This window comes from Lepidochelys kempii, chromosome 20, assembly GCF_965140265.1.
Source record: "Lepidochelys kempii isolate rLepKem1 chromosome 20, rLepKem1.hap2, whole genome shotgun sequence".
NCBI lineage: Eukaryota > Metazoa > Chordata > Testudines > Cheloniidae > Lepidochelys > Lepidochelys kempii.
Genome location: NC_133275.1, coordinates 1,814,336 through 1,872,304, shown reverse-complemented (window position 1 = coordinate 1,872,304; position 57,969 = coordinate 1,814,336). Strand labels below are relative to the sequence as shown.

Below are 57,969 nucleotides of genomic sequence, written 5' to 3'. Positions count from 1 at the left end.
AAAAGGGAGACATCACAGCTGCAAGACACCCCCCTGTACTACCCACCCCACAAAACACCCCCGCTGCCTTACAACCCCGGGGGGCTGGAACAATTTGTATAATGGGGGGGGGCAGAGAGCCATTGAAGCAAACTGTAAACCCTGTATATGAGCCAGGGGGTGCAGCAGCACCCCCAGCACCCCTAGTTCCAGCACCTACACTTGCCTGCCACCGAAATCTGGAAGGCGAGGTCTTGGCTCTGTATCCCTGCTCGGGGTTGCTGCAGGCTGAACCCACTACAAAACCCACCACACCCAAGCTATGCTAAGGCTGCTCACCACAGCCTGCGGAGAGGGAGCAGCTGGTTCCATGGGGTGGGCGCATTTCTGAAGATGGGGGTGCAGGGCTCCAAGGGCGATCTGGTGCTTGCAGCCCTGCATACCGCCCCCCCCCAGCTCCACCCCCCCCGTATCATTCTCCCGTGTCCAGAATGCCAACTGCTCCCCAGCAGCACAGCTGTGTGGGCCGGGTCAGGAACCACCCCAGCCCTACACCAGGGTGCCAGGCGGGGGCCTGGAGCCATCCCTACGCTGGGGGCGCTGAGAACCATGGAGCCAAACTGCAAACCCTGCATATGAGGGAAACCACGGCACGCAGGGGGTGCAGCCCCCCAGTTCCAGCACCTAGCCAGGTCCTTCCCGGCTCCCCGGGCTCGGAGCCCGCTCACGGGGACCCGTCTTGCTCAAAGCGAGTGTCCACCCCCGCCCCACTGGACACATCGATGAATCAGGCTTCCGGCTACTCCGGCCCTGGAGAGAGGCGCTCGGGTGCGGCTTGGCTCTTGCCCCTCCCCGGTTGGACTCTGCCGTGCGTTTCGGGGGGCAGAGAGCAGGGGTCGGGAGGAAATCGCTTGCAGGGGATACGCCCCCCGCCCCGAGAGCGCCACTGTGCTCCTCCAGTCTGCCCGACTGCCCCTCGACTGCCCAGGGAGGGGGGGCGCCAGACACGAGCCCCGCGTTTGCCTCGTCCCTTGGTTGTGCTGCCCCCAGTCTTGGGGGTGAGCCACGTACTTGCTTTGGCAGCTCCCCCCCCCCTCTGGGCTCAAATGCAGGCGCTCTCAGCCCGCCCCGGGGGGGGGTCGCCCCCTGCTTTTCCGGGCACCATGCGGTGAGAGGCTGGGGGGGGGGGGTCACGCATGCTCCGGATTTCATCTGGCTGCAGATCCCTGCTGCTGGCTGCAAAGCCGCGGCCCCCTCCGCTGCCCCGCCCCGCTCTTTGTCTGCAGGCTGGGGGGGCCGGGGCGGACAGAGGGGGCGGGGCCATTACCTCATCCCCCCCCCAGCGCTCTGCACCAATCCCCCGGCGGAGCCGGGCGGACCGACCAACCACGGGAAGCCCGGGCCCGTCGCCATGGCGACGGGAGGGTATATAGCCGCCGTGCCGCCGCGCGCCCCCCGAGTTCTCTTACAGCGACCCCCTAAGAGTCGCGCGGTAAGAAAGCGGCCAGCGCCCCCGCCCGGCACCAGCATGGTAAGGGGGGGGGGGGGCGCGCGCGCGCTGGGGGGCAGCTGGGGGGCTCCAGCCCCGCTCCGCCGGGCGCGCTTTGCTGCGGCCGGGGCTCGCCTTTGCACCCCCCCCCCCGCCCGCAGAACCGAGGGGTCCCCCCCTCACGGCTGCCGCTGCAGCCCGTCCCCCCGGGGCATCTGCCGCGGGGCAGCGCTGGGTTCGGGGTGGAGGCTGGCCCGGCCGCTGCTCCCTCCAGGGAGGGGCGGGGCAGAGCAGGGAGATAAAGGGGGGCGCGGGGCTTGTACCCCGCCGGGGGCTCTAAGGGGTGAGGGTGGGGGGGGCGCGGGGCTTGTACCCCGCCGGGGGCTCTAAGGGGTGGGGGTGGGGGGGGCGCGGGGCTTGTACCCCGCCGGGGGCTCTAAGGGGTGGGGGTGGGGGGGGCGCGGGGCTTGTACCCCGCCGGGGGCTCTAAGGGGTGGGGGTGGGGGGGGCGCGGGGCTTGTACCCCGCCGGGGGCTCTAAGGGGTGGGGGTGGGGGGGGCGCGGGGCTTGTACCCCGCCGGGGGCTCTAAGGGGTGGGGGGGGCGCGGGGCTTGTACCCCGCCGGGGGCTCTAAGGGGTGGGGTGGGGGGGGCCGCTTGTACCCCGCCGGGAGGCTACCGCCTGTAAGCGGGGCGTGGGGAGCCAACCGTCCAGGATTGTCCTGGAGGTTCCGGGAATTGGAGCTGAATCTTTCCTTGCAGTTTGTGTCCCGGGATGAAACCTCCAGGGATCGTTCTAACCAAAATCGGCAACCCCGGCGGGACGGGGCGCGGCTCTGCGGGGCGCGGCTGTCCGCAGCGGGGCGCTGCCGGCTGTCGGGGGCGGGGCGCGGCTGTACCCCAGGGGCGCTCCCGGGGGTTCTGCGTGGAGCTCGCTGATGAGCCGCGTTTCAGAGGTCCCTGTCTGGAGCCAGCGGCTCTGGTCTCTGCTCAGCCCCCTCCGCAACCCTCGGGGGGCGCAGAGACGAGCGGTGCTGCGGGAGGGGGACGTGGCAAAGCGCGAGGTCCCAACTCCAGGATCCCTCCTAGGAGAGCCAGAAACTGCCTGGGGAGCATGGGCTGGACCACGCCCTTGCGCCCCAGAGAACAGCCGTGCCGGGGGCTAACTCCTCCGGGGGGGTGAGAAAAGCGGCGGGTCCCTGCAGCATGGGGCAGGGCAGCCTGGCAAAGCCCCCGCCTGTCCTCCACTCCCCCTCGGTGGTTTGTGGCCATGAATAGCTAGCACAAGGGGGCCTGAAGGAGGAGACAAAGGGGGGCGGGGCTCAGGCAGATGGGACCAGAATGACGATTCCCAGGCGAGCAGGACAAGGCTGCAGTTACCGGATGGGGCTTGGAAGATAAATGTGCTTCAGAGCCATTATATTGGCGTGCGTGTGAGCACCTGTGCACACTTGTGCGCGTGCCTATTCTTTGTTTGTCGCTTTACGTTGGTTATATTAGTGTCGTATTTGAGCTCCCTGGGCAGCATCCCCAATGCCTTGTGAAGGGAGGGGGAGCTTTGCAAATGCAAGGGCCAGGTTTTCAATATTCTATTTAAAGTGCATTAAAGGCAGAATGTAAGTAATGGGGAATTGCACCCAGCCTCTCTCCCGCACCCAGATGCTCACTCTCTTGGCATGTGAACTGAGCTTTGACTTTTGTCCCGCCCGCTTCACTGATTGACTTCATTCCCATGTGGGCATGTTCTCCGCTGAGGTCAGCAGAGGGAAATTGGCAAAACAAGCTAATGAGATCATGCTGGAAATAGCCCAGTCTGTGTTGGCCATTGCTGTCTGCACAGCCTCCAGCAGCAGGCACAGGGCAAGAGGGATGGTTAGAATTCTCTCCCAGCTCTGTCCACTGAGCCTGGTTTTCCCTGGCTGGGTGTGGAAGCTCCATTAATTATTCCCTAGGCTAGGCTCTCTTGGGGGTTAGCCATCTGTGCATGTGGGCAGAGGCTGGTACTTCTGCGGGACAGAAAAGCAATCATAGTGGTTTGGAGGCTGATCTTACCAGGTACTGAGCACCCACTGCAGACACCCCAGAGGGGGACACTGGGGACCAGACTCCTGAAAGGACTGAGCACTCACAATGGGGGCTGGCTTCTCCATGAGAACAATGGGGTGCTGCTGGGGGCTGGTAGTCTGGCCCTCCTCGTTTTGTGGGATGGGGCCCTTGTTCACAGTAATACCTATTGCCCCAATCCTGTCCCTAAATCCGTCGGTGTTTCGCCAGTTACTTCCATGGGAGCGGGAGCGGGCCCCACATAAGGAAATCCTGGCCATGGCAAGCAGACACTTCTCAAGAATTGTGGTACTGCTCAGTTGTTTCCCGTTACCACCTGCCTCTCCATGGTTCACGAGTATTTTCTTCTTTTTGCTTCCTTTCCTGCCAATGATCTGCTCTTCCTGTCCCCACAATTTGGAAAGCACATGGTGCGTTGAACATGTGGGGTTACACAAAGGGCTAGCATCTGTGTGACATGCTGCTTTTTGGTTACAGCCGAACACCGAGCCCGTTCAGAGCACGCCCAGCTCCAAGGCTGAATGGTGCCTGATTTTGCTGCTACTGTTTTATGCATCAAGGATCCAACAAGGCAAAAATGGGAGCTTCAAAGGGAGCTTCTAGAGATGCCTCAATTAATCAAAAGCCACTTAATAGCATGCAATTGCAGCCCAAGCCAATGTGTTTACATCTTCTCTTCCCGCCTCCCACCCTCTTCTCCGCAGCGTGAGTGCATCTCTATCCACGTCGGCCAGGCTGGTGTCCAGATCGGCAATGCCTGCTGGGAGCTCTACTGCCTGGAACATGGGATCCAGCCTGATGGCCAGATGCCCAGTGACAAGACCATCGGCGGAGGAGACGACTCCTTCAACACCTTCTTCAGTGAGACGGGCGCTGGCAAGCACGTCCCCAGAGCCGTCTTTGTGGACTTGGAGCCAACAGTCATAGGTGAGTGTGCGAAGCCATCATCTGACTGCTTTCTGGGCTCCCTTGTAAACTCATGTGCCTAGAGCAGACAGCCGCTGTACATGGACAGCGGGGAGACAAACTCTCTGCCTTTCCTCTCCCCAGATGAAGTGCGCACTGGAACCTACCGCCAGCTCTTCCACCCTGAGCAGCTCATCACTGGCAAGGAAGATGCTGCCAACAACTATGCCCGTGGGCACTACACCATTGGGAAAGAAATCATCGACCTGGTTCTTGACAGGATCCGCAAGCTGGTAGATCCCATCTCTCTTGAGGGTGATCTGGGGAGGTCGTGAATGGGAAGCTGTTTGAAAGTTCATAGCTGATGGTTTCTCCCCCTGCCTCCCATCCCAACTAATCGTATTGTTGATGTATTTAGTGTCATCATATTTCCAGGTGGTCCTAAGGTGAATTAAAAAGTCCTTTGAAATATAGTCACTCAGTGGTATTGAGCTAAGATTACCAGGCAGTGAATACGGACAAGTAACTTTGTAACAGATAAGTTTATTAAAGGGCTTATTTTTATCTCCATTACACTGGATTTACACTGATGGAACTCCACCAAGTCTGATGGAGTGGACCCAGATTTAATAGAACAGAATTTGGTCCTAAGGGGAAACATTTCTAGGATGGGAAGAACGTAAGTGAACTTCCTGCCTGGTATAACTGGTCGGTTCAATTATCCAATCAACTGATGAAATTACCAGACAGCAGGTTTAAAACAAAGAAAAAAGTATTTCTTCATACAATGCACAGTCAACCTGTGGAACTCCTTGCCAGAGGATGTTGTGAAGGCCAAAAGTATAACTGGTTTCAAAAAAGAAATTTAGTTCATGAAGGATAGGTTCATCAGTGGCAAGTAGCCAAGATGGTCCAGGATGCAAGCTGATGCTTGGGGTGTCCCAAAGCCTCTGACTGCCAGATGCTGGGGCTGGATGACAGATGGATGGCTCAAAATTGCCCTGTTCTGTTCATTCCCTCTGAAGCATCTGGCATTGGCCACTGTCGGAAGACAGGATACTGGGCTAGATGGACCTTTGGTCTGACCCAGGATGGCTGTTCTTATGTTCTTAAAAATAACGTCCTTTGTGTTTCCACCTTCTTCTAGGCTGACCAGTGCACCGGTCTCCAGGGCTTCCTGGTCTTCCACAGCTTTGGAGGTGGCACTGGTTCTGGGTTCACCTCCCTGCTGATGGAGCGTCTCTCCGTCGACTATGGCAAGAAGTCCAAGCTGGAGTTCTCCATCTACCCCGCTCCTCAGGTCTCCACCGCAGTGGTGGAGCCCTACAACTCCATCCTGACCACCCACACCACCCTGGAACACTCTGACTGCGCCTTCATGGTAGACAACGAGGCCATCTATGACATCTGCCGCAGGAACCTGGACATTGAGCGCCCCACCTACACCAACCTGAACCGGTTGATAGGTCAGATAGTGTCTTCCATCACTGCCTCCCTCCGATTTGATGGTGCCCTGAATGTGGATCTGACAGAGTTCCAGACCAACCTGGTGCCCTACCCCCGTATCCACTTCCCTCTGGCCACCTATGCCCCAGTCATCTCTGCTGAGAAAGCTTACCATGAGCAGCTTTCTGTAGCAGAGATCACAAACGCTTGCTTTGAGCCAGCCAACCAGATGGTGAAATGTGACCCCCGCCACGGGAAATACATGGCCTGCTGCCTCTTGTACCGTGGGGACGTGGTGCCCAAAGATGTCAATGCTGCTATTGCCACCATCAAAACCAAGCGCACTATCCAGTTTGTGGACTGGTGCCCAACTGGCTTCAAGGTTGGTATCAACTACCAGCCCCCCACTGTGGTTCCTGGCGGTGACCTGGCCAAGGTGCAGCGGGCCGTATGCATGCTCAGCAACACCACAGCCATAGCTGAGGCCTGGGCTCGTCTGGACCACAAGTTTGACCTGATGTACGCCAAGCGTGCCTTTGTTCACTGGTACGTAGGGGAGGGGATGGAGGAAGGCGAATTCTCGGAGGCTCGGGAGGACATGGCTGCCCTAGAGAAGGATTACGAAGAGGTTGGTGTGGATTCTGTTGAAGGGGAGGGTGAAGAGGAAGGGGAGGAATATTAAAGTAAAATGTCACAACGGTGCTGCTCTTACAGGGAGCTTAAACTATTCTAAACATTCAAAATGTTTGGTCCGATCAGTTAATTTGTATGTAGCAGTGTCTGCCCAAATGTGTGTGTTTGCTGTCTGGTAACTGATCTGTGCTTAATCATGGAAGTTTTTGGTACAGACCCAAACCGTCCACTTCTCTTGTGGGTTTGTGAATAAAAAAGCATTCCCTGTCTTAGAGGATCTGTGTCTTTTGTATGTACTCAACACACTCCTGAAATCCATTCTCATTTAAACCTCCACACCACTGTGTAGTTGCACACAATAGACACACTTTGAGGGTCTTTTAGAAGACCGCAAAACTGCCCTCTGCAAAATTTAAAACTGCAGACTTCAGTTGTCAAAAATAACACTTTTAAAAACAAAACCAATGTGAATTTTGAAACAGCGTATTGTTTTTTACAATGACTGAGGCCCACACTTTTAGGGGAGATCCAGCCGCGATGGTTTTAAGCCATGACTGCGCTTCCTTGAGCTTGAACTCTATAAATTAGTGCAGCCCTGAGTCGGCACCAACTTGTGCCAGCTGCCAGTGACCCCAAGGAGCTCTTGTGGCCGCCTAGCTGCAGGGAAGCCCAGGCCATGCCCTCCCCCCACATGTTCTGTAAGCAGAGAAGTTTAAAAAAAATAAATCAACTAGGTCTGGACACTGGCCTCCTGTTTTCACTCCAGAGCAGTGAAATGACATTTCAGCTGGGTCCATTTGGGGAAGAGAGAGGGGTTCAACCCATCCTGTCACTGATCCAGCATCTGAAATAACTAAAACCAGATCAGTGCCTCTTCTTTCAGGATGTCTGAGGGCTTTTCTTCACCCCTCAACCAGAAGCTTGTAACGAATCTGACTGTTGCTAAAGCTACATCGTGTTACGCAGGCAACAGTGACCTCTTAACCCGGAACACCCATTGAAAGCACAGTGTCTGGTCAACTTTGCCCTGAAATCTAAACCTAATGGAAATGCTTCATTAATTTCTTTTTAAAATACCCATTGAAACTATTTTCCTTGACTAATAAATACTCCTCTGCAGCATCTGTAATCAAAACACAGCAGCTTTGTGCTAGGGTATGAGAACATGGGAATGTAATGGGGTAGAAGCAAATTGAAATGGTTCCCATTAGCCAAATAGAGGTGGTTGGAAAGAGCAAATTAAATCTTTCTTTCCAATGTTTTGCTTTAGTCCTCTAAGTTGTGGCTTGTACCATCCACAGGAGACTTTTTAAAATATACAATTCTGACCATGACAGTGTCACTTAACAAATGCAGGTGCTTGCAGTCATTGAAAATAGGCACCTACAATCTGCTTGTAATTGTGTTGCTATTGGCTCTCACAATTAAGAGACCCTTCCCTTTCTTATTCATGCTAACTGAACCCTGATGTAAAGGAGATGGAGGATTTGTCTTCAAGAATAAAGAAAACACAGGGGATCTTTGAAAAGGGTTGGTGGCTAGTGTCTGTCCGAAATGTTTTTTCTGCAAACAGTGGAGACCTCTATGAACCGTTCGCCCTGGCATGGAGCATTTAGCTGCAACTGAAAGCTGTGACCTGGGGACATGCACTGGTGAATTACGGGGGAAGACTGGATTGAAGGGAGATGATGAAATCCTGGCCCCATTAGCAAAACCCCAATGACTTCAAGGGGACCAGGGTATCCCCCAGAGCCCTAATGCATCATCCACTACTGAAAGTGTGGCCCCAGGCTTGTGCCCATTGAAGTCACTTAAAGTTTCACTCTTGGTTTCAGGGGGAAGTTACTAATTTCAGTCTTAATACTGTAGCCTTTCCTTACTCTCTGTGCCTCTGCCTGCAGAAATAGGCACCGTACCATGCACCTGCCTCTGAAGTTTGGCTCATAAAACATTCACTGGCCATCAATATTTCAGACTAGATACATATAGGATAATGCCTGGACTGCAGTGAGATGAAAGTGAACTGATGGGTTTTGGTAACAGACTAGGAGAGAAGTGACTGGAGCTTCCAAGATTAAAACAGTTCCTAGTTTCACTTCTTTGTTTCATTTCCATAACACGTAAGTTTAGAATTTTTTAAAAATTCCCTTGTTTTTGCAAAACCGTCCTGGTCTTCAGTGCCCTCTATGTCAAAGGGGAAAGACAATTTGTCAGTAGCAGCAGCATTGTGATATTCCCTTCCTTTCACACCTTTCTGTCAAACAAGACCAACCCTCCCCAGCATTGTTGGTTCCTAGAACCCTGCCTCCTGCAAAACAAACAACATTTAAAGGGAAGGATGCAGGCTACAGCAAGCTGAGTTTGGAACCTACTTTCAGTTTGATTTCAGAGGAGCAGCTGTGTCAGTTAGAGCCACTCATACACAAAACCCCTTTTTGGTTGGAAAGATTGAAAAGGAGGTTGCCAAGTGGCACAAAGCCCCACCTTTGCCATTCAATGTTCGCTCCGGAATGGAATAAATAATGGGAGTCAGACAAGGTGAAATCTGAGAGGCAAGAGAGAGTAGAAGGGGCTGGGCATGCCTCTAAGACAAACTCATCTTTACAAGGATAACGGGATCAGGGAAACAGTCCTGAACGCAATGAGTACAATGGTCTGTGTGTTCCCAGCCTGAGAAGAATTCATTCTATTCCGGCATGCAGCTTTGAATATGGCATTTTGTAACGTCCTGCTGTCATCTGTGTAGGGAAGCCAACGGCAGCTTATACGTGAGTTCCCAAATCCCAACGTGTTTTAATAGCTATTATCAGAAGAACTTTGCTGGGTAGAGCCTGGGCATTTTGTTTAGGTATTAAAAGCCCCAAAGCTCTTCTGAATGTTTAATCAGTAGATGAATTGCAACTGGAGGACAATCAGTAATGGGCTTTCTCCGGTATCCTTGTCCAAACAAGATGGCTACTCAGAGATGCCAAATGCAATTAAACACAAAGCACTACATTCTTTCCTGGAGTAATTTGTCAGGAGTCTAAAGCTACTGATTCATGCATGCACAGGAACTGTGCTTCAGGGAGCCACTGTTCAGATGCACCCATGCTGTCCTCCAGTGGCTGGGCACAGAGACAAATGAACACAATCCATGTAAGCCTTTCTGGAGGGCAGTTGCGGCAAGCCCTTTCTTACCCATCAGGACTGAGTGCCTGTTCATTCTTGCAAACATCTAATCTTTTACAGGGCTGCATTAACTGGCTACAAGAACCCCCTAACAATTTCTTAAAAGCCAGTGTTCATTTCAACTGCCCTCTCTGCTGAAGTTTCCCAAAGGTGATCAGTTTACGCTTGAAGTATGAGATTATTATTCCCTTGTTTTATCAGTGTTGTTGGTCAGACAATTATCCAGGCCTTTATAAAATCTATCCATTGATTTGACTGGACTTCCTGTGGCAGTGAGTTCCACACGATAACAATATGGTGTACAAATAAGTATTTTTTTAATCTATAGACCTTTTCCTCCTGTACCATAGGACAACAAAAGGGACTGAAACATTTTTACTATACCCCATGTAGTTTGCTTTTGCTTGCAAGTAAAAACTGCTTTGGAATGTGTAATACTTTTGTGTGAACGGTGCTTTCCTAAGTCTTGTCTACATGGGCAAAAAATGGAATCTGTAACACTCAGACCAGGGGTAGTGATGTTAGAGGCTGCAGTGGGGTTTAGAGCATGGTTAGATGATGGCACGGTGATCAAAATGCATAGATTTACCTGAGCCCTGTCTACAGCTCTCACTTCCACCGGCAGCACTGCAGCAGTGAGGGGGGCGGGGAGTAGGAAATGTCTCCAGCTTTGCCAGTGCAGAAGTCTCTAAGGTGCCACAAGTCCTCCTTTTCTTTTTGCGAATACAGACTAACACGGCTGTTCCTCTGAAACCTGTGTGAAAACAGACGTTTCTTTGCAGCCTGTGGTGAGAGAGCAGTGAGCTTATTCATAAACTGCTCCGAAAAACAACAGGAAATAGGATTATTTAGAATGAGCCGTGTAAGAGATTAGATCAAACACATTTCAGTCTGGAGGTGGGACAAGAGGGGAAATGGAGCCAAAGTTTTGGCCTAGTGAAAAATGGACCATTTTTGTTTTATAAGCCTCTGAAAGGTCTTCAGATATTCTTGGCCTGCCCCTTTTGTTATTCATTGTACAAAATACAGATAAAATAAGAACACATCTAGCTGGAGCCATTTGCAGATCCCGCAAGGGAAGGGAAGAATGTTGGCATGCTATCAAACCGCCAGCCAAATGCATTCACATGATCCTGGGTCTGTCTGTTTTTCCCTTAACATTCTCACGGTTGCCTGCCGTCAAATCACTTCTACCAGTAGTACCAACAGTGGGAAATTTGAGGAAAAAAGCATCGTGCAGACAAGGCCTGAGTGCTAAGATATGGGACAACAGAAAAAGCCCTGCAAACTCTGAATAAAAGGGGAAGGAGGTGTGGGTTTCCTTTCTCTTGTCCAATTTGCAAACCTTGAGAAGGTAGCATGAGAGGTAGCAAACAGGGCTTCCACCTAAGCACACCTCTCGATAGCTACAAAGACAGCCTGCCCCGTTTGAAATCTGAGCATGGCACATCTGCAATAAGTCGCCTGCTGGGACGGCACCGAGCAAGTTCTCATATCTGTTAATAACCTTGAGACAAAGCTCCACATCTTATAACAAATACTAAGTCATGGCCACAGAGGCATCCTGCTTGTCTCCAGGCGCTGGGGAGCAGGGAATGCTTTGCATAGCTCAACAGTGTCTCCTCTGGCTGACTGAGGGGTGGCATTGGCAAGTTTCTGTGAAGACCCACATCAGAGGAGATGTACCGCAGCTGGGGCAGTATGCGGCCTCAAGGGCAAGGGATTCAAATGGGGACAACACAGAGCAAGCCCCCAGTCCAAGTTCAAGAGTTAAAGCTGGCAGGCTGAGATGAATGCTCTGCAACAAGCCCCTTCTCCCTGGGTTTCAGGCTGTCTTTGAGGGCCTCCTGGGAAAAGGCAGTTGTGCCAGGAAAGCAGCAACCGGTAGCCCTTGCCCTCCCAGAGTGTTTTCTAGGTGAGTGTGGCCCTGCTAAACACGTCGAGCAGGGTGCTTTTTGCATCTGTCGGGCCCATCTGCGGGACAGAGCAAGGCCCGTCGGCTGCTGTTTGGTTCCCTTGTGTGTGTGCTTTGAGGAGGAGACCTTTCCAGGTGGGGGAGACAGGCAGCGGGCTCTGGCCCACCAGCAACCTGCCTTTTAAAAAGCTGCAAGGCAAAGCCGCCTGCACTGCAACCATCGTCCAGTGCCCAGGCCTGCCCTGCCAGGTCCCTCCCCTTAAAACCTTACGTGGGTTATAAGATTTTGGCACTGCAGATACCTGTCAAGTTTGCAACACGCCACACGCCAAAGGCTCACAAGAGGGCACAGGGGCTCTCACTGCCATTATCACTCCGCACACTGAAGTGCAAATAAATATCGCTGTGGAGCTGCTCTAGCTAGACTGGCCCATCCCCAGCAATCCCCCAATGCTTCTGCCCTGCCTTCAGTGACAGCAAAGTCAGCTCAAACCCAGGCTCCGTCACCTGCCAGTCACACCTCCCAGCTGCAGGCAGGTCCCAGAGAAGCCCAGGTTTGGGAATAAAGAAACTAGACCCTGTAGCCCCTTTTTAAACCAGGTTATTATTATTAGTGCCTATGGACTCCCCCCTCCCCTGTTGAGGGGTCTACAGAGGGTGAGAGTCCTACGCCCTCTCCTTGCCCCTTGGCCTCTGGGCAGACTGGGTGCCGTGCAAGGGGGGAGAGATGGGTCCCCCGCTCCTGCTGCCTGCACTTTGCCTAAGGAAATGGGAATCCAGGCAACGCTGCTAGGCCAGGCTGCTGCTGCTGCTGTCGGGCTAGGCCTTGCACAGAGGTGAACAACAAACCCACCACGCTGGGGCCCAGCTCCCCAGAAGAGAAGGGGGAAGGGAGCTAGACTCCTCTGGGTGCAACCGAGAAGGCGGAGGCTAGAGGGGAGCTCAGCACAGGGGGTCAGACACAGGGACAGCAGGGGGAACGAGAGACAGGAGGATGAAAGGATACAGTAAGTACTGAGGGGTCCAGTGTTTGCAGGAAGATGTTTGCAGGCGGTGTCCCTGGCTGGAGGGGTGTGCTGCTTCCCAGTGTGCCCCTGCCAAGGGGCGGAGGTTACAGGGTGATGGGGGGGTCAGTGCCGCAGTGGGTGTCCAGGGGGCAGTGGGTGCTGCTGTGGCGTGTGCCCGGACTGGCAGGGAGGGCGTTTGGAGAAGCACTGGTTCCCCTTTCTCTCTCCCCTGGGCCTGCTTCCCCTCTGGCTCGGAGTGTCAATCCGGAGTGCTTCCCCCAGGAGTAACCCGCCTGTGAGCCCAGACCCCGCTCAGCCCCCTGCTCCCCTCTGGGGTTTCTTTGCTCCCCCGCCCTGCCCATGGGAGCCAGCCTGAGCTATTCCTGCCCCTGCTGCCGCATTTTTCCTCTGCAGCCTGGAGCCGCAGTCCCAGTCAGGCGGCCTGGCCCGGCTCCCCCGCCCTGCACACAGCTCTGCAGCTTGCTCCATTATTGATGGCATCCGGGAAGCCAGACCCGGCTGCCCGTCCTCTTCTTCAGCCAGCCTCATCCTCCGCCCACGGGGATGCAGTTTTACTGGTTTGATTTTAAAGCCGAGGACAAAGGCTGGCTCTGCTGCCATGCAGGCCGCACAAAGCCCCTCCTAATGCAGCAGCTGCAATTCGCGATCTGGGCGCTTGACAGACGCTTGCAAAGTTGCATTTTTCTCTGGTGGCGCCGCATCTAAGCTGGCACCTGCGGGGAAGGGGCGAGGGGCTGGGGCTGGAGCTTCAGCTGTGGCTCAGCCTGAAACTATCCCAGTTATTTGGAAGCCAAATGCGCAGAGAAGCCCCTGGCAGCTGCCAGACATTTGTCTTCGCCACCCACGGGGGGCCAGCAGTGCCCGCCTGGCTCGTGGGGGATCTAGTTAAAACCCCAGCCCGCTCTGGCCTGGACTGAAAGGGCCCTTTGTTTCAAACGCTGGTTTCCCACGTGTGGCCCCGGGGGTCTGTGGAGGGGTCTGTGACCCGCCCTCATGAGCCTAGAAGAGCGGTTCCCCCCCCCCCGGGGCTGACAAAGGGGGCCGCAGCGCAGGTTGCGGGGGGCTGCAGAGGAGCCAGGCTGAGCAGCCTGGTTTATGCAGCCGCCAGCGCCGGGCGCGTACAGCGCCGTGCACATGCACCCGCCCACCCACGCCCTGGCCCCTGACCGGCCCCACCTGTCCCCCTGGCACGGGGGTGGGGTGTCTGCCTTTGGGGCCCGCTCTGCAATCCGGGGGGCACGGGGGTACCCCAGCTCTGGCTGCTGGGGGGGGTGTCGCGGGGTGGGGGGGCGCTGGCTCCCGGGGGCAGCCCCGCCCCGACGCCCCGCTGCGGGGAGCCCCCGGCTCTGCGCTGAGCAGCGGGGGGGGGACTCGATTTGGGGGGGGGCGCCCCTAAACCCAGATCTTCTGGTGGGGGAGGGGCCGCCTGGGGGGGTCAGTTGAGGGGGACCCCCAACGCCCACCTAAACACGGGGTCGTGTCCCCCCCAGCAGCCCCCGCATTGTGAGCTCACAGACGGACGGGCCCGCCAGCCAATGGCGGCCGGGCTCGGGTCTGACGCGGGCGGCCGGGCCCCGCCCCCCCGGGGACGGGGGTAGAAAAGCAGCCGCCGGCGCCCGCCCGCCTCACTCGGTTACTTCCAGCGACTCTTCGCTTGTCGGGAGAAGTAACGTCCCCGCCCGCCCGCTGCCTGCGCCCGCCCGCCCCGCAGCATGGTGAGCTGGGGGTGAAAGCGGTGGGCTATGGGGGGGGGGGAATCTGGCGAGGTGCGGGAGGGGCCCGGATTGCGGCAGGGGCAGCACATGGGGGCTGCGGGTTGGCGCCAACCCCTGAGGGGAGGGCGCGCGCCGGCCGGCTCCCCTTGGCCCCTCCCCGCCGGCCGTTATCTTTCCCGCGCGCGGGCAAGGGCTCGGGCGCGTGGCGGCGGCCGGCTGCGCGCGCACCCCGTCGCTGCAGATGGGAGGGGAGGGAGGGAAGTGGGAAAAGGCCACGTGTTGAGTCTTGTCTGCACGGGCGTGGCGCCCCGCCGCTGCAGCCGGGTCCTTGCGCAACGTGTTGTGTAATCCCCCCCGCCCCCCCCGCAGTGCTGCCCGCCCCCCCCGCAGTGCTGCCGGCCCCCCCCCCCCAAACTCCCCAGCCTGGGAATGCTTCACTGCCCCTGTGCACACTCCTTATTGCAGACCCCCCCCAATGCTGCCAGCCCCCCCCATCCCTGCAAACTCCCCAGCCTGGGAATGCTGCACCGCCCCTCTGCACACTCCTCATTGCAGACCCCCCCCAATGCTGCCAGCCCCCCCCCATCCCTGCAAACTCCCCAGCCTGGGAATGCTTCACTGCCCCTGTGCACACTCCTTATTGCAGACCCCCCCCCAATGCTGCCAGCCCCCCCCCCCATCCCTGCAAACTCCCCAGCCTGGGAATGCTTCACTGCCCCTGTGCACACTCCTCATTGCAGACCCCCCCCATCCCTGCAAACTCCCCAGCCTGGGAATGCTGCACTGCCCCTCTGCACACTCCTCATTGCAGACCCCCCCAATGCTACCAGCCCCCCCCCCCATCCCTGCAAACTCCCCAGCCTGGGAATGCTGCACCGCCCCTCTGCACACTCCTCATTGCAGACCCCCCCCAATGCTGCCAGCCCCCCCCCCATCCCTGCAAACTCCCCAGCCTGGGAATGCTGCACCGCCCCTCTGCACACTCCTCATTGCAGGCCCCCCCCCAATGCTGCCAGCCCCCCCCCATCCCTGCAAACTCCCCAGCCTGGGAATGCTTCACTGCCCCTGTGCACACTCCTTATTGCAGACCCCCCCCTGCAGTCCTGCCAGCCCCCCCCATCCCTGCAAACTCCCCAGCCTGGGAATGCTTCACCGCCCCTGTGCACACTCCTTATTGCAGAAACCCCCCCCTCCAGTGCTGCCCTAATTCCCCCACAGACCCCCCCACTGCAGCTCCCTCTGCATCCAGCCCTGCGCGGCCCCTTGGAGGGGGAGGGCACCGAAACCCCTCCATGCTGGGTAATGCTAAGGTTGGTGTCGAGGAAAAAACCCCTCCCCTGGCTGGAAAGGACCAAGTGTGGTGCTGAGGGGTGGGGCTACTGGGGAACAGGGTGGCTCTTCCTTGTTGCGTTTCTTGCTCAAATAAATCCCTCCTCCTGCAGCCATTTGAAATGAAATGGCCACTGGTCCATTACGTAAGCCCTGCATTTGTGTGTGTGTGTGTGGGGGGGGGGGGTTACTGGATGCTGCAAAAGCTTGTAATTCCCTTGTCTTAGATTTGCTAAACCCCAAAGGGGGCAGTTGCAGCTGACACGAGTGCCATCTGTCCCTGCTGATTCCTTGCAGAGGCAGAGAGAAATGTGTTGGAGCAGGTGGTGTGTTCAGCAAGGGTGGGGTGTGTGCCTTAGGAACGTAAGTGGATTGTAAAAGGGAAAGATGTAAGCTAAATCTAGATCTAGGCCTAGGATAATCCTAGGAGTCGGCCACTGGTGGCAGATGTTCCTGCAGAGAGTAAATCTGGGTGTAGGGAGAGAGACAATTTGCTTTCTGCTTTGCAGATGTGGAAGTTGACTGCATCAGTTCCATTTTTTGGGAGTGGGGAGATGGTCAGCTGATAGCTTGCAAGTGGTGTGATTGCTGGTAAATCACTCGGAGGCTGGCTGCAGACACTGCAGTTGCTGCTTCATGCTGAATAGTTCATTCATTTAAAAAAAATTTTTTTTTTTACTAGACCACATGGTGGAAAATTCAATTGCATATTGCCTCCTTTTTCTCTGACTAAAGACTGTTCTTCCTGTTGAGAAATGTGATCATGGCAGGAGTTGAAGCTTTCTTCATTTAGCTAAATAAAGAAATTCCCTCCCTAAGTCCATGGAGGGGCAGGTGCAGGGTGGGAAAGGGGGCACATCCAGACCAGAATCTGAATGCAAAATGGTAATGCAATCCCAATGTGTGTCATAAGAAATCTGTTCTAAGGTGCAGGAAATCTGGCCAGAGGTTAGTTCACTAACTACAGATACAAAACTTACTCCTTCATGAACCCAGACATTCAGAGGCCATGCTGTGACTCAAAAGATCTCACTGAAGCACTGACCACATGCTACTGGAGATTGGGACCAAAGGCCCTGATACTGTGATCTATAGACATTGAAGGTGAATTAAAAAGTACTATTCCTGGCTTGTTACTGGGGAAAACAAGGCACTGAGCTTGCAACTGGGGGAGCTGATTCCCTCACTCCCAGTGCCGGGTCTGTCCATTGGACCACATCACCCTGTTCCCTTATGTCACATAGATGGATGACGCCCTTTTAATACGGCGAGAGGAGGTCCTTGTTCCAAAGGGCATGGTCTAACCCGGAGCAACGAGGTACTTGGGAGTAATGGTTCAGGGACGCTGTAGACACTGATTATAATGAAGTCATGGCACTAACTGGTTCCCTCTTTCTCCCCGCAGCGTGAGTGTATCTCTATCCACGTCGGCCAGGCTGGTGTCCAGATCGGCAATGCCTGCTGGGAGCTCTACTGCCTGGAACATGGGATCCAGCCTGATGGCCAGATGCCCAGTGACAAGACCATCGGCGGAGGAGACGACTCCTTCAACACCTTCTTCAGTGAGACGGGTGCTGGCAAGCACGTCCCCAGAGCCGTCTTTGTGGACTTGGAGCCAACAGTCATAGGTGAGTGTGCGAAGCCATCATCTGACTGCTTTCTGGGCTCCCTTGTAAACTCATGTGCCTAGAGCAGACAGCCGCTGTGCATGGACAGCGGGGAGACAAACTCTCTGCCTTTCCTCTCCCCAGATGAAGTGCGCACTGGAACCTACCGCCAGCTCTTCCACCCTGAGCAGCTCATCACTGGCAAGGAAGATGCTGCCAACAACTATGCCCGTGGGCACTACACCATTGGGAAAGAAATCATCGACCTGGTTCTCGACAGGATCCGCAAGCTGGTAAATACCACTCATCTGAGGGGTTTTGTTCAGTGTGTGTGTTGGTGTGTGGCGGGGAAGGGAGAAACCTTCAATCTGTAGGACCCCTCCCTCTGGTTACACCTGAGGGAGCAGCTGCCATACCAGAAGAGTCTAGAGACCCGCACTTGTCACCCAGCAGCTTGGTGGTTCGTTCTTGGAGGGTTCGAGATCTGTACTAGTGTGAGCTGGGCGTGGCTCTGAAGGAGTGTTTACCTTTGGTGTAGATCTCTGCAACTTCTAGCACAGGGATGTCTAATGTCAGGGCCACTTGATATATCTGTGACTGAAGTGACTTGTGATCTGTAGAATAAGCTTTCATTACAATGGTTCCAATGTTCCAATCCTCATGGCTGTAAAGTTGACCTTTCACATATGGGACTGTAAACCAATGCAAGGCACTGTCTGCCTGTGTCTGCAGACTGGCTGGAATGGCAGCTCTGAGAGGTGAGAACTCCTCTTCTCCTCCTTCCTTCTCCCCAACACAGATGCTTGTACCAACCTCTCACTGGGTGGTCGCTCAAACTTAACAGTAACATCTTGCCAGTCAACCACTCACATTCCTGAGCACTTCGTCTGATAGGCTAGGATGTGGCATGGCTGGGAGCTGGTGCAGGCGAGGAGAGGTAATTTAGGCAGGGAAACAAAGGATGGGGAAATCAGCATGCCTAACTGGAGCACATCCTCCCCACGGATGTTCAGAGTGCAGTGAATACTGAGAAAGTAACTAGAACCCTAATTACTGCATACCAGAAACGTGCTACCTTGGTCTCTGCAAATCTTGCACTGACACAACTCCTTTACCTATACAACTGGAATTTGGCCCCCTCAAAAGGGGTCTGCCTGCTGGCCTTGCACCTGTATGTCTAATGGGAGGGAGAACTGGTGACTCTGGGTGATGCTTGCATTGAGAGATTCATCCCCCTTCCTAGGGTATCTGATCTGCTTGAGTGACTTTGGCTCTTTTGTAAAGAGGAAGGAGCTGGGCGACACAACTAAACTACTCTGTGGCCCTCCTAAGACTGCTGCCCTAGAAAGGGTTTTGAACAACGTGAGGCTGAGGGAGTCTCCTGCATCCCAGCTACTGCAGCCTGTGGAGTTAGATGTGTGCAGTAGCTACACTTCGTTCTCTTCCTCCTTTCTAGAGAACTGAATTTGCTGGCTGACCTCCAGCAGCTGGGCAGTGATCATTGCTAAGGCAAACCTTCCACTGTATGTAAAAGGAGGCATCTCATGGGATCAGGAGGAGGAGCCATGTCTTAGGATGAGTTTTCTATGGGGTGGGAATTTCCACCTGGCAGATGCCACCAAAGAGGAGCAATATGGCCTCTGATACTGCAAATCTGTTCAGACCCCCTACAGCCCAGAGGCATAGTGGTATCCCTGGCAGTGTCTCATGCTACAGCTCCATCTAGGGAGGAATGCTTGACAGTTCAGTAAGTGTGATGGATCAGTATTAGGTGGATCTCTAATCAAAGCCAGTCTGTCTGGGGCTTTCTGCCCCTGGCACAAAAGGAACAGAGGTATAATGCATTTAACTGACTGGGGACTAACTAGAGCCTGTCCTGTAGCCAAGATTTAAACTATGCTGGGGGTGAGGAAAATACTTTGTCTCCAACCTCAAGCCCTACATTCAGGTATCTCATCTTCAACAAACACTTAAATTTGGAAGAAAATTGTCAGCAGTGTGGGATGGAAGACTGTGTTCTTCTCCCATTCTAGATAGTACAAGTTGTGCTGAAAATACAGGCTAACTCCTCTTGCTTTTCTTTCCCCTTTCTTCTAGGCCGACCAGTGCACCGGTCTCCAGGGCTTCCTGGTCTTCCACAGCTTTGGAGGTGGCACTGGTTCTGGGTTCACCTCCCTGCTGATGGAGCGTCTCTCCGTCGACTATGGCAAGAAGTCCAAGCTGGAGTTCTCCATCTACCCTGCTCCTCAGGTCTCCACCGCAGTGGTGGAGCCCTACAACTCCATCCTGACCACCCACACCACCCTGGAGCACTCTGACTGCGCCTTCATGGTAGACAATGAGGCCATCTATGACATCTGCCGCAGGAACCTGGACATTGAGCGCCCCACCTACACCAACCTGAACCGTCTTATTAGCCAGATCGTGTCCTCCATCACCGCCTCCCTCCGATTCGATGGTGCCCTGAATGTAGATCTGACAGAGTTCCAGACCAACTTGGTGCCCTACCCCCGTATCCACTTCCCTCTGGCCACCTATGCCCCAGTCATCTCTGCTGAGAAAGCTTACCATGAGCAGCTTTCTGTAGCAGAGATCACAAACGCTTGCTTTGAGCCAGCCAACCAGATGGTGAAATGTGACCCCCGCCACGGGAAATACATGGCCTGCTGCCTCTTGTACCGTGGGGACGTGGTGCCCAAAGATGTCAATGCTGCTATTGCCACCATCAAAACCAAGCGCAGCATCCAGTTTGTGGACTGGTGCCCAACTGGCTTCAAGGTTGGTATCAACTACCAGCCCCCCACTGTGGTTCCTGGCGGTGACCTGGCCAAGGTGCAGCGGGCCGTATGCATGCTCAGCAACACCACAGCCATAGCTGAGGCCTGGGCTCGTCTGGACCACAAGTTTGACCTGATGTACGCCAAGCGTGCCTTTGTTCACTGGTACGTAGGGGAGGGGATGGAGGAAGGCGAATTCTCGGAGGCTCGGGAGGACATGGCTGCCCTAGAGAAGGATTACGAAGAGGTTGGTGTGGATTCTGTTGAAGGGGAGGGTGAAGAGGAAGGGGAGGAATAGATTAACCCTCTTAAATCCCTGCAGCATGTTCTGTGTCCACAAAACTTCATCTTAAAACACTTAGCTTACTTGTTAACTAGGGAAGCGATGGATGGTACCACAATGGTATGAAGGAGCCTTTAAGGAGTCCAGCAATCTGACTAGTTCCCACTGTTTCAAAATCTGATCATGTCAGTTTTCCATTTGTCTTTGTAAACATATCATGTTTGTGAAATAAAGGCTTTAAAAAAAAAAGATTGCTCTGTGTGTCTAATACAACTAGAGTGTATGTCCCAGAGTGCTTGCGGAGTCCCAACTGTAGGCCCACAGAGCAGCCGTTTCAAGCTGCAGTGAACAGCTTCCCTAAGACCTCTGTCCTTAAATGTTGGCTTCCACTGAAGACTAAACACAAGCCCTGGGGGCGGGCATGTGCCTCCTGCCCCTCGTTCCACTGAGAGCCACCCTGTGAATGAGAATCTCTGCTCTCCCTTGCTTTAAGCTGACCTGCCAAGCTCTCCCTCGAGCCGCTTAAAACAGGCATGGATGGTAAAGCATTTGGCTGGCTGCTTTTCTGCTGGGCAGGTTCTGTGCCTGGCAAGCTAAAAACATGAACTCAAGACCCCACATTGTGAACAAGGGCCTTCACTTACTCCTTTGTGGCATAAAAGGGACCAGCTGGAATGTTCATAATTGAAAGCTAGGCTTTACCATGCAACCATTCCACCTGCTGGATCATGGTGTATGCAGAAGAGGTCCAGTCTGGCCCGGTGAATGTGCTTCTGGCTCACCAGCCCTTCCGAGTGGCACCGCTTGTTACAGGTTTCAGAGCCGTGTATTGAACACTAGGATTTAAGATGCTCTGAAGGCCGGCTCCATGCATTGGACACTTGCCATAGTCCAGCAGAACCAAGCTCCAGCAGCAATTTGAATAAAGCCGTTTGTGACATGGCAGCCGGGCCTCTCACCATAGTCCCAGGAGCCGAACAATCGTGTAAAGACTTAATTTGTACCTCGGGTGGGAGGTAGATCAGCTTTCTTGGCACAAGCTCCAAGCATCCTTTGCTCCATAGCATCTCCCAAGTGAGGCGTGGGAATTCCTGTCCTGCCAAGGGATTATGCAGTAGCTCTTTCTGCCGAGCTGGAATCGCTGTCTAAGTTGGTGCGTAACAGAGTATCTGATAGGCAATGGGGCTCTTTTAACAAGCGATGTATCGCTTCTATTCCTTGCTGCTGCAGCACCTCCTTCCCGCCCTGGTCATCTGAATTGCCTGCCTTCTGTGACTCAGCTCCCCCGCTTGCTGCAGCTCCGAATGCCCTCGGTTCATGTAGACGCTAGTGAAAGTCCTAGGGCTGTCTGCATTAGGGGACCCTGCACCAACATAGTTCTGTTACTGCATCTACTAGGGAAGTTTATATTGAACTGTGATCTGCTCTGGTAACAGAGCTGAGCAAGCACCATCTTCTACTACCTAAGCCCCAATACAGTTATGCCGGTGGAAAGGCCCCCAATGTGGATAGACTCCAAGGACTTGCTGTTGTCCATCTTAAGTAATCGCTCTCCTTACAGGGTGTATAGTAACACCCATTGTTTCATGTTCTCTATGTGTATACAAATCTCCCCACTGTATTTTCCACTGCATGCATCCGATGAAGTGAGCTGTAGCTCACGAAAGCTTATGCTCAAATAAATTGGTTAGTCTCTAAGGTGCCACAAGTACTCCTTTTCTTTTTGTTGTCCATGGTCACCTCTGGCTCCATCCAGCCATATCACTATTTCTTTTAAATGAAAAACACAACTGAGGATGTTAACCATCCCCGAAATGCTGGGGTAGGCCCTAGGTCCCAAGCATAAAATGGAAAGGAGGAGGTTAGGGAGTCATTTATTTTTTTTCTCCCCACTATTTCAAAATATTAAAAATATATATAAAAATTAAATGTACTATCTTTCCTGTAAGGGGAATGGCCATTTTAAGAAAATATACCCTAGGAGTGAACTAGGGCATGTAAATATATTTTAAAACATGGTTGTAATATGCAAAATCCTATACAATGTTTTATAATCTATAAAGCAGCTGAGAGCATCCAGCAATGCTCATATTGGGTGCTGGAGACAATAGGCTTTCCTCTGCCTGGCTATACAGCTAATGGTTGTTCAGGGTTAGCATGTGGTCTAACAGGTTCGGACACTCTCACTCCTACCAGGTATCATCTCCCAGGGAAATTCAGCGAGCACTGTTAGCATGGGATTGCTTGTAGAAGTAGGATCATGTGTACGCTACCTGAGACCGTTAATCTGCTTCAGCCGGAACACGGTGGCTGTTACATCATGGTGTATAATGTTCCTGGGAAAAGTGCTTCTCTTCTGAAGTGAGGGAGCGGGAAGGAAGCAGGTGTGTCTTTGGAGCATGAGAAGCAACTTGTAGAAGGTGGGGTAGCAGGAACACATGCAGAGGGATTTGAGAAGCTTGAAAGTAAAGATGAGGGTGGGGAGAGCAAACAGGTACTGGGATTTGGAGTGGAGAGAAAGCTGGAGTAAGAGGAGATGCACAGAACTGGCCAGTTTGCATGTGAAAATGTTTTCAGTTTCTTACTTAGAAGGTGAGACCTCTGGGGCAGGGGCTGTCTTTGTTCTGTGGGTGTGCGCATCACCTGACACTGGGGCTCCTAGGCATGGCACAATTCACATAATTAATGTTAAATAATCCCCATTTGGTAACGAAGATCGCAAATCCAATTATCGGGGAGATCATTCTTGGTGGGTGAGGTCACATTTTTTACTGGAGCAACTTCTGGTGGTGGGGAGAGACAAGCTGTTGAACTTACACAAAAGACCTAAAGATGAGCTCACTGTAAATTTGAAAGTTTGCCTCTTTCGCCTCCAGCAGTTGGTCCAGTCCCTCACCCACCTGGTCTCTCTCATATGCAGGGACCAACCCAGCTACAACAGCAGCAGCCTCCCGTAATTACTGTTCTTCTCACTCCTCCTGGGCCTGCAGATGGTGCTATTTGCACATGGCTCTTCCGGGGGAAAGCAAGGCCTGGATCCGTGCCTGGCTTGGGTGGTTTGAGCTCTGACCTGGGAATTGCACCAGCTATGACTGGCCATCAGAAGAGAATGAAAGTGGGATGTTCTTGCGGCAGGCCCTGTGTTGTTACCTTGCATTATATAATAACGTGCTGTTTGCATTTCTACTGGGCCTGGTACCCCCTCATGAGGTGACATTACATATTCTAGAACATGGACCCTTATTAATGACATATTGTCCGGTTTTAAGTTTCTGTCTTTTTTTCCTTCCCCAACTTTGTTTTTTGAAGAGGTAAAATGCAGTTGCTCACCACATGTATTAAAAAATCAATTTTTAGTCTCCCCTACCCCTTCCCCCCAAAATAAAACCCCATGAGATCAGCTTACAAGTCATGAGGATTGTAATAACAGCTGGGGTGGTTTGATTTGCCTTTTGGTGCTGCAGCCCTTCACGTTTACATTTCGTGCATGACCATGCAGACTAGAAGCCGTTTTGTTAGTTACAGGCAAGGTTCTCCTCTCAATGAGGTGACCCTTCTTTAAGAAAAGCACCGAATATTGTGAGACTATCTATAAAATCATGAGACCAGTAAGAATTTAGGTATTTTCCAGCCACCAATTTCAATTCCTGGGGAAAGCACTTTGGGGGGGCCAGACTAGCACTGGAGACAGAGAGTGGGAGCGGGAGCAGAAGCAAACCCAGGTCAAAGGGCAGAGCCAAGCTTAGCTCTGGCTTGACTCTAGGCTCCTGGGTCTTTCTGATCCAGTTTAGTGCCCCTCTCTATCCATTACCACCCCAGCACCCATTAGGGCATTAGGTTCAAAGTAGTAACCCCCTTTCCAAAGCCAGTGGCTAAGAACCATTTATATTTCTTATAGAATGAGGCCAAAGCCTGAAATTTACCCCCCTCCTTCCCATTGGTGAAATATGCCCCCAAAGGGTGTCATGAAACCAACCGAATGGGCCTGCCTCCCACCCCCTCCAGCTTCCGAGGGGCTCATCCCAGGAGCAGACACACCAGTGAAAACCCATGCCTAGCTGACAGCTGGGGGAGAGGGGCTGGGGGGTGTACGCCCCCCAGGGTGGGTGTAGGGAAATCCGCTCTCCAGGTACCAGCCACCTGCGGTCACCCCACGGTAAAGTGGGGAACTGAGGCCGCGCAGAGCTGTGACCCCAGCTCTCCTGGGCTCGTGGCCAAACACGGGCCCCAGCCCTGGTCTCTGGGACCGTCCCCCAAGTCTGCCGCTGCTCGCAGCCAGCGGGGCCCTGATCCTTGCCCCGGGCCCAGCCTCGGGCGGGGGCGGAGCTGCGAGCTCGGCCTATCGGGTACAGCTCCCGTCCCAGCCAATGAGCAGCGGCCGATTCAACCTTCTGCAGCCAATGAGCCCTTCGCATGGCCGGCGTCACCCCGCCCCCGCGCCCCGCCGGCCTGGCCCGCGGCTGCGGGCCCTTTAAGAGTGGAACGCGGCGCGCCCCGCGCGGATACAGTGTAGCCAGCGCCGGGCAGCGCCTTAAAGGGGCCGCCGCAGCCGGACGAGCCGCCGCGGACTGAGCCGGGAGGCGCCCCCCAGCCATGCGGGGCGGGGAATGGAGCCGGCGGAGCTCGACGTGCTGGGGCTGCGGGAGCAGCTGTTCCACGAGCGGGTGCGGGAGTGCCTGGTGAGTGGGGCTAGAGGACCGGGGGCCTGAGAGGGTGCGGGGCGATACCACGGGGATGGGCTCGGGAGAGGCAGGGCCAGCCCCGTGGTCCGCGTCTGCTGCTGGCGGGGCACGTGATTGGGGGGGGGCGTCAAGCCCTGGGGGGGGGGGGGGGAGCTGGGCAGAACAGGGAGGATGGAGGGTCCGAGGGGTCCCGCCTTGGTGGAGCCCTGGGGTGGCAATCATGGGGGTGCTGGCCAGGGCCCTTGAATCCCGCCAGGGGTTCAAGTCCCTGACTCAGGTCGGTGTTGGTGGGGCTGGGAGAGGGGCTGGGAAGTGCAAGGCGAATGCAGCCTGGTCTGGGAAAGCGCCTGACTCTGAGTTGGAGCAAGAAAAACAAAACTTTTTCCTCCCTCCAGCCCCCCCCCCAGCCCCCCGGCTTTGGTGCCCTGCCGAACACAGTCTGGGTTTGTAACGTGTTTCACCCTGAACCAGCATGTGAGGTGCCTGCAGGAGCTGCTGCTTTGGCCCTGCTGACATGCAGCCGCTTCTGGTGCGTGGCGTGGCAGGACCCCGACAGCTGCACATGCTGCCTGTTGGGATGGGACATTGAGAGTCCTTGGGTCAAACTGCCCAAGCCTCCATGTTGCCACCCTCCCACCCCACAGAAAGGGGGAGCCTTTGGGAGCCCTAGGAGCAAAGAAGCAGCCAGGTGAGGCTCGGGTCTGAGTTACTGTGGTCACTGGGACTCGCCTTGGCCCCCGCCCTGTGCCGTTACCCCTGGCTTTGGACATTTTGCTCTTCTGTGACCATTCTCTCTGCTAGACACCTCTCCCTCTCCCCATGCCCTGCTTATCTCCCTTGGAGGCATCTTGAGCTGTGGCTTCCTTTAAAGATTGCGCCCTTACTGAGTCTGTCAACCCATTTCCCCCAGCCCAAGAAGGGCTGCCCTGTGGCGGATCAGGGGAGCCACCCGTGGCCGACACCCGTGTCCAATATCACGGTTGGCCCCGTGTCAGTGGGGACCAGGCTGCACTCGGGTGCAGGTCACTGTGCTGCTGCGTCACGACAATATCAGCTGAGGGCTGTGTTTGGACACCTGATGCCAGCCGTGGCTCGGTTTCCCAGCGTCAGCTAGAAAGCAGGGAGGTCTAACAAGAAACTTTTTTTGGGACATGCCTCTGCTCCTTGGGCATCTAACCCATCCCCGTGTGGCTGGATATTCCTCACCCTTGTCCAAGGGGACTCCAGCCTCTGAGCAGGGTTTCAAGTGTGGTAACAGCGACCATGATCTGCTTCGCTGGGTCTTGTGCAGTGTAAGTGGATGTCCTGTGGGCACTGTTTCTGCACAGAGACTGGACTTCCACGGGGTATTGTCCCCGGTACCTGAAAACATCTAGGCAGGTGAATTCTCCCTCCGCAAACCATGCAGTGCCACCTGGGAGCCCTTCTCCACGGGACAGTGCAGCAGCACCAGCTTGTACAGCTGGCACCAAGGTGATAGCTTTCAGCAAGATTGTAGCCAGTTTGTTTGGGAATTTGGACGCTCCTGGCAGGATCCCCGCCTCCCTGGCCAGCTGCAGTCATGAGTAGGAACATGCCCTCTTGCCAGCAGGGCTCTGGGGTCAGGGGGAAAAAACATGCTGGAACCCTTTGCCATCTGTGTCCTAACCAGCCCACAGAGACTCCAGCGTCAGCTGGGTGATGGGGGTTTCTAGCCCCTCCCCTGCCAGCTTCGGCGGCCCCTTGACTTGGGTCCTGACGACGCTGTGACCCTAGCTGTGTTGGGGAGTGGGGAGCCTTGGTTTCAGATGGCAGCCCTCTGTTACCCCAGGGCTCAGTCTTGCAGGAATCCTGGCTCCTGGCATTTGTACCCCCCACCCCCAGCCCCACATGGTGCATTGGGTGGCTTGGAGGGGGCCTTCCCGAGTGGAGGCCCTTGGGTCAGCTGGTCTGAAACAGCCCAGTGCTTGGAGCAAGGCAAACTCTGCTCCCGAGCCAACCCCGCACTGCGAGCTGTGCCAGAGAAACCGGAGCTGAGGGCCCAGAGGCGGGCAGCTGGCACACCAGGGCCCGGCTATCCTGCTTGGCAGGCGAGGGGGAGCGGGAGGGAAGCAGCTGGGTTTGTTTTTCCTGCTGAATTGACATCAGTTAAAGGGTTCAGGGCTGAAGACTTTCCCAGCCTGTTCTGGCGGATCTGTCTGCACGTAGCCAGCGCCTGAGCCCCTCCCGTTGGACTGGGATGTCCACATGGCTGCTGCTCCATGGGGGAGGGGCGCTATTCAGCAGGCTTCCCCCCACCCCCCACCAGGTTGGTAAAATAATGTCTCTTTATTAAGACTGAAGCACCTCCAGGCGCAGGTGGGTTGGTGTCAGCGAGAGGGGACGGGGGCACAGAACACCCAATGCTGCAGGGAGTCGAGAACCCAGGAGTCCTGGCTCCCTGTCCCCTCCTGTAACGCCTAGGCCATGCTCCCTGTCTGGGGAAGAGAACCCAGGAGTCCTGGCTCCCTGTCCCCTCCTGTAACGCCTAGGCCATGCTCCCTGTCTGGGGAAGAGAACCCAGGAGTCCTGGCTCCCTGTCCCCTCCTGTAACGCCTAGGTCATGCTCCCTGTCTGGGGAAGAGAACCCAGGAGTCCTGGCTCACCTATCTCTTGCTGTAGCCACGAGGTGACGCTGGCTCCTGTCAATGGCGGGTCCCCCGAAGAGGAGCGTTGGTGGCCGGCTGTTGAAGGTCGCGCTAGTGGGAGCCGCCAGGTTCTGTGGCGGGCACAACCATTCATGGAGTCGTGGGGGCTGGTTGCTTGGGGGGGGCCCAAAGGGTTGGGCAGGCCTGGCAGCTAAAGCAGGGCAGTGGCTTCAGGATCCCTGGGTTCTGGTTTCCCTGCTCTGCCACTGACTCACCGTGATACCTTGGTTGAGTCACTCGCCTGTGTGGGAAGGGGATGAGGATGCTGCTCTGCTGCCCTGGGTGGGGCGTGGGGGTGGAGAACCAGCTGGGATTGCCCACGATCCCTGGAGGAAGGAGCACTGCTCTGTTCGCCCTGGCCTGGGGCCCGTGGCAGGGAGGGAGGGGGAAGACAGAGTCCAGGACCCGCTCAACCCTTCCTGTCCCCTCCCCTCCCCCCCGCCCCGCCCAAGCAGAGCCCTGCCTGGCTCTGTTGCTGGGGCAGCACAAACTCCTTCGCTTGGCACAGCAACAGGGCGCTAACTTGACCGTCCAGCGCACACGCTGTGCCCTGCCTAAGACTTAGCAGGTCGGTGCCAGGGGAGCTAACCCTGCCGGGAACGCAGGTGCCATGCACCAAGTGTCTCTGCTTAGCCCTTTCTCCCGGGGCTGTAGGCTGGGGGACCCCCCGGATCATTCAGCAGCTTTGACCAGGGTCTGTGCTCACTGGGTGGGGGCAGAGGGGGAGCCCTTGTGGCCCCGTGTGGTCGCCGTGGTGCGCGGGAGCTGCTGAATGGCAGTCGCGCTCAGGCTCTGCCCCTCTCCAGCCCTGTCGCACATCGAGGAGTCCTACTGACCCCATCGCCCCGGGGGCGCTAAGGCATGCGGCGGGGGGGTCGGGGCAAGTCTGGATGGTGCTGAAAGCTCCAGGAGTGTTGGTGGATTTGCAAACGGCTTTTATTTCCCTGCATTCCCGCTGCTCCCATCACAGAAACCCCGTTAATTCCTTTCCTGCCTGGCGTCCCTGGAATTCCAAGCTGGAAAAGACTTACCTGGGTCCCCCACTCCCTCTGCCAGTAGAAGAAGGGCTAGGGGCATGCAGGCCAACGCGTGTACCGGCCCTAAGGCTAGGGGCTGACGTGGCCTGCGGTGAGGGGAATGGGGCCTGGGGTGTCCGCGCCTACCGGTCCCTGAGGGGGGTATAAAGAGCCACGCAGAGCAGGGTGCGTGGGTGTCGGGGAGGGGAGGTGCTGCTGAGAACCGAGGTCACAGCCCTTCAGCACTTGCGGCTGCATCTGGGAGCTGCAGGCTGCTGCCCTTTATTCCCCGCTGGCTGCGCTCGCTTGCTCTCTGGCATGGCGTGATGCCCCGCTGGGGTGGCAGGGGAATTGCTGCGGAGCTGGGATTGCTGCTTCCCCTCGAGCAGGGCTAGGGGCCGAGGGATCCTCCCGGGGGGCTGAACTGGGGCAGAAGGGGGACCCTGGACAGCTCTCCTTTCAGGATCCATTGACCCGGAGAGGGGCTAGGCCAGGAAGCTGAGGCCCAGCTGGCCCCTTCCAGCCCTCCAGAAGGCCCCCAGCCTGAGCACCCCGTGCTGCATCTGAACCACCCTGCTGGCTGGACCCTTGAGCCATCCTGTGTGGGCTCAGGAGCCAGACTGTGCCCAGGGCTCTAGCAGCTCCCTGCTAGCTAAGCTCCTCTCACCGCTGCTCAGACCCGCACTAGAGAGGAGGGAGAGTTCTCTGCTCTCCTGGGATGAATCTCTCGTCCCTTCCCTGAAGCTGTTGGCACTGATGGTCTAACACTGGGTAGGTTGGTTGTCCGTGCAGCTGTCCAGTCCCTGTTTGAATTCTGCTAAATCCTGTGGCAGGGAGTTCCACAGGCTAATCAAGTATTGTGTGTTTAACAGGTTTCCTTTGTATGTGTTGAACTGGCCACCCTTTAATTTCTGAACCCCTGTGTCCGAAGGATCCTGGGTAGGGCTGGGCTGCAGGACCTGCAGGGCTTTCCCCCACCTGCTCCCTGCTGGAGGTGCTGGCTGGCTCCCAGCAGCAAGAGAGAGGTCAAATCCGTCTCTGCCAGCTTCCAGCGCTGACCTACTAGAAGCACGTCAGGATCGGCGTGGCCCCGAGCTTTCAGGCGGGTGCGGCCTTCGAGGAGTTACCCCTGGACCAGTTCTTAGAGAGCCCTAAATTTCAACCACCCAAACCTGAATGGCTGGGCGGCTGGCGGCTGCTGTGAGCTCCAGGCTGGGACGCCTGATGGGTGCAGCCCCCGAGACCAGCTCGTTGGCACTGCAGCCGCTGCGGCCTCTCTGCAGGGGCGTTCCCTTGGCCCGGGGAAGCAGAACCGGCCATGCTTGGACCCGACCTGGGTTTTCTCCAGCCGCTGAGCGCTTTGCAGCTGTTGGCCTCTTCTGTAGCTGGGGTTTTATTTTGCCCTGTGGCTCTAGGAGGGGCTGCCTGCCAGCGGGGTGTGCTGCTTCTGGAGGGGTTCGGGCTGTGCCGGTGTCCAGGGAATCTCCATGCCTGCTAGGGCACGATCCAGAGTGCAGTGAGAGTCGGCCGGCACTCTCCCGGCAAGCCCGGGCAGTCGGCCCTTCTCGAGGCAGGGCTCAGAAATAGACCTGGCGGGGGGGGACAGGCGTGAGCTGTGGGGTGGGAAGGGTAATGAATTTGTGCTGATGCAACGAAGCCGATGGGTTCAGGTCAACCTTTGCGCCCGGCCTGTCTGACACACGCTGCGAGTGATCAAAGGTCCTTGTGTTCTCAAACGTAGCCCTGCTCTGCTTGGACCTCGGAGCGCGGCTCAGGGGCGGGTGAGCCGTGTGCCCGGTGCTGCCTGCCGGCTTCCTTCCAATCACGGCAAAGGCTCTAGTGCTGGTGGCAGGCAGGACTGACCGCACCGGGCCCCGCTGCGTGTATAGCACAGGCAGGGGCTGGCCATGCTTCCCTGGACCCCTCCGAATCCCCCAAGAAGGGGCAAATTACAGAGCAGGGGCATTCCATGTGGCCAGACATCCGCCACCAGACGTTTTCTGGCCTGCTTGGCATGGCCTGGCTTGGACCCGGCAAAGAGGAATGCCAGCAGTGAGCGTGAATGGCCAGCCTGCCAGCCCGACTGCCATGTCGCGGTTAGGCAGGCCCCGGTGACGCAAATTCGGAGCCTAAACACCTTTGTGGGCTCGGGCCAAAATGTACCCTGTTTGTTCAGAAACTGATTTCTCCGGCTTGCCCTGAAATTTTTCTGCCCCCACTATGCCCTGCTCCAATTGCCCCTGCAAAATGCAAACCCCACCAACACAATACCCTCCCTCCCTGCCTTGTCCTGTCCTGTTGCCCTCTGCAGCAAATACCCACGCGGGCAGGTTACGGGCTGAGCTCACAGCCAGGCCTCGCGGGTCATTTTCGGGCGACGGACGCTGTGGAGCGGCAGGGCGGGGACGTACCTGAATAGAGCCCAGCATGGTGCAGAGTCTGACAATGAACTGGGGGCATCCTGAGCCTCTCAGCCAAAGGAGCCCCAGAAACATGTCATGTGTGGGGCTTCTGGGCCGCCGTGCTGGTCGTGTCCGCAGTGCAAAGGCTTGGTGCTGGGGGCGGCTGAACGGCTCTGGGGCTGGCCGCTTCGAGGGAGATTCCCTTGTGGGTCCAGGTCCAGACTTCTGAAAAGAGCCCCAGGCTGGCAGCTCTGGATTGGAGGGTACCTTTAAACTGGAGTTGTCATCCCCCCATCCGCCCCTTCTGCTCGGCTGCAGGAGCAACCAGGCTTCAGGGCGTCCCATTTCCAGCTGGCATGGGGTCAGGCAGAAATCAGTATAGAAACCCTGCCCCCAGTGCAGCACTGGGTATTGTGTGGCGGCAGGCGGGGGGCTGCTGCCCTGAGAGACACCCAGCGCGAGCTGTTCCTGGGAGGGGCACCACAGCTCGGAGCTGGGATTCCTGCCCGGGGGGGTCAGCGCTTTCCCTGCAGCGAATGGGGGCGTGGGGGTGGGCTGAGGAGGGGAGGATTGGTGCAGGGGGGAATGGGGAGCACGGCGGGTGGGATCCAGCTGCCTGGGCCACCTCTGACCCTCCCTCCCTCCCTCCCTCTCTGCAGATCTGCACGCTGCTCTTCGCCAGCCTCTATATCCTGAGCCACTTCGTCATAACCCGCTTCAAGAAACACACGGACTTCGCCACAGGTGACTGGCCTGGCTCTGGCCAGGCCCCTGGCTCTGGCTGCCCCCTCCCTGCACGGGGCTCTTGTTGAATTCCAACTCCAGGGCCCCCAGCAGCTCCCCCCCCCCCCGCACACTGCCCCCCCCCCCGGGCTGCTTGAGCCAGGGGCCAAACCTCCTGCAGCAGCTTTGCTGTGTGCTGTTTGGTGCATCCCCAGGGGACACCCCGTCCTGCTGGGGAGGGCCCCCCTTGGTTTGTTTACATTGCTGCTGTGTTGCGGTTGCCATGGGCAACATCCCCCCCCCCCCCGGGATCTGGGCTCAGAGACCAGCATCTCCCAAGCGCTGCATGGTGTCGTCACCATGGCGCTCCCCTCCCCGGGGCTGTGCAGCGAGCCCAGAGCCGGATGCTGGGGGGGCCTGGGCAGGGGGATGGGGCTGAAACACCAGGCCCCCTAGGCAGAGTCCGTGGCAGGAGAGCTGCATGGTGGCCCCTCCACCTGACCCCGCACCGTCCTTGCCCTCCCTCAGGAGTTGTCTTACCAAAGGCCGAACCCGTCCCGTCCCTGGGGGTCCCCCCACCATGCTGGGGGCTGCGTGGCATGGAGCCAGGCTGCCCCGCATCCTGTGAGCTGGGGTGGGCAGGAGCCGAGGGGGCATCTGGGCACAGAATGGGGGAGGGGGCTGCAGGCTCTGTTGAGAGCCGGGAAGGGGGACCCCTCTGCCCTCCGCCGCCCTCGCAGCTCGGAGCGGAAGCTCTGCTCCCTGGGGGGAAGCCCAGTGGCGAGGATCCTCACGCTGCAGGGTCAGCCTGGTGCTTGTGCCATGGGTGTCCTTGGCTGTGCCTTGTGCATTGGGGTGGGTAGCGCATTCCCCGCCAACGGGGCCCCCTTGCACACGGCTCCCCTGCAGGGTCTGCAGACCCATGGATCTGGCCCGATGCACTGCGTTCCCCGGGGCACAGACCCCCATGTGGGCAGGGACTCATGTGCTGAGGCCAGGACTTGGCTTCCACCGTGCCTGGCAGGGGCTCCCTGGGCTGCTCCCCTCTGGCTTGGGAGGGGACCCACATCTCCCCGTGCTGTGTGCACCCCAGCTCTCACCAAGGCCCTGGTGGCAGGCCTATACATCAATAAGAATTGACCCATAGGTTCTCCCCCCCCCCCCCGCCAATGCACATGTTGACCCTGGCTCCTCTGGCCACCTGCTGTCTTATCCTCCCCCCCACTATGCTCCTTTGCCCCCATAAGCCAGCCTGGGTGGCTCAGGGCCCAAGCATCTGGCCTGAAATCCAGGGGATCCCCCCCCCACAGCACCATACACACACGGCCCCTGGGTTTCTGTCTCAGGTGGGCTGGTACAGCCACTCACGCTGAGGCGAGTCCGGAGTCCTGTCGTCTCCCAGCCCCATCTGCGTCTTTCCAGATGGTGCGTTTCCCGGTCGAGGGAAAGCTCCACTCTCTGTCGTGTCTGGTGAGGGTGGAAACACCTGGTGGAGATCCTGTCAGGAGAGCGCTTCCCTCTGAGCTGAATCCGGTCTCTGTGGGAGGGTGTGAAACCGAGCTCCTGGCCCGGCGGTGGAGATCCCGGGACCCTTTTCAGGAGAGTCGGGGTCTTGTGTCTGACACGCTGGCCAAATGCCACATCTGGGGAGGCAGAATGTGACTCCTGTTGCGGCCATTTCAGTGGGCTGCAGGATGGGCAGCGATGCTGTGGGCCGTTAATCAGTGGCTGTGCCCCACCCCAGAGGTGGCTGCTTTTCAGGCTGGGGGAAGCAATACCTTACCTGCTGTGCACAGAGGATGTGAGGCTTAACTGGTGTCTGTAAAGGACTTCAAACCTTTGGCTGAGAGAGGAGGGGGTATTGTAGTGGCTGGGGGTTGCCTTACAGTGCTGACAATGCCTGTGTACCCTGCTCCCCTTCCCCACTGCGCTGCCCCAATGCCCCTCCCACCCCCTGCGCTTGCTGGCTCTTTTCCATGGGAGTTGCTACCCCTGAGGAAACTCTGCCCAGAATAGCTCTCCTGATGGGAGCATTCCACCCTCAGCCAGAGACTCTGGGTGCCCTGTGGGGCTGGCCTGCCTTGGGGATTCCTGTGCCGATGTAAACCGCCAGTGTGGGGAGTGACAGTGCCCCGCTTTCATTTCGGTGCGCTGCCCCTGCTTTGGGGGTGCTTGGGGCCAGATCTGCCTGTGCAGACAAGCCCTTGGAAACGCAGAGCCAGCCCTGGAGCAGGAGCAGGGTTGCGAACTGGGGGTGCAGCTGGGGACAGAGTCGAGCAGGCTGTTGCAGCCTCGCTGCCCCGCGCTCTGACTGCGTCGCTGGGCCGCTTTCACACAGTTCTTTGTGCAGCATTTCTGTAGTTTTTACTGCTGCCCTGCAGCGGCCACGGTGCCGACCCCTGTGCCGTGTCAGGGCTGAAACGCCCGGCGCTGAGCCGCCTGCCGCACGGACGGGTTCCGGGGTGCGGGGAACGGCTGCCGGGGTTGGGGGGTTGGTGAGGGTCAGGGGATGGGAACTGGCTGTGAGCATTCAGCTTGGCACGGAGCCAGGCGGGGCTGGCCAGGGAACAGGGAGAGGAGACGTGTGACCTGAATACGGATGGGAGCTGCTGGCGGCTTGGTGGGAGCGAAGGCGGAGTGGAGATGGGGGAGGGGGGCTGCTGAGCCCTTTGTTAGGCGGTGCTGTCTTGTCACTCCCCCCCCCCTTCCCCTTTTCCCATTGCTCAGCCCCCCGCAGCCTTGGGCCGTCTCTGTTTTGACTCTGAGAAATCCAAGCCCAGGATGATTCTTGGGGGTCGGGATGGGGGCTGCCCCCGGGCTAGACAGGCTGCCAGGCCCTGGGGGTGTCAGGCAGCCAGGTGCAGCACACGGGAGCCTGCTTTGGGGAGACACCAGCAGGCACCCGGGCTTGTCTGAGTCACCAATGCCCCCGTCTGTTTGGCACGTGGATGGAAATCGATGAGCCCACGTTCCCGTCCCTGAGGTTACTCCTTTGATTGAACCTACTGGGGGTGCCAGTCACTGCTTGGAGGGTCGGCTCCTTTACTAAGAAAATGTCAAATAATCCCAGTCAACCAGATTTACCGAGTGTGAGCCAGATTAGTTGGCACAAATACAGGGGGGGTGGGGTGTAAATCTTCCCCGAGCCAGGGGTACAACCAGCAGTGCAGTGCTGCCAAGGTGTCTGTCTACACACACCTGAGCCTGCTACCATGGGCACAAACTCCCCAAAATGCCTTGGTGCCCTCTGACCCTAGTACTTCAGTTCCCGGGCACTAGGCTCTTGGAAATCCGCGCCGAGTTTTTAGCAACAATTCTGTCCGTTTGTATCATTGTCACAAAGCTCAGCACAGTTCTCTGCGTGCCCCCAGAACAAAAGCTTACGCGCCGTTTTTAATGTGGTTCAGTACAGAGATGCAGGGGCCATGGGCTCGCTTTAGCATAAACCTGGATTCTCTTAAAAACACATAATATTGGCTGAATAATTCTGGACATCCGGCTGCAGGGCAGTGAGGGAGGGATCTGTCTGGGACAAGCTGCTGGCCTGGGTATTCTGGCATCACCTGGGACCCCCGCTGTGACCAGGTGCAGAGACCCTGCCCCCAAGCAGTGCCCATTTCCCATAGGCTAGGCAGAGGCCCCTTCTCCCCATCTCAGAGCTGGGGGCAGAGGGGCTTCGCCCTGGGCCTTGCAGGAGTCTAGCAGAGCTGAGTCCCGGCCCGGCAACCCCCAGGCCATGAAACCTCCTGCCCCACCCATGCCACAAAACCTTGTTGTGGCTCTTGGCTGAAGCTTCCCCGACTCTGTCCCGTGAGGTGTAACGAGCGTGAGGGTCTCTGCTGAGCTAACGGCTTTTCTCCCCCATCTCTCTGCAGTTGAGGATGACGAGGATGCCGCTGTCGACAGAATTGCGTAAGCTCCTGGCTGTCCTTCGCCCCTTCCCGTATTGACGCATTTCCCCCCCCCCAGCGTGCTGGGACAGGGCAGGTTTGAGGATTGCAGGTTGAGCAGGGCGATGGGGCTCAGGACTCCTGCGTTCTCTCCCCAGCTCTGGGGGGGGCAGCGGCTAACACGTCTCTCCCCGAGGCACGTGCTGGTTTGAGTCTCGCTGAGCTGCTCCACGCACTGAGACCGGGCAGAACTCGCGTCACCGGCTGCCTCGGGGCGAGGCGTGGCCGGCACTCACCCCTGGGTGCTGCCCGCTCACATTCCAGCCACGGCGGGTCCCCTCGCGCCTCGCTGGCTTTGCCCTGCGCCCTGGGGGCCGTTCGGGAGGCTGGCCGGGGAAGGGGTGGAGGAGCCAAGCTCATGCTTGCCCCCCGCCGCCCCGCAGGCTGTCGCTGTGTACCTTCACGCTGGCCGTCTCGCTGGGTGCCCTGCTGCTGGTGCCCTTCTCCATCCTCGCCAACGAGGTTCTGCTGCTCTTCCCGCACAACGACTACATCCAGTGGCTGAACGGCTCGCTGATCCACGGTGAGCGCCCGTCCTGCCCCGCCCCGTCCTGCCCCGTCCCGCCAGCCCGGGCATGGCCCAGGGGGCTGGGCTCCGGGGGGCTCACCTGTCCGTCTCTCTCCAGGCCTCTGGAACCTGGTCTTCCTCTTCTCCAACCTCTCCCTGGTCTTCCTCATGCCCTTCGCGTATTTCTTCACCGAGGCCGAGGGCTTCGCGGGATCCAAGAAGGTACCAGCTGCCGGGTCTGTCTCCCCCGCTGCCCTTGGTGCCACCCACGCCGTGTTAAATTCCTCCCCCCCCCCCCCCGCAGGGCATCCTGGCCCGAGTCTACGAGACCTTCGTGGAGCTGCTGCTGCTGACCCTGCTGGTGCTGGGAATGGTCTGGGTGGCATCAGCCATTGTGGACGAGGACACGGGCAGCCAGGAATCCCTCTACGGCGAGTGGCCGGGCAGCGCGAGCTCCCCACGGGGCCGGGCGGTGATGGTGGAAGGGGGGTTGCATGCTCTCAGACGGAGGGACAGGACTCCTGGGTTCTCTTCCCAGCTCTGGGAAAAGGGAGTGTGGTCCAGGGGCTAGGGTCCAGACTCCTGGGTTGAATTTTTCATCTCTACCAGTGGCTTGTTATGAGGGGGGCAAAACTCTGCCTTGCCCCATGCCTCAGTTTCCCTATCTGCACAGTGGGGTGATTGGTACCCAACCCCCCTTGCTGTGATGCTCTGGGGTGACAAGCCTTATCAGACATGCTAGTTAATGTCTCCCCCCCCCCAGCCCACCCATACCCTGCTCCGGTGGGAGTGACCATCTCCTGCTGAGTGACAAGGACTCCCATTCCCGGCCCCCTGCCCAGCCCTGGCACCGAGGGTCTTCTGGGCCCCATGGCTTACCCCAGCCTGGGTGTGTAATGTTAACCCTCTCCTCTCCACAGACCTGTGGGAATACTACCTCCCCTACCTCTACTCCTGCATCTCACTCTTTGGGGGGCTGCTGCTGCTGTGTAAGTGGATGGTTTGATTTCTTTGGGGGCTGAGGGGGGATCTGTGGGGTCCAAGCTGAGTTTCCAGCCCTCCCCTGAACAAATGCAAGGGGGCAGGCTGGCCGTATGGTTCCTGGCTTCCGTTCCTGTGTGACACAGACTGCTCGGGTGACCTGGGGGGAGTCTCTGATGAAATGGGGCTTGCGTAGTAAGACTGGGAGCTTTTTCGGGGTGGAGTCTGTCCCTTCCTCCAAACAAAGGCCCATGCAAGCCTCTGTAGCCAGACTCTGCCTCCAGCCCTGATCCGTGCGTCTCCTGCTTGGTCTGGTGGACATTTTTTCCAGGAGCTTCCGAGCTGGCTCTGGTCCGGAAAAGTCTGAATGCAGGGGCTGGAATTCAGGATCTTCCTCCCCCGCCCCCCCCGCCCTGGATAACCTGTTGGTGGATTTTCCTGACCAATCCCTTTTGGGTGGTGCCGGGGTCTCCCTGACGGACGGGCTGATGCCAGGCCAGGTACCCACAGGGTGGAGCATGCTCTCTAGCCAGGCCTGCTCCTGGGGGGGCAGTGTGGCCCCCCCGGACACCCTGCCACACCTTATGGCCACAGAACTGAGTGACTGTTCATCAGAGGTGTCTCCCGCTGCTCTCGGAGCCCGATGCGGGTTCGGAAAAGAACTGTGGGAGGGGGGCTGATTTCAGGGCAGGGACCTCTCCAGCTCTGGGTGCCGAGACCATGAAGGCCCCAGGCTCGAACCCGCCCCACTGGCAGACACAGAAAGGGCCGGATCCCTTTGGTTCCTTTTGCCAATAGAAGGGGGGGCCGGTACCTGTTCTCACCCTGCTCCTTTGCTCTCTGCCCCCCCGCAGTGTGCACGCCTGTCGGCCTCTCCCGCATGTTCACCGTCACCGGGAAGCTGCTGGTCAAGCCCAGGGTAAGGCTCCCTGTTCCTGCCCCGCCCTCGCCCTATCTCCTGCCCCCCCGCCCCCACCGGGGGACGCTGAGTGGAGAGGTTAACCCCTTGTTTGCTGGGGTCGAGCCCGCCGTGGGGGAGGGATGGGGTGTTGCTTTCCCAGCTGCGTGGTGGCTAACGGGCGCCGCGCTCTCCCTCTGTCGTCCCCACTGCAGCTGCTGGAGGATCTGGACGAGCAGCTGAACTGCACAAGGTTCGAGGAAGCCGCCCTCTCCCGCAAGATCTCTGCCAGTGAGTGTGTCCCCCATGCCCTGCCCCGGGTGCTGGAGGGGCGTGATCCCGGCTCACTCCAACGGCCCCTTCCCGGAGGGGCTCAGCCCCCCCGTCCCCCAGTTCACCCCTCGGGACTCTCTCCTTCTGCAGGTCCCACCTCCTGCTGGCTGAACTTGAGCGCGGCCATGCTCCAGGAGCAGTTCCTGGCCATCCAGAGCCGGAGACTGGCGCTGGGTAAGGAGCGGGGCTGGGGAGACGGAGAGCTCGGGGCAGGCGGGGGATGGAGTGGGACTCCTGGGTTCACTCCCCGCTTGCTGGGTGGTGAGATCAGCGGGATGCTCTGATCTGGGTGGTGGAGGGGAGGGGGGCAGCGTTCATTCTCAAGGGGGCAGATGGTGGAGTCTTGACCACTTGCTCACCCGGGGCGTGTCCTGTGCTTCCCGGCAGAGCTGCGGCGCTGTGTCTCGCCCTGGCAGCGGAATCTGGGCTACCCCCTGGCCATGCTGTGCCTCCTGGCGCTGACGGTAGGTGCTGGGGGGGGGGGGGGGCCTGCCTGATGTCTGTGCCTCAGTTTCCCTGCTTGTTGGGGATGGGTGGGTTATTCTCTGTGAAGCTCCCTGGGGAAGGACCCCCAAGGGTGCGGGGAGGAGGCCGCACTGACCTCCCTTCTGGTCCTTCCCAGGCCATCTCTGTGCTCGTCGTCTGTTTTCACACGCTGGAGCTGCTGCTGGATGATGCCGCGATGCCGCGGGGGATTCAGGTACCGCGGTGGGGGGGTCTGAGCTGAGTTTAACCCTTCCCTCTCTGCCATGGGCCCATGCATGGGACGAGTTTGCTGGGTCTCAGCCCAGCTCCCAATAGATGCACCATCAGCAATGGGGAGACCCAGCTATCTAGCCCCCTACTGGGCCTCTCCAGGTCTGGGGGTTCACCCTGCACTGCATGGTCTGTGCTTGCCCCATGGATCCATGCGGGGGGAAGTGCTCACCAGGTGACAGCGTGAAGGGGCTCTGGGACATCCTGGGACATGAGCCCAGAGCTGGCTGATCGGTTCCTGGTCCAATCTGCCCCCCACACCGACCCTCTGCTCTCTCTCCCTGCAGGACGCACCCCTGGGGCAGGTCTCCTTCTCCATCTTTGGGTCCTTTGGCGCCGCCCTGCAGGTGGTTCTCATCTTGTATCCTTGGGATGTGCAGCCCCAGCCCCTCCGTCTGATCCCTGCAGGGGGGCTGCTCTCTCTGGGGCAGGGCCTGGGTTTGCTAGCCCAGTCCCCCCCTTCCCTGCCCCTCTGGGTGCCGTGCCCCCATCCCAGTCCCTGCATCAGCTCCCTGGGCCCAACAGATTCCACCCCCCCACTCCGTTATTCCTCCTTAACCCCTGGACTCAGCTATCTGATGGTCTCCTCCGTTGTGGGCTTCTACAGCTCCCCCCTGTTCATGAGGCTGCTCCCCGTGAGGCAGGATACCCCCATGACCAAGGTAAGTGGTATCTGCCCCTCCGCCACCAGGTGCCCCCTGCCTCCATGCAGCCAGAGCCGCTTGCTACCCGCATGGAGCCACTAGGGACCACGGTGTGGTGGGCCCAGCACCAGGGCCGCACTCAGGACGCCTGGGTTCTATTCCCAGCCCTGGGGGCGGTTGCATTGCATCATCTCGCCACACGAGGGCGCCATGGCTCCGGCGCCAGGCTGGATGGGGAGAAGCCTAGCTGTGAGCTGCCCCATCAGATGCCCCCCAGTTAGACATGGATGCTGAGCGGGAGCCCCCAGCCTGCCCCAGAGCCAGAGTCCAGCTGGGGATCTTGGTTCCCTAATTCCAGGGGTGGGGCCGCTGATCCTGGCCAGAGGGGCTCGCAGGTGTCTTGTGGCTCGCTGGGTGGCGGATACGGAGTTGTGGCGGTGTTCTGGGGGGCGGGAGGGGTCCTGTGCCCACACGTGGGGGGAAGGGGGAGTCTGGCTCCCAGGTTCAAGGCCTGTCTCTTCCCCCTCCGCCCAGATCATTGGGAACTGTGTGTCCCTGCTGGTCCTCAGCTCCGCGCTGCCCGTCTTCTCCAGAACGCTGGGTGAGTCTCCTGCGGCCACGCTGGGCTCTGGGGAACCGCGCGCCCCTGGGGCGGAACTGAGTGGCTCCCGATACGCACACGCACCCCTGGACTGGGCCAGCAGAACTGCCCTATCCTGGAGGCCCATCCCGTTGGCCAGGGGCTGGAGCTCTGGAGCAGCCGCTTAGGGGCCGTAGGTTGGGATTGAGGGGCAGAGGCACGGCTGGAATAACAAGGGGCTGTGGGTCAGGAAGGGGGGTGTTGGGGGAGCCCAGGCCTGGGGCTGCAGGGGGAGGTACAGTGGGGTCCGGCCCCACTGAGGGGAGCGCTCAGCCTCTCTCTCTTGCAGGAATCACGCGGTTTGACCTCCTGGGCGACTTTGGCAGGTTTAACTGGCTGGGGAATTTCTACATTGTTTTCCTCTACAACATGCTCTTCGCTGCCCTCACCACACTATGCCTGGTGAAGAAGTTTACGTGGGCCGTGCGGGCCGAGCTCATCCGAGCCTTCGGTGAGTCTTGGGCCTGTCGCCTGCACCCGTGGGGGGAGCTGGTCCCCAGGCCAGGGAGCCTGGTGTGTCCGTGTCACAGGCCTGCAGGGCCCTGGGGGAGGCGATTTGCCGGTGAGCCAGGCCTGTGGGTGAATGGGCCCCTGGCCCCAGTCCAGGCTGCCAGCAGGGGGATGGACATGGAGGGGAAATGTCACCATGGCCCCTAACCGGTGTCTCCCCTGGCCAGGTTTGCACAAGCTGCCTCTGCCCGTGACGCGCACCTGCCAGCCCAGCAAGCTCTGCTAGGACGAGTCTGGCCCCAGCCAACGACTGGGAAATGGGGGCTGCTGCGGCCCCTCCAGGCCGTGGGGCGGGGGGCAGCCCCCGCCCTGACTCGATGGATTTATGTGTCTCCTGCATTCTGAGCCGAAGGGGCGGGGCCTGGCTGACTCCGCCCTCGTCTGCTTCCGCCCAATGGTCTGCTGGTGAGAAGGGGCCGGTATCCTCCTGTGGTGCGGATGCTGGGATGGGGCGGATCGAGGCCCCCCCGCCTCCCCCCCTGCATTCGATCCCCAGCGGGGGAGACAGGAGAATTCTCTGCTGGGACTGCTGCTGAGCCGTTCCCCCTCTCCCCCCCCTTCAGTCCTCCCTCCACTGCTGCAGCCTCCTGGGGGGGAAGGCAGCTCCAGGCACCCTGCAGGAAGATGTCCGGGACTATAATGGGAGCTGTTGGCCAGCAGGGGGCGCTGTGGGGGGCAGGGCACTGGCTGTGGGGGCAACTCCCTGCAAGTCCAGTCCCAGCCTCTCCCAGCAGGGGCCGCTGCGGGGAGCGGGGGTTTAGCCGCTGCAGAAGCTGCCTCACGAGAGTTGTTGCCCCGAGCCCCCCAGGGCCCAGCCCTTCCCCGTGCAGACCCCCCGGCGCCATGGTTACATACCTCACTCAAGCACACTAGGCGGCCATGGGCCGCGCATTCGTCTGCTTCGCTGGCTGCGTTTTCTGTGTGGGCATTTTTTATTTTTATTTTTTTTGAACAGCTGCTGCCCTGATGTTTTATGGGTGAAAGACCCCCCCCCCCCCGCTCTGAGACCCTCCCCACTCCCCTCACCCAGTGAGCTCAGCCCCTCCCTGCTCTGTCTGCCTGCCCCCCTTAGCCCCAGGCTGCTCCTGTCTCTCTGACACTGACTTAGGACAGCCTTCAACTGAGCAGGGCTCCCAGGTGGGGCAGGGACCCAGGGAGGTGTCGGTGGGGTGGGGTTTGTCATTCAAACACCTGGGGGTTTCTGTTTCTCACCCTGGGTTATAGGGGGAGGAGCTCTGGCTACAGACACCCCTTAGCCAGCAAGGCTCAGGCTGGTGCCTGATCCTGCCTCTGAGGGGGAGGAGTTTGGGGGGGGGGGGAGAGAATGTATTTGTGTGTGCGGGGGGAGGCTGTAAATGTCAGTCCCCCCCGGGGATTAGCATTGGGGTGGGGGGACAAAGCTGAAAGGGGTGTGGGCCAGGATCTCCAGTCCTTCCTGCTGTGTTCCTGCCCTGAAGCATGGGAGCCTAGGGCAAGCTTTGCTTTGTCTAATGAGTGTGTCAGGTCTCTGCGCTGTCAGCTGATAGTGACAGTGCGGATCAGCTGTCAACTGCTGTGTGTTTTTTATTTAAATAATAAAAAGTGTCTTTTAATACATGCTCGGAGGCTAGTGGCTTACGAGACACCAGCTCCGTCTGTTGAAATTCCTGATGGGAAATGTGCTTCCCAGCTCCTGGAGTGCTGTGCGGGCCCGCACACACCCGCCTCTGCACCTGGACACCCCTGTGCCTGCCCCTTGGTTTCCTGCTGCTGGAGCTGGGCACAACTTGTTCCTCCCCCAGGTGCTGGGGCATGTGCAAAACTGCACCCACCCAACTCTGGGGCTGTTGGGGGAAGCTGGGGCTGCTGCAGCAGAAGCAGGATCTGCTCTCCGGCGTATCCAAATGGGTGTGTGAATATACACTCACAGCTTCCCTCCTCCCCCCACCCCAGCCTGGAAGGTGCCACACCCTGTCTGACTCCCCCTTTGCTTTTGGGTATAATTACCCATTTTCCTGGCTGTAGCGAACGAGCCTCTTCCACCCTCCCCCCAGCCCTGGGCGAGGCAGCAGAAACAGAGTCAGCGCAAAGGTGAGGGCTGGGCTGCTGGGTGGGCTCCTGGCTTTCAGGGGCCCCTTTTCCCTGCCCCCCCCCCCCGTGCCCATAGAGAGAGTCCCTGCAGGGTTCTATGGGCCAGAGGGGGCCCGGGCTGGGCTGCTGGGTGGGCTCCTGGCTTTCAGGGGCCCCTTTTCCCTGCCCCCCCCCCTGCCCATAGAGAGAGTCCCTGCAGGGTTCTATGGGCCAGAGGGGGCCCAGGCTGGGCTAGAGCACCAGCAGCAGCTCCAGGCTAGCTGAGAAGGGGGGCAGGCAATCTGTCACTGGGAGCTTTGGGGCTCTAGGTTGGGATTGAGGGGCAGCAACAGAGCTGTGGGGGAAGGGAGACCAAGGGGGGCTGTGGGTCAGGACTGCAGGGGGGAAGGAAGCCAGGGGTGCCATGGACGATGACTTGTTCACCTTTCAGCCCAGCTCCAGTCTGCTCTATAGGCCTCTTGGGTCCCTAGCCCCGTGCGCCTTTTGAACATCAGAGGGGGTCAAACCCAAGGTCCATCCTGCCCAGGGTCCTGTCTGCCGACAGGGGCCAGGGCCGGGGCTCCCGAGGGAACGAACAAAACAGGGAATCCTCAAGTGATCCATCCCCTCACCCATTCCCAATCTCTGGCAAACAGAAGCTAGGGCCACCATCCCTGCCCAGCCTGGCTAATAGCCAATGATGGACCTGTCCTCCAGGAACTGATCTAGTTCTCTTTTGAACCCCATCATAACCTTTGCCTTCACAACACCCTATATTGGGGGGGGGGAGGTTGTGTGAGGGGGCAGCGATGCCTCCGGCCGCAAGCCAAGTTTCATGGGGTGTTTGTCACTCCGAGCACAGAGGAAACTGCCCTAGTGCCAAACCTTCCCACCCATCCTGCCCCGGCTCTCCGGATGGGGGGAGCGGCCGCAGGGGGCTGGGAACCGGCCTGGCCTGGCTATCACAGCTGGGAGTTTGCTGTCTCTTCCCTGCCCTGCCCAACCGCTCCTGTTTTTACAGGGGCTGATCAGGAAGCTGGGTGTATATTGCAGGAAATGTGGCCATGGCTGCCCGGCTTCCCTGGAACATGCTCTTCTCCCAGCCGCCCCGGCCTGGCACCGATCCACCCGCCAGTGGGCGCTGCTCGGTGCACCTGCCCCAGCCTGCGTCTCCCACCTGGGGGCTACGGCACTGGGGGGAGCTGGCTCAGCCTGCTCAGAGCTGGGCCCCCCCCCCACCGGGCCTTGGACCTCCAACCTGCTTGGTAGGCGCCCAAGTGACCCTGGGGACCTGCAGGGGGGAGGGCCCTGGGGCACAGGTCCGGCTGGGAGCGTGGGTGCCCTGGCAGGGGCTGGGAGCCCGGGTGCCCGGCCCAGGGGAGGGCAGAGGTCGCTCTAGGCTCTTCCCCTTTGGTGGTGAATTTATTCAACTTTGGGTCCTCTGAACTGCAACAAAAGGCAAATTAGGATGAGAGGAGCCTGCCCTCTGCTGGCCAGAGCCGGAAATGCTGCAGGAGGAGCCCCGACCCCCGCCCGCGGGGGGGGGATCTGCCGTTTTCAAAAGTGGCTGCTGAATTTTTGGGGCCCCCACCCTGGAAGCTGCACCTCCCCCGCTCCTGGGGCCTGGCCGACGACTCCAGCAGGGACCCCCTGGGGGAGGAGGGTTGCCAACCCTCCAGGATTGTCCTGGGGTCTCCAGGAGTTCCAGTCCTGTGGCACCGGATAGACTAAGGGGGGTATTGGAGCGTGAGCCTTCGTGGGGGGATCCCCACTGCGTCGGATGGCCTGTGAGGACGCCGCCAGGAATACGCCTGCCGGGCGAGGCAGGTGCTGGATGTCGGGGTGCGGGGGAGACGGACACGCCCTGGGGCAGGCCAGGCTGGCTCGGACCAGGGCCCATCTCCCCGGGTCTCCCAACAGTGGCCGGAGCCAGCGGCTCCAGAGGAGAGCGCCGGCGGTTGAGGGCCCCCTGCTCCCAGGCTAAATTCTCACCTGACACCCCCCGCACGAGAGAGACTGGCCCCGGCGTGGGGGGCTATAGCCCTGTGCGGGAGGGGGACCCCAGCTCAGTAGGGGAGGCCACTTTCCCCCTGGGAATTAGGCCCTTTAACCCTCCTGGCTGGGATGGGGGGGGGGGCTAGATCTCCTGCAATGGGGGCACCCGAGCTCCCCCTCCCTGGGTGCAGGCAACCCCTGGGAGACCAGAGGTGGGTTTACACTGACCCGTAGGAGCCTGCTGCGGACTGTGCTCCGGAGGGGAGGGGGTGCAGGAGACGAGGTGCAAAGGGGGGTTGGGGACCTGGGGAGCGAGAAGGGGGGAAGGAAACGCACTGGGGTGGGAAGAGGGAAGGGGGGGCATGGGCTGGGGTGCTGAGAAGGGGAGGAGGGTGCAGTGGGGGGTGGAAGACTCGGGGGTGCAGGGAGTGGGGTGCGATAAGGGCTTGCGGGGCCGGCAATGGGGGTGCGCTGGGCCCCACTGTGACAGGGGTAAGGACGCCTGTCAGGAGCGCGCTTCGGAGAAGGGCAGAGCCGCGTTCCCGCTGGGGCCAGGTGGGGCGCGCCGCAGGTGAAAGGGCGGGAGCGCGCTCAGGTGCACCGAGGCTGGCAGTGCGCGAGGACGCGCATGCAGGATCCAGGGGGGTTACGCGCGGGAGCACAAGAAGAGGTTACGCGGGGACGCGCGCTGGGTGCTGGGTGCAGGGCGCGCCAGTGACCGCTGGCTCGGGCTCCGCGGGGGCGGCACCGGGGGGATGTGGCCGCCGCTCCCGGGGGACGGACTCTTAAAGGCGGAGCCGGGAGCCTGGCAGGGGCAGCAGCAGCGAAAGACCCGGCGGGGCTGCCCAGTGCCTGGCAGCAGCAGGGGGACGTTGCCCGGGGCGCGCGGCTGGCACCCAAGGGTCCCCGCAGCAGAGGGCGCGGCCGAGCACCCAGGGTACCTGGGCATGGCGGTGCCAGGAGCGGTCCCCGGGCCCTAGGGCAGCGGTGCCAGGAGGGGTCCCCGGGCCCTAGGGGCAGCGGTGCCAGGAGGGGTCCCCGGGCCCTAGGGCAGCGGTGCCAGGAGGGGTCCCCGGGCCCTAGGGGCAGCGGTGCCAGGAGCGGTCCCCGGGCCCTAGGGCAGCGGTGCCAGGAGGGGTCCCCGGGCCCTAGGGGCAGCGGTGCCAGGAGCGGTCCCCGGGCCCTAGGGCAGCGGTGCCAGGAGCGGTCCCCGGGCCCTAGGGGCAGCGGTGCCAGGAGCGGTCCCCGGGCCCTAGGGCAGCGGTGCCAGGAGCGGTCCCCGGGCCCTAGGGCAGCGGTGCCAGGAGCGGTCCCCGGGCCCTAGGGACAGCGGTGCCAGGAGCGGTCCCCGGGCCCTAGGGCAGCGGTGCCAGGAGGGGTCCCCGGGCCCTAGGGCAGCGGTGCCAGGAGGGGTCCCCGGGCCCTAGGGGCAGCGGTGCCAGGAGCGGTCCCCGGGCGCTACGGGCTGGCAGCGCCCGGGGGGGCCCCGGGGCGGTCGGGGGTACCTGGCTCCGCACCGATGCGGGACCCCGGAGCCGCGGGAGGCAGCTGAGCCGTCGGCCAGACCCCGCGATGCCCTGGCACGGCTCGCTGGCGCTCAGCCTGCTCTGCCTGGCCTGCTGCCTGCTGCCGCCGGGCCGGGGCTGCGGGCCGGGCCGGGGCCCGCCGGGGCGCAGGCGACAGGCCCGGAGACACCTGGTCCCGCTGCGCTACAAGCAATTCGTGCCCAGCGTGCCGGAGCAGACCCTGGCTGCGAGCGGGCGGGCCGAGGGCCGGCTGGGGCGCCGCGCCGAGCGCTTCAGGGACCTGGTGCCCAACTACAACCCCGACATCATCTTCAAGGACGAGGAGAACACGGGGGCCGACCGGCTCATGAGCCAGGTAAGGGGCGCCCGGCCCGGGGACCCCCGGGGGCGCCCCGCTCCTGGGGCTGGTCCCGCCCTCGCTAAGCCGGGTGCTTTGCCCCCCTCCCCGCTCCCCGTTACCCATTAACCCGGCCCCTGGCGGCTTGTCCCTGGCGCGGCTGGGGCCCGGGGCCCGGGTGCTTTGCAGGGCGAGTCCAGGGGCCGGAGCCGTCCAGGTACAAGGGGGAGCGAATTGGGAGACCGGGGTCGCTCTCCGGGGGGCTGCCCGGCAGCGAGACCTTTGGAGCTGGATCCCGAGCGGCTGGACCCCCACCGCCCCTCCCGGGGGGGTGGAGGGGGCTGTTCCCAGTCCGTCCCCCGAGTCGGGGGTGACCGGCCTGGACCCGCCTGCAGCTTGTTCCCAGACCGGAGCGGGCTTCCCTGAACCCCCCGGCGATTTGCTGCCCCTTCGCTCGGGGGTTTGGCTGGGTTTTGAACTCCCAGCGGCTGCGTGGAGCTGGTCTGGCGGCCCCCGTCCCTTGCACCCCCCGACTCTGCACCCCCCGCCGGCCCCCCGGCTCTGCACCCCCCCGACTCTGCACCCCCCCGACTCTGCACCCCCGGACTCTGCACCCCCTCCCCGGGTGTTCCAGCCCCAACTCGGAGGGCTGGGAACCCCCTCAGCAGCAAGGAGCGCTGGAGGCTCCGGGGAAGGGTCCAGCTGTTGGGGGGCGAAGGGGGCGCTCAGGCTGGGGGCCCTTCCGGCCATTCTATGGAATCGCTGCTCTGCCCTGCCCCAGCCCCGGGAGCCGCCTCGGACCTTGATGCCTTGGAGCATCCCGGGCTCTGAAAGCACCTGGCCGGCTCCAATTCAGCGTTTCCACCTCCTCAGAGCCTAGCTCCTACAGACTCCCCCATTTCACAGACAGGGACACTGAGGCAGGTGCCTGGGCTCAGGTGATATGGGGCATCTGTGCTAGACACAAGCATAGGGGCTCCCAGCCCTGCACCCTGTGGCCCTTGCCCGGTCTCCACCCAGGGCCTGATGCAGGGCTGAGCAAACAGGGGCAGACCCCTCTGTCTATGTGGGGTGCAGAGATTCCATCCCAGACCCCCCAGGCTCCCCAGCGACCCATTGGAGCAGAAACGAAGTGAGAAAAATGAACATGAAGTGGTTTGTGAGACCTTTTGGGGAGACTGACCCAGCCCTGGGGACATTCACTGTGGGCTTCTGTGTTGCTCTGGTTTGTTGCACAGGTTACGAGGAGACGGCTGGCCCAGTGGCTTGGCCCTGGGAGGCCCGGGGTCCGGTCGCAGCTCTTCCACAGACTGTATGAACACAAGCCAGTCATGTGGCTTTCTGTGCCTCAGTTTCTCCACTGCACCAATGGGGATAATGGTCCTGCCCTGCCGCCCAGGAGGGTTGTGAGGATAAAGATGTGACTAGAGAGGTGCTGGGACACTAGGACAACGGGGGGCAGATAAGTCCCTTGCATGGCTGGAACAGGGCCCCTAACAGGTCTGTTAGCTAGGGAGTGGCTGCCTGGGGGCTGAAGGCTCCAGGGTTGAAACATGTACAAAGCAGAGTTTCAGATCCCAGCACAGCTGAGTGCGCTTTCTGCATCTGAACCATCCTGGGGCAGTGAGTTCCATGGGTGAACATGGTGCTAGCAACACATAGAAGTAGATGGGCCAGGACTGGCTAGCTGTTCCATCAGCCCCACCCACCGGGACTGACCCCATTGCAGTGACAGGGGCCTGGCGATGAGCAATGTAATATGACGGAGGGGCTGCAGCTGTGCCGGAAGCCCCCCGGGCACCCTGGCGGAGGAGGTGCAGGCCCTTCTGGGGGCAGGAGGTGCCCCAGGGCCAGGCTGTGCCCCAGAGAGGGCGACATGGTCGTGCCATGCCCCTTAGTCATGATAGTTGATGTAACCGCCCCCAGGGTGGCCAATGCCAGGTCCCAGTGGTGCCAGGGGAACTCTGGCTCCCGGGCTGTGCGAGCCGGTGACATTTCTGCCTCTCGTGTGTCCGTGGGTGGGCATGCTGACTGCATCGCGGATTCATTTCCTTGTGCTGAGTCACCCGATGCCCGTTGCCTGGGCGAGGGGGGAGGCTGGCAGCCAGACTGGGTCTGGATGGCACAGGGTGGTGGGCGCGCCGGCTCTGGGAGGAGAATGAGCTGGCTGTCCCGGAGGAGAGACAATGGGGCGTGGGGGTGCATGCAGAGCGCCGGGAACCTGGAGCGCCGGGGTGGGTGTTTCCTGCCGCTCATGCTGCAGCGCTGGGGTGAGGAGGGGAATCTGTGTTCACTGAGGGGGCCACACTCTGGGGTGGGCCCTTCCCTCCCAGGAAGGAATCAGGACGCTGGACTATTCAAGCCTTAGCAAACCAGGATCGGGAGGTTGATGGGATGTGTCCAGTGCTGGTTGCCATGGGAGCTGGGACTCCTGGGTTCCATTTGGAGCAGTGGGAGGGGAGTGGGGTCTAGTAGATGGAGAGCCATAGACACTAAAATTGGAAAAACCCGAAGTCCCTCTTCCTGGGCGCGTTTGTCTGCTACCGCCGCTCCTCGCCTGACCGATTCAGCTCCATCCTTGGGGTTTGCACTGTGGCGATCCTCAGCGTATCAGCCCCGGTGCCAGGTGCTTCAGAGGGAGTGAACAGAACAGGGAATTAGCAAGTGATCCACCCCCTGTGGGCCAGGCCCAGGTTGAGGGTCCCTCTCGAGTTCCTCACGGTCTTCACTAACCTCAGTAACGTGGTGTCCTCCCTCACCCCCTGCTCAGCCCCTCTTCCAGGTCATTAATAATGGCTGGCTTCTATCTCTGCCTGCAGCCTGGACTCACTGGCTAGTTCCTGCCCTGCTCTGTGCCTCAGTTTCCCCAGCTCTGAAATGGGGATACCATGGTACCTATATCCCAGGGCTGCTCTGAGGCGTCAGGACTGTGCTTTGAGAGTCTCAGGTGAGGGGGAACTGGCAGGTCACTGGGGCGCGAGCTGTGCTGGGCAGGGTCTGTGCAGTGCCCAGACTCCCCCCGCGGAGGGGTTTTGCAGTTGGGGTGTCACTCCCCTGCCCCGGCAGCACTTGCTGCTTCTCTTGGTTTCCCCGTCCCTGCCTCAGAGGTGCCTGAAAATGCCCCTATTCAGCTGCTCCAGGACCGTGGTCCTGGCAGCCTCTGGCCCTCGAAGCCAGGCAGCTGGTGACCTGCGGCTGCCTCTGCAGGTCAGAGCTCCCATGGCCATGCAGCTGGGCTTGGCCGGCTGCCATGGGGGCGTGGGGGGACTCGGAATAGAAAGCGAAGGTCATGGGGTCCCATGCCCCCACTGGGGCAAATGGCGGGCGGGGAGAGCTGGCAGGAGGGAAGTTCTGTGTCTCCCCATCCTAGGAGGCTGGGGCAGCGAGGGGGATGCCCGTATCCCGTTGCCATGGTGATGGAGGAGGCTGCCTCAGGCTCCCCTGGTCCAGGCTGCTTGGCTCTGTCTCCATTCTCTGTCCATCCACCCTGCTCCCTGGCTCTTCCCCTTCCCTTGTTCTCCCACTCTCGCTCTTTTCACTGCCTGTCCCTCTCCCTCCTTCCCATGCTCCCGGCTGCCCTGCCCGCCGCGCCAGTCTCGCCCTCCTGGTATGAGAATAATGTCAAGGCTATAGCGAAGTGGTTACTTTTTTCTTTATTTGATTATTCGTTTAGTGATAAACCTCCTCTCCCAGCCGGAGCTTCCCAGCTGGTACGATTTCCCTTTGTTCCTGTCTTGCCTTCTTCTGGGCTGCTTCCCCCTGAGGCTGCCATGCTGTGGGCAGGGACGCGGAGTGCATCGTATTCGTGCTTGGGCAGGGCATTGGGGTATCTCAGGGGGATGGAAGGAACCCAGTTTTCAACAACCCCTAACTGCAGCCCAGGGGCCTATGGGAGGACTTGAAAGGCAGCTATCCCCACTCCACAGCCATGTGGCAGATCACCCTGGCAGAGACCCCATCGCCCACGCTACTCAAATGCCGCCACCTCTGGGGCAGCACGCAGAAGCTGTTCCAGAGTCGCACAGCAGAAGGGACCACTCGCCCAGCACTGAGATGCAGCCTCCTCTGGGGTGGAGTGTGGCAGCTGTTTAGGGTGAATATTATCCAGCTAGAAGTGTGGTGGCTGGTGGTGCTGCTGAGTGGATTAGCCACCTTGAAATTTGGCTGCTGCACCCTGACTTTCATGGGGTGTCTGGCCACTAGGGTTCAGGGCCTGGGAGTTCATCCATCCTTTGGCTGGTCTGGGTACCCCAGAAAGTGCTTCCCCCAGCCACTCTGTTCACCCCTATGGAAAGTACATGCTCTGGGACAGGGGGATCCCCAGCCTAGATGCATGCAGGGAGGGTGAGTCAAGCTAAAAGAGCCCCCCCCCAGACCTCCAAGCACTCCTCCCCGCCAGGGGATATTCTGCTCTCCCTCCAGCCCGACACCCCCTGGTGGCCAGCACACCAGCCTCTCCTGTCCACCCCTCCAGCCCCCACCCTTGCAGGGCCCCAATCCTGGTCATTGGCTGCTGCAGTCCTGCAGAGGGGGATACTGGCCGGGGAGTGGGGTCCCGTGGCTGCCCCCCCCCACGGTGCGCTTTCCCCCTTGCTGACACCGGCCGGGGGGTGCAAGGCCGCTGAATGGGCCCTTTGTGGCAAAGCTGATGACTTTGCTGTTCTTTCTCTGTTGAACCGGAGGATCTGAAATTCTCGCCGAGTTAAGTAATTCTCGGGCTGGAAAACAGCTATTGTGCTGTGAGGGGAGAGAAGCGCGGCACATTCCTGCTCCGGCCCTTCCCTCCTCCCCGGCACGCCATCAATCTGACTTTGTTCCCTTTCCAGTTGGTTTAAATGCCACCCATGCCCCCCCGCCATCTCTCCGTCTGCCCCTCTCTCGTTCCTTCCCCTCACGGCTCCCCGCCCACCCTGCCTGCCCCCAAGGCCCCAGTTCTGCTATCCGGCTGCTGGACTTCCCCCCACTTTTCCTAGGCCTGAGCCGGGGTGGGCTGCAGCCACAGGTCGCTCAGCGCTGAAGGGGTCAGTGGCAGGAGCCCAGGAGGAGGGAAGGAAGAAGGAAGGAAAGTGGCTGCCAGGAGTGAAAGCTGCAGGAGACAGTTAATGATGCTGGGGGGGACAGATCTGGGGGAGCACTGGGGGTGAAGAGAAGAGGCAGTATGGGCTGAGACTCGGGATGTTAGCTGCCACTCCAGCCTTTCCCTTTGCCTCTCCTCGCTGAGCTTATTTCAGGCTCTGCCTCTTCTTGCCAGTTGTTGCAATCCCGCATCGGGAGAGACTCGGCGGGATTCTGATTTTCATGCACTGTTTTTAAAACAATCTGCTCTGCAGCGCTGGTGTTATACAGAGCTGCTCCACCTCGCCCCAGAGGTGGCTGCAGTTCTGTGCGGGAGGAATGGTATAACAGATAAACAACCTGGAAATTGTTTGAGGGCAAAGTGTACATGGGTCTGCAGCAGGATGGATGAATCTATCACCTTTCAATCAAGAGTTTCATTGCTTTGCAAAGGCAGGGAAGCTTGGCTATCCCCACGGCCCCTGAAAAGGGGAGTGACTGGCACAAGGTCACAGAGGGGGACAATTCCAGAGCCAGGGATAGGACCCAGGAGTTCGGGTTCCCGCCCGCCCCCTGCCCAGCCTGGCTCAACCTCAAACAAGTCTGATGCTCCTGAAACACGGATTAGCCATTCCCTCTGGGTCTGACCCGAGTTAATGAATCACCCATTAAGGAGCTGGTCTGTGTATTTCTGTGGGGAGCTGGTGAGCTCTGGTTTGGGCCGGGTGGGGGCAGACAGACCCAGTTTAATCTTTATTCTCTCTCCCCACCCCCTCAGCTTTGGTTCTTCAGCCAGACCCAGGCATGTCCCGTCCCCGGGTGGCCCCATCCCCAGCATGGCTCTGTGGGGCCGTCTGTGCCCGCCGGGGTCCCTGCCCAGGGGATTTGGTTGCCAGCTTCTGATGACAAGCCAGGGCCTGGAAAAACGCCCCCCCGGTCACCCCCCCCGGTCTCACTGGAGAGCTCAGAATTGGGGTGGGGGGGTCACCACAGCCCCCCCTGACTTTTGTCCCACGCAGGAGCTCGGGGAGCCAGACTGACTCGGGGGGTAGGGCACTGGCCGGATGGTTCTATCCCTGGCAGTGCTGCTGCCCCACGGCAACGTCCCTTCCCCTCTGTGGGCTTATTCCCTGCCCACCTGCGTCCGCCTGGTCCATAGGCCTTTGCTGTGCTGCAGAGACAGGTGTGCCCTTCGCCCAGGCTGGCTCCGGGCAACCCTGGTCTGCCGAGCCGGGGAGTCGGGCGGGTCTCCTGGCGCTGAGCGCACCATTCATTTCGTACTGGAGACCAGGCCCTCGCCGGTGAGCTGCTGTGGGTCTCAGTGTCTGTGCAGGGCCCGGCATGACAGTGCCCCCGGCTCGGCTGAAATGCCTCTGAAACCCTGCCCCCGCGCCCGGTGGCACTGCCTGGCTTTCCAGGGCATACGTGCGCCAGGCGGGAGAAGGAATTAGGCTTGTGAACCCGCAAAGCTGTGGGACCATGGGGATGCTGCTGCCTTTGCCCTCCCCTGTCTTGCCACTCGCTGTCCCTGTCAATGAAAATGGCCTGGCCTCTGCCCCATGCAGCAGCATCTCCTTCATCTGGGTGCCCCCCGCAGCACCCCAGGGCAGGGCAGGGCTGTCCAAATCTCTTAGCACAAATCTCAAACTGGGGGTCGGGACCCATCAGGGGGTCACGAGGTTATTACACAGGGGGTTGCGAGCTGTCAACCTCCACCCCAAACCCCGCTTTGCATCCAGCATTCATAATGGTGTTAAACATATAAAAACGTGTTTTTAATTTATAAGGGGGGGTCACACTCAGAGGCTAGCTGTGTGAAAGGGGTCACCAGTACAAAAGTTTGAGAACCCCTGTCTGACCGTTCCTGCTCTGATGTCAGGGTCCCCTCTCCTTGCAGCCCCCGGCAAGCTGTGCATTCTCTTCCTGTAATGCAGCTCCCTTCCGTCTGCCCCACTGCATCCCCCGCGCCCCCGGAGCAGTAAGGGTTAATGTGTGAGGAGCGATTAATCAGACTGGGACTTCTCAGCTTGGAAAAGTGACGACTAAGGGGGGATGTGATAGAGGTCTATAAAATCATGACTGGTGGGGAGAAAGTAAATAAGTGGTATTTACTCCTTCTCATAATACAAGAACTAGGGGTCACCATATGAAATGAATAGGCAGCAGGTTTAAAATGAACCAAAGGAAGTATTTTTTTTACACAACATACTGTCAACCTGTGGAACTCCTTGCCAGAGGATGTTGTGAAGGCCAAGACTATAACAGGGTTCTAAAAAGAACTAGATAAATTCATGGAGGATAGGTCCATCAGTGGCTTTTAGCCAAGATGGGCAGGGATGGTGTCCCTAGCCTCTGTTTGCCAGGAGCTGGGAATGGGTGACAGGGGATGGATCACCTGGTGATTCCCTGTTCTGTTCATTCCCTCTGGGGCACCTGGCACTGGCCACTGTTGGCAGACAGGATACTGGGCTAGATGGACCCATGGTCTGACCCAGTCTGGGCGTTCTTATGTACTTATGTTCATGCTCTCCCTTGCCAGCGCTGCAAGGACCGTGTGAATGCGCTGGCCATCGCTGTGATGAACATGTGGCCCGGCGTGAAGCTGCGGGTGACAGAAGGCTGGGACGAAGATGGGCATCACCTGCCCGACTCGCTGCACTACGAGGGGCGGGCGCTGGACATCACCACGTCTGACCGGGACAGGGAGAAGTACGGCATGCTGGCGCGCCTTGCCGTGGAGGCTGGCTTTGACTGGGTCTACTACGAGTCCAAGGCCCACATCCATGTGTCGGTGAAAGCAGGTAACGGGAAGCAGGGTGATGACGTGGGGGATAGAGACCCTGGCTTTGCCACCGTGCCGGGTGGCATGTGTTCCTTGACTTCTTCAGGTTGGCCACTCCTTGTTTGAATTCAGAAGTTTGCTTCTGTTCACGTGGAAGAGTACAAAATGTGTCACTGATTCTCAGCTGTGTGATTGCTCAAGGGGGGTGTTCTGAGAGTGGGAAGCAGCGCCGGAGAGTGTGTGGGGAGCGGGAGGGGACAGATTTTCTTTGCCTTCATCTGAAATAAAATTTTCAACACCTCACGACCCTCTCGATTGCTTTTATGCCCCCGCCCAATACCCCTGGTGGGCAGAGCACTAGGCTGGGACTGTGGACTCCTGGGTTCTAGTCCCATCTCTGCCAATGACCTGCTTTATGACCTTGGATGAGTCTCTTCCCAGGTCCATGCCTCAGCTTCCCCTCCCACCTGTTGCCTTTACAGACTGTCAGCTCTTTGGAGCAAGCCCCGCCTCTCATGGTAGTGCTGTGCAGCTCCTGGCACAGCGGGGCCCCGATTTTTGGGGTGCTTCTTGGCACTGCCATAATGGTAGCAGCAGAATTCCTTACTCACCCCGTTAGCATTAAGGATTTCACAAAAATCTAACATGAAGAGAATTGTTCTTACGGTTTTTGAAAAGAAATGCAGTGCAGAGAGGGTTCTTAGTTAGTAATTGTTGTAGTAATACTAACTAACTGCTAATTACTAACTAAATAATTAGTAATACTAGCTAAGAATATTTTTTTAAAAATCCCATCTTCCCTCCCACACCCCTTCCAGCAGCCCCAGAAAGCCCCGGGTGTGCACTGGTGCACAAGCCAAACTGAGAAGAAACAATAAGTGAACCTGGCCAGGCTAGTCCTTGTCCCCGAGCCAGCCCGGGGTGAGCAGTAAAACAAAGCATGACAGCGCTGGAGAGTCCTCAAGATTCGAAGACTCGGTTTGAGTGTGAATGATTTCCTGTGTGGTTAGTGACATGCGTAGAGAGACTCTGTGTGCTGTGTCCTGCCTGTTGTTGTTGTAAACACATGCCGTGTCTCTTGAGAGCTAGTTTGTGTTTGCTTCACGTCGAAGCGCAGTTCAAACCGCCCCTCTCTTTGTCAGATCTATAGTATCTTTCCACACTCACTGTCCAGTTCACCTGTGCTCCCTGCAGGCAGCAGACAAAATCCCGCAGGGCCTACGTAACCAGGGGCTGTGGTTTGGGGCCTGATTCTCTGCACCTTGCATTGTTGGCTCTGCTGATGCAAAGTGGGGGTGAAAGAGCAGCAGCTCACAGGGGAGGGTTGTGCACCGGTGTGGCCAACACCCCCAAGGGGCAGCACAATCAGGCCCATTGGGTTTAACCTCCCAGTGACAGAGCTGGGGGAGGTGGGTACGTCTCTAGGATTCCTCACCAGGCAATAGCACTTTCAGGTGGGAGGGGAAAAGAAGCTGTCTCTCAGGATCCCTCTTGAAGTCCCCTGGTAAACGGGGCCTTCCCAAGCACCGGGCCCTGTTGGTTTGTTTCTAGGTTGAGCCCGTCAGGTGCGAGCTCTTCCCCTCCCTAGAACCATGGCCAAGCCAGACGGCAGAACGAAGAGGCTCCAGACACAGGAGTTGCCCACGGCTCCCGCTGCCTTCGCTGGCGGCCGAGAGCCCGCGGCGCTTCTCAGGAGCTGCTCAGCCCCGGTGCGGGCACGGGCAGGCCTCACAAGCCCGGGTCTGTCTGTGCCGGGCACTAGTCTCTCTGCTCCAGTGCATGTGAGCCAGGCCTTGTGCTGGATTTAAACTGCCCAGGTGCTAGCCCTGTTTTCACCTGGTCCACCACCTCTGCTCGGGGGAGGGCTGGCACCGTAGGAGCGAGGCGGGTGCAAATATCCCCCACGCCTGCCCGCCCGCTCTGTACCTCCATCGCGGTGTTTTCTGGCCCACGCGTGCCACCGTGCTGACAGGACCCTCTGTCTTTCCGCAGAGAACTCCCTGGCCAGCCGGGCCGGCGGCTGCTTCCCGGGCCACGCCATGGTGATGCTGCGGAGCGGCGAGCGGAAGGGGCTGTCGGAGCTGCGCCGTGGTGACTGGGTGCTGGCCGTGGACCCGAGCGGCCAGGTGGTCCCCACCGAGGTGCTGCTTTTCCTGGACCGCGACCTGCGCCGGCGTGTGTCCTTCGTGGCCATCGAGACGGAGAGCCCTGCCCACCGGCTGCTGCTCACGCCCTCCCACCTGGTGTTCGCTGCCCAGGCCCCAGCCAACGGCACGGCCAGCTTTGTGCCCATCTTCGCCAGGCGGGTGCGGGCGGGTGACTCGGTGCTGGCCCACCACGCTGGTGGACGCGGGCTGCAGCCGGTCCGGGTGCTGCGGGTGTCGCGGGAGGAGGGCATGGGGGTGTTCGCCCCGCTGACGTCACATGGGACTCTCCTGGTCAACGGGGTGCTAGCCTCCTGCTACGCCGTCCTGGAGAACCACCACTGGGCCCACCGCGCCTTCGCCCCACTCCGGCTCCTCCACGGCCTCCTCTCACTGCTGCCCCTGAGTGGCGAGGGCAAGAACTGCAGTGTGCCGGAGACGGGCCTGCACTGGTACTCGCGGCTGCTCTACCAGTTGGCGTGGGGGGCGCTGGGCCAGGACTCCCTCCAGGCCGAGCGGCCGCGTTACAGTCAGTGACTCGGACAAAGTTGATGGAACAAACGGGAAGCAGGAGGCCCTGGGCCCCGAGTGGCTTCCAAGCTTTACTGCAAGTGCCTTGGGATCCCTGCAAGCCTTGGGGGCAGGGAGGGGATGGGAACCCGGGCCCCCAGCAGGGGAGCGAGGGGGTACTGGGTTCCTTGTTACAGCGTCCCAGGGGGTGTTCACGCCGACGGGGGGGCGAGGGGGTACTGGGTTCCTTGTCACAGCGTCCCAGGGGGTGTTCACGCCGACGGGGGGGGCGAGGGGGTACTGGGTTCCTTGTCACAGCGTCCCAGGGGGTGTTCACGCCGACGGGGGGGGCGAGGGGGTACTGGGTTCCTTGTCACAGCGTCCCAGGGGGTGTTCACGCCGACGGGGGGGGCGAGGGGGTACTGGGTTCCTTGTCACAGCGTCCCAGGGGGTGTTCACGCCGACGGGGGGGCGAGGGGGTACTGGGTTCCTTGTTACAGCGTCCCAGGGGGTGTTCACGC

At 59.2% G+C, this 57,969-nt stretch overlaps 4 protein-coding genes across 7 annotated transcripts; all 4 read left to right on the top strand.

Annotated features, from left to right (window-relative positions):
* The first annotated feature begins 1,358 nt into the window (after positions 1-1,358).
* On the top strand, positions 1,359-6,785 carry LOC140900765 (tubulin alpha-1A chain-like). The gene is made up of 4 exons (XM_073318540.1): positions 1,359-1,510; positions 4,236-4,458; positions 4,582-4,730; positions 5,585-6,785. The coding sequence occupies exons 1-4, from the start codon at positions 1,391-1,393 to the stop codon at positions 6,563-6,565; spliced, it is 1,473 nt and encodes a 490-aa protein (XP_073174641.1). The 5' UTR covers positions 1,359-1,390; the 3' UTR covers positions 6,566-6,785.
* Positions 6,786-14,238: 7,453 nt separating this feature from the next.
* On the top strand, positions 14,239-22,043 carry LOC140900751 (tubulin alpha-1B chain). 2 transcript variants are annotated; one of them, XM_073318513.1, is made up of 5 exons: positions 14,250-14,345; positions 16,919-16,992; positions 17,080-17,302; positions 17,426-17,574; positions 19,379-22,043. In XM_073318513.1, exons 3-5 carry the CDS (start codon positions 17,182-17,184, stop codon positions 20,354-20,356), a joined length of 1,248 nt encoding a protein of 415 aa, XP_073174614.1. In that variant the 5' UTR covers positions 14,250-14,345; positions 16,919-16,992; positions 17,080-17,181; the 3' UTR covers positions 20,357-22,043. The 2 variants fall into 2 exon arrangements, with proteins under 2 accessions (XP_073174613.1, XP_073174614.1); XM_073318512.1 differs by lacking the exon at positions 16,919-16,992 and having other exon boundaries at positions 14,239-14,345.
* Positions 22,044-24,815: 2,772 nt separating this feature from the next.
* On the top strand, positions 24,816-42,646 carry LMBR1L (limb development membrane protein 1 like). 3 transcript variants are annotated; one of them, XM_073318606.1, is made up of 17 exons: positions 24,816-25,020; positions 31,767-31,851; positions 35,706-35,742; positions 36,164-36,303; positions 36,407-36,510; positions 36,593-36,719; positions 37,209-37,277; positions 38,124-38,188; positions 38,383-38,458; positions 38,591-38,674; positions 38,888-38,964; positions 39,123-39,200; positions 39,544-39,617; positions 39,828-39,918; positions 40,435-40,501; positions 40,830-40,991; positions 41,218-42,646. In XM_073318606.1, exons 1-17 carry the CDS (start codon positions 24,949-24,951, stop codon positions 41,274-41,276), a joined length of 1,467 nt encoding a protein of 488 aa, XP_073174707.1. In that variant the 5' UTR covers positions 24,816-24,948; the 3' UTR covers positions 41,277-42,646. The 3 variants fall into 3 exon arrangements, with proteins under 3 accessions (XP_073174707.1, XP_073174708.1, XP_073174709.1); XM_073318607.1 differs by lacking the exon at positions 24,816-25,020 and adding an exon at positions 25,385-27,310; XM_073318608.1 differs by lacking the exons at positions 24,816-25,020; positions 31,767-31,851; positions 35,706-35,742; positions 36,407-36,510 and having other exon boundaries at positions 36,218-36,303.
* Positions 42,647-45,565: 2,919 nt separating this feature from the next.
* Positions 45,566-57,680, top strand: DHH (desert hedgehog signaling molecule). Its single transcript, XM_073318629.1, has 3 exons — positions 45,566-46,975; positions 54,552-54,813; positions 56,787-57,680. The coding sequence occupies exons 1-3, from the start codon at positions 46,667-46,669 to the stop codon at positions 57,473-57,475; spliced, it is 1,260 nt and encodes a 419-aa protein (XP_073174730.1). The 5' UTR covers positions 45,566-46,666; the 3' UTR covers positions 57,476-57,680.
* Positions 57,681-57,969: the final 289 nt, after the last annotated feature.

What these genes read in the sequence shown, in the direction of transcription:
- LOC140900765 (XM_073318540.1), top strand. Translation starts at nt 1,391, where the DNA reads ATGGCGACGGGAGGGTATATAGCCGCCGTGCCGCCGCGCGCCCCCCGA. An exon ending in CCCCGCCCGGCACCAGCATG is followed by an intron (nt 1,511 to 4,235) that starts GTAAGGGGGGGG and finishes TCTTCTCCGCAG; the next exon opens with CGTGAGTGCATCTCTATCCA. An exon ending in CTTGGAGCCAACAGTCATAG is followed by an intron (nt 4,459 to 4,581) that starts GTGAGTGTGCGA and finishes TCCTCTCCCCAG; the next exon opens with ATGAAGTGCGCACTGGAACC.
- LOC140900751 (XM_073318512.1), top strand. An exon ending in CTTGGAGCCAACAGTCATAG is followed by an intron (nt 17,303 to 17,425) that starts GTGAGTGTGCGA and finishes TCCTCTCCCCAG; the next exon opens with ATGAAGTGCGCACTGGAACC. An exon ending in TCGACAGGATCCGCAAGCTG is followed by an intron (nt 17,575 to 19,378) that starts GTAAATACCACT and finishes CCTTTCTTCTAG; the next exon opens with GCCGACCAGTGCACCGGTCT.
- LMBR1L (XM_073318606.1), top strand. Translation starts at nt 24,949, where the DNA reads ATGGAGCCGGCGGAGCTCGACGTGCTGGGGCTGCGGGAGCAGCTGTTC. An exon ending in CAGCCAGGAATCCCTCTACG is followed by an intron (nt 36,720 to 37,208) that starts GCGAGTGGCCGG and finishes TCCTCTCCACAG; the next exon opens with ACCTGTGGGAATACTACCTC. An exon ending in AGCTGCTGGTCAAGCCCAGG is followed by an intron (nt 38,189 to 38,382) that starts GTAAGGCTCCCT and finishes TCCCCACTGCAG; the next exon opens with CTGCTGGAGGATCTGGACGA.
- DHH (XM_073318629.1), top strand. Translation starts at nt 46,667, where the DNA reads ATGCCCTGGCACGGCTCGCTGGCGCTCAGCCTGCTCTGCCTGGCCTGC. An exon ending in CCGACCGGCTCATGAGCCAG is followed by an intron (nt 46,976 to 54,551) that starts GTAAGGGGCGCC and finishes CTCCCTTGCCAG; the next exon opens with CGCTGCAAGGACCGTGTGAA. An exon ending in CCATGTGTCGGTGAAAGCAG is followed by an intron (nt 54,814 to 56,786) that starts GTAACGGGAAGC and finishes GTCTTTCCGCAG; the next exon opens with AGAACTCCCTGGCCAGCCGG.